The sequence below is a fragment of the Aquarana catesbeiana genome, linkage group LG10 (genome assembly GCF_042186555.1).
Source record: "Aquarana catesbeiana isolate 2022-GZ linkage group LG10, ASM4218655v1, whole genome shotgun sequence".
Taxonomy (NCBI): Eukaryota; Metazoa; Chordata; class Amphibia; order Anura; family Ranidae; genus Aquarana; species Aquarana catesbeiana.
In genome coordinates, this window is record NC_133333.1 from 21,632,175 (window position 1) to 21,704,263 (window position 72,089).

At 41.9% G+C, this 72,089-nt stretch overlaps 2 protein-coding genes across 2 annotated transcripts in view; both read right to left on the reverse strand.

Moving 5' to 3' along the window:
- Positions 1–11,926: 11,926 nt before the first annotated feature.
- On the reverse strand, positions 11,927–46,521 carry LOC141110437 (phospholipase A2 inhibitor and Ly6/PLAUR domain-containing protein-like). Its single transcript, XM_073601784.1, has 5 exons — positions 46,397–46,521; positions 34,594–34,710; positions 20,708–20,878; positions 15,059–15,199; positions 11,927–12,854 (listed from the first exon to the last, which is right to left on the reverse strand). The coding sequence occupies exons 1-5, from the start codon at positions 46,446–46,448 to the stop codon at positions 12,661–12,663; spliced, it is 675 nt and encodes a 224-aa protein (XP_073457885.1). The 5' UTR covers positions 46,449–46,521; the 3' UTR covers positions 11,927–12,660.
- A 16,691-nt stretch (positions 46,522–63,212) lies between these two features.
- Positions 63,213–72,089, reverse strand: part of LOC141109948 (phospholipase A2 inhibitor and Ly6/PLAUR domain-containing protein-like) — an 18,613-nt gene continuing 9,736 nt past the window's right edge. Inside the window, exons 3-5 of the mRNA XM_073601202.1 lie at positions 71,666–71,815; positions 66,855–66,995; positions 63,213–63,799 (exon numbers count right to left, since the gene is read on the reverse strand). Coding sequence (XP_073457303.1) covers positions 63,606–63,799; positions 66,855–66,995; positions 71,666–71,815 — 485 coding nt within the window. The 3' untranslated portion in view covers positions 63,213–63,605. The remainder of the gene's footprint in view (positions 63,800–66,854; positions 66,996–71,665; positions 71,816–72,089) is intronic.

Sequence of the window (72,089 nt, forward strand, 5' to 3'; positions counted from 1 at the left end):
GGAAAATTATGAAATCTCGTAATGCAGCGCACAATTCTCTTCTTCTTTAATGGGATAATAATGAAGCTGCTTTGCTGGTGATACTGATGGAGTTATTGCAAATGAATTTTCAAAGATTTTTTTCTCTAGTGATATCAAGAATAATATTATTATGTTTTTTGGGTTTTTTTTGGGCAAGTTACCACAACACCATTATCCCGTAGTTTTTAAGATCAAAGATACAACTATGTTGGTGTCCCTTGTCAATTTTACATTGTATTTTTTTAAATGTAACTGTCTACTCCCAAACTGTCATTTGAAGTAAAACACACAGCCAAGTATTATTCTACACAATTTTTTTATTGTGCATTAAAAAAAGAAAGCAAATAAAACTAGACATGCTATCTGCCAATAGAACTTAACCATAAAGTGCATTCTATGCATCCAAAAATATAGAAAATATACCAAATCAAATCATTATTATTCAATCAAAAAAAAAAAAATAATGTCAAAGCAATAACTCCAAGGCCAATAATAAATAACACGTTATCTCCTCCGATTCCGCAACATGCCTTGTTGCTGAACGGCCAATTAGAAATGAACAGAAAAGTGCCAAATGAAAAGCACAAATCAACACTCACCAAACTTCTACTAACATGAAATTAGCAGAAGGAGCCCAAAGGCTGGCGCTAAAGAGCTGTAAAATCACGTAGTATGTCTAGTACGTCACTACGTTCATAATTGTTGGCCAACAATTGTGTGGCCGTGTGTATGAGAGACAAGTTTGGGCCAACGCCCTTCAGACAAAATTCCACGGTTTTGTTGGCCAACAATCCGATTGTGTGTACGAGGCTTAAGTATACAAGTCGTTGTCTCTTTTTCCTGGAGCCCAGCCAAAATACCAAATTTTGAGGATGGATTTATCTAACGCATCATCTCTGTTTTGTTATAATGTTCTCTGTAATATCACTTTAGATCTTTATGTATTGGTATTTCACTTTCATTGTAAATAAACTTTAAGCACCTTATAGTAACAAACAAGATATATATTAATTTTATCTAGGGAAAACCACCCCCTTACATACTTCAGATACAATTTTGATGTACGGATGATATTACTGAACTTTATATTACTGAACGGACATCTCTGGAGCAATAAAGGATCCAGGGGCCTGTGATGTCAACTGACGCTTGTGAAACTCTTGATGTAAAATACACACAGCAATTTTTTTATTGAATAACTTACCCTGAGCCCAGGTTTCTGTATATTGAGCTCCACACACATATCCAGAAGGACAAGTCACACTGGGGCCGGTACATGAGTCTGATAAAGAAAAACACTGTGTACAAGAGAGCGAGTATCCTAGAGAGAAGACAGGACAGAATGAGAATCAACCATAGCTGCCAAATTTTACCAAATTAAGACCCTCATTTATTTTCCAACTTTTATTTTCCAGTGCAAATTTAACATGGATGTCAATAAATATGCACCCTTTTATCTAGTAAACATAATGCATTTTTTAAAATTAATATATACTATATACAGTATCTCACAAAAGTGAGTACACCCCTCACATTTTTGTAAATATTTTATTCTATCTTTTCATGTGACAACACTGAAGAAATGACACTTTGCTACAATGTAAAGTAGTGAGTGTACAGCTTGTATAACTGTGTAAATTTGCTGTCCCCTCAAAATAACTCAACACACAGCCATTAATGTCTAAACCGCTGGCAACAAAAGTGAGTACATCCCTAACTGAAAATGTCCAAATTGGGCCCAATTAGCCATTTTCCCTCCCGGTGTCATGTGACTCGTTAGTGTTACAAGGTCCCAGGTGTGAATGGGGAGCAGGTGTGTTAAATTTGGTGTTATCGCTCTCACTCTCTAATACTGGTCACTGGAAGTTCAACATGGCACCTCATGGCAAAGAACTCACTGAGGATCTAAGAAAAAGAATTGTTGCTCTATATAAAGATGGCCTAGGCTATAAGAAGATTGCCAAGACCCTGAAACTGAGCTGCAGCACGGTGGCCAAGACCATACAGCGGTTTACCAGGACAGGTTCTAATAAAAACAGGCCTCACCATGGTCAACCAAAGAAGTTGAGTGCTCAGTGTCATATCCAGAGGTTGTCTTTGGGAAATAGACGTATGAGTGCTGCCAGCATTGCTGCAGAGGTTGAAGGGGTGGGGGGGTCAGCCTGTCAGTACCATACGCCGCACACTGCATCAAATTGGTCTGCATGGATGTCATCCCAGAAGGAAGCCTCTTATAAAGATGATGCACAAAAAAGCCTGCAAACAGTTTGCTGCAGACAAGCAGACTAAGGACATGGATTACTTGAAAACTTATTTGGTTCAGATGGTGTCAAGCGTGTGTGGCGGCAACCAGGTGAGGAGTACAAAGACAAGGGTGTCTTGTCTACAGTCAAGCATGGTGGTAGAAATGTCATGGTCTGGGGCTGCATGAGTGCTGCTGGCTCTGGGGAGCTACAGTTCATTGAGGGAACCATGAATGCCAACATGTACTGTGACATACTGAAGCAGAGCATGATCCCCTCCCTTCAGGGACTGGGCCGCAAGGCAGTATTCCAACATGATAACGACCCCAAACACACCTCCAAGATGACCATTGCCTTGCTAAAGAAGCTGAGGGTAAAGGCGATGGACTGGCCAAGCATGTCTCCAGACCTAAAGCCTAGTGAGCATCTGTGGGGCATCCTCAAATGGAAGGTGGAGGAGCGCAAAGTCTCTAACATCCACCAGCTCCGCGATGTCATCATAGAGGAGTGGAAGAGGACTTCAGTGGCAACCTGTGAAGCTCTGGTGAACTCCATGCCCAAGTGGGTTAGGCCAGTGCTGGAAAATAATGGTGGCCACACAAAATATTGACACTTTGGGCCCAATTTGGACATTTTCACTTAGGGGTGTACTCACTTCTGTTGCCAGCGGTTTAGACATTAATGGCTGTGTGTTGAGTTATTTTGAGGGGACAGCAAATTTACACTGTTATACAAGCTGTACACTCACTACTTTACATTGTAGCAAAGTGTCATTTCTTCAGTGTTGTCACATGAAAAGATATGATAAAATATCTACAAAAATGTGAGGGGTGTACTCACTTTTGTGAGATGCTGTATATACACACTCACCGGCCACTTCAATTGCTTGGTAATTCAAATTGCTAATTAGCCAATCACATGGCAGCAACTCAATGCATTTAGACATCCAGACGTGGTGAAGACAACTTTCTGAAGTTCAAACCGAGCATCAGAATGGGGAAGAAAGGGGATTTAAGAGACTTTGAACATGGCATGGTTATTGGTGCCAGAAGGGCTGGTCTGAGCATTTCAAAAACTGCTGATCTAATGGGATTTCCACGCACAATCATCTCTCGAGTTTACATAGAATGGTCTGTAAAAGAGAAAATATCCAGTGAGCGACAGTTGTGTAGAGGAAAATGCCTTGTTGATGTCAGAGGAGAAAAGACAACAGTAACTCGAATAACCACTGGTTACAACCAAGGTATGCAGAATACCATCTCTGAATGCACAACACATCGAACCTTGAAGCAGATGGGCTACAGCAGCAAAAGACCACACCGGGTGCCACTCCTGTCAGATAAGAACAGGAAACTGAGGCTACAATTGGCACAAGCTCACCAAAATTGGACAGATCGGAAAAACGTTGCCTGGTCTGATGAGTCTCGATTTCAGCTGCGACATTCAGATGGTGGGGTCAGATTTTGGAATAAACAACATGAAATCATGGATCCATCCTGCCTTGTATAAACGGTTCACGCTGGTAGTGGTGTAATGGTGTGGGGGATATTTTCTTGGCACACTTTAGTACAAATTGAACATCGTTTAAACACCACGGTCTACCTGAGTATTGTTGCTGACCATCCCTTTATGACTACAGTGTCCCCATCTTCTGATGGCTCCTTCCAGCAGGATAATGCACCATGTCCCAAAGCTCTAATCATCTCACCACTGGACAATGAGATCACTGTACTCCGATGGCATCCACAGTCACCAGATCTCAATCCAATAGAGCACCTTTGAGATGTGGTGGAATGGGAGATTGGCATCATGGATGTGCAGCCGACAAATCTGCAGCAACTGCGTGATGCTATCATGTCAGATTGGACCAAAATCTCTGAGGAACGTTTCCAACACCTTGTTGAATCTATGCCACGAAGAATGAAGGCAGTTCTGAAGGCAAAAGGGGTCCAACCCGGTACTAGCAAGGTGTACCAAATAAAGTGGCCAATGGGTGTATACTGTAAATTATATATATATATATATATATATATATATATATATATATATATATGCTGATCAGCCATAACTTTATGCCCACTGACAGTGACAGGTTAAGTGAATAATATTGACTATCCTTTTACAATGCCATCTGAAAGTCGGTGGGACATATTAGGCAGCAAATCAACATGTTGTCCATGAAGTTGATGTGTTGAAAGCAGAAAAATGGTCATTGCAGTTTGTTGAATATGGGGCTCCACAGCTGTAGACCGGCCAGTGTGCCCGAAGCGAAAAGCGCCTACATTGGGCACGTAAGCATCAGAACTGGACCATGGAGCAATGGAAGAAGGTGGCCTGGTCTGATGAATCATGTTTTCTCTTACATCATGTGGATGACCGGGTGGGTGTGCGTCACTTACCTGGGGAAGAGATGACATCAGAATGCAGTATGGGAAGAAACCAATACAGCAGAGGCAGTGTGATGCTTTGGACAATGTTCTGCTGGGAAACCTTGGATCCTGCCATTAATGTGGATGTAATTTAAAACATACCACCTACCTACACATTGTTGGTGACCAAATACACCCCTTCATGGAAACAGTATTCCCTGATGGCAGTGGCCTCTTTCAGAAGAATAATGCACTCTGCCACACTGCAAACACGGTTCAAATATGGTTTGAAGAACGCAACAATATGTTTAAAGTGTTGACTTGGCCTCCACATTTTTTAAATCTCAGTTCAAATCTGTGGGATGTGCTGGGAAAAACAAGTCTGATTCATGGAGGCCCCACCTCCCAACTCACAGAACCTAAAGGATCTGCTACTGATGGCTTGATGCCAAATACCACAGCATACCTTCAGAGGTCTAGTGAAGTCCATGCCATGATGGGTCAGGGCTATTTTAGATGGGATAATGGGACCTACTAAGTATTAGGCTGAAAATTATAAAATTATGGCTGATCGGACCCCCAAGCACTAACTTTCTTTATCTTACTAGGAGCCAAGATAACGCTCGCAAGGGCATGGAAAACCCCACCTTTCCTTCCAGGGGTTCAAGAGGAAAGTATCCTGGGTAATGGCACAGGAAAATATAGTAGCAAAACTTCACGATAAAATAGAGAAATTCAATGCTATATGGGAACCCTGGGCCTCCTACTGTAATATTTCTATTTGTCCTGGCATTCCACCTAGAGCTCTGGATGAACCTGGACCCCTCTGATTCCTACTCCTTATTCTTTCTTCTCTCTCTCGCACTTTCCCTTCTCTTCTCTGTCTGGGACACCCTGATCCCACTCTCCTGCCTCCTTAAGCAGGGCATCTTGCAACCCATGAGGATGAAGCAGAGATAGACCTCAGCAAGCTAGCAGAGCAGGGTTACCTCTGCTGCTGAAAATCTGGGACTCCTACTGGGTTGGAAACATCCGAATACCAGGCCGTGACACACCAGCTACACTACTCTGTAGGCTAGCTGCTGGACAATGGGAGGGATGGGCTCGACACCTCAAGGGGGGTGGACTGGGCACTTCCACATAGAGTTCCCACATAGAGTTCCCAAGGAGTTGGGATGCTGGGAACCTCCCGAAAAGAGCGGCTGACACCCTCTAGAAATCCCTGGGATTCATTACATACTGGACCCTTGTCACGGAGCGGCAAGACTCGAGCTTCTGACTTACTGGGTGGACTGGACTCTGCATATTATAACCACTTGAAACAGGGTTGCCTGATAGCCTAGGTCACACCACTAGTGATAGTTACCGATCCTTTCATGATGCCAAACTGTTCTTATGTTTATTCAGTTGTTACTGCTTTACTTCTTATGTTACGGGACAGTAAGGTCCGATGATAAGCTCAACGCTGTATTGTATTGCTTACGTTGTCATGTTTGATAAAACCCAATAAACATTTTGAACTTAAAATTATGGCTGATCGGAATATATACTGTAGGCTATAAAGAGTTGTCTTAACTTAATAACAGAGTATTAAACAACTTTACCTCTGGAAGGTTTTACCCCTTCATGACCAGAGCATTTATTGCTACTTTAACTGGCAATTGTACCCAGATGAAATTTATATCGTTTTTTTCACACAAATAGAGCTTTTTTTTTTGGTATCTTATCACCATTGTTTTTTTTTTTTTTTTTTTCGCGACATGAACAAAAAACATGACCGAAAATTTTGAAAAGTAAAAAACATATTTTCTACTTTCTGTTTGGAATGGGAAAGGCTTAAATAATTGTTGTGTGTGCGTTTTAGGGGTGCATTGGGCTTTAAATGGCTTCTGAGGGTTACAGAAGCCCCTTTGGAAAACCCCAGACCTATTCTTGTGCCAAAAAATGGCTTCTTATTATCGTTGTTATTTTTTTTTTTTTTTTTTTGTCAGGAAAAAAAAAGAAAAAGCACATTGAAAATGACAGAACATAACAATCGATTTAAAAAAATTAGGCAGAAAAAAAAACTCCACAAAAATATATACTAAAGTGTAGCTTTCTGTTAAGCGAACTAGCCTTGCCTGACCTACGTACTGGCGAGCATATTTCTATTATTCAGTGCTTTATATTTGTAGCTGCATGTAGCACAAGTTACATACAGAGCTCTTAAGACTGGGTGGGGGTCCTTAGGTACTTGGAATAAAAATAAAAAGCAGGTTCAGGCTTTTCTATTTTCAGTAAAATGGTGATTGTAGCCATATTAGTGCGCTTTTTTTTCGGTAAAAAAATAAATAACAAGGCTACTAAGAAGCCAGGTCCAGGGTATTCCAAATGGGTTTCTGTAACTAATAGGAACTCTTGGCTTTGGTAGCATCTGGTGTTTATAACTTTTCTTTATGTATGTCATTTATATATTTCTTTAAAAAAATGCCTTTTCTTTTTTTTATGTATATAACTGCTTCTAAAATCAATAACAGTAAAGTATGTCAACATAAATTAAACTGATCCAAATCGGTTAAACCGATTAAAAAAAAAAGGACAATTGAGTACTGTCCATGATACTTTTATTTTATTTTGTCTAACATCCAAATTTTTATGACAAGTTCATGGTCTGTCCCCTTTATTCAAGGCCCGTAAAGTTTGTGCTGAAAATTTAGATGTTAGAGTAAATAAAAAAGTATCATGGACAGTACTCAATTGTCCTTTTTTTTTTTTTTTTTTTTTAATTGGTTTAACCGGTTTGGATCAGTTTAATTTATGTTGAAATACTTTACTGTTATTGATTTAAGGGGCAGTTATATACATAAAAAAAAAAAAAAAATATATATATATATTAACACTTAATAGATGCTACCAAAGCCAAGAGTTCCTAAGAGTTAGTAGTAGTTAGTAGCCTTGTTATTTATTTTTTTACAGGAAAAAAAAAGAAAAAAAGGAAAATCACAGTAAATAACAATCAATTTCACAAATCCAGAGCTTTAAATTTTTAGGTGCATGTAGTACAAGTTGCATACAGAGCTCCTGGAACCTGGGGGGGGGGGGGGGGGGGGGGTTGGTTAATTTGGGTACTCAGAGTGAAGAAAAAAAACATGTTTAGGGTTTTCCATATTTAGTAAATTGGTTTCACTGAGTTAAATGAGTTTAATTTTGGACATAATATTTGACACACCTTACTGTTATCAGAAAAGAACAATATCGCCCTATGGTGGACCTTAAAGGCACATACTGTAAGAATATAGTTGAAAGAGTATACAAAGTATTTATAATGCAAACATTTATTTATTAATGATTAAACATATTCGCTAAAATAGTACGTATAAAAATGTAAAAAATATTGGAATGTCTAGACAGTTTGTGATATTGTCACAATGTTTGTAAGAAAGAAAGCATATATGAAGTCCTCTTGCACTCAACGCGTTTCGGAGTACAATCTTTCTCCTTCTTCAGGGGTGTATGAAGAGGAAAATATATCTATAACATAGTTAAAGAAAAGTAAATGTCTAATGATATATATAAAGTTATAATAAAACAAGCGATTGTATAGAGAATTTAACTCATACACTTACATCATTTTTGTAGACTGCTGTGGGATGTGGAAGGAGCTTTAAGCCTTTTCCCTTGGGGGTTCCATTTACAGCATTCAGTCCTTTAGAGACTCTTCTTGATGCCTATGTGCTTTGAAATAGAGAATCTACAGACACAGCTCATACTGCTATATATATTTCTCTTGTTTTTAAATACATGATGGAATGTTGAAATTCTTCTTGCAAGCCAAAAATTATGTAAGCGTAGTTAAATTCTCTATACAATCGCCTGTTTTATTATAACTTTATATCATTAGACATTTACTTTTCTTTAACTATGTTATAGATATATTTTCCTCTTCATATACCCCTAAAGAAGGAGAAAGATTGTACTCTGAAACGCATTGGGTGCAAGAGGACTTCATATATGCTTTCTTTCTTACAAACATGGTGACAATATCACAAACTGTCTAGACATTCCATTTTTTTTACATTTTCATATGTACTATTTTAGCGACTATGTTTAATCATTAATAAATAAATGTTTGCATTATAAATACTTTGTATACTCTTTCAACTATATTCTTATGTGCCTTTACAGTCCACCATAGGGGATATTCTTCTTTTCTGCTTCCAATACTGGATGTGGTACTATATTGGCATAATATTACCATTCTGCTCTTTTTGTCACTTTACTGTTATTATTTTTAGGAGAGTTTATATACCTTGAAAATAAAAAAAAGACAAAAATGAAAAAAAAAATCCATAAATGACATATGTACATTATTTCGCAAAGATATTAATAAACACTTACCAGATGTTACCAAAGGCAAGAACACACCAAGAATATGTACGAGTGGTGACATTTTGATAGCATGAAGTACGTCTATGTCGGTAGAAGAAGGATCTGTCTTTGTGTTTGCTGGAGAACGTCTTATTTATGTGTTTTGTATTTTGGGTGTGGTAATATTTGGACCAGTTACAGATAATATTTCTGCATCACAAACATTACCGGCCATGTTTTTTTATTTAGTTCTTTGAGTTTTATTCCTCTAAATAAATTTAGTCATTACCGCCTCTGAGAGATGAAAATTTAATATTTTTATCCATGAATATTTTCATGCAGGGCTACATGTGTGATGGGTTAGTTTTAAAGCAACTAGTGTCACTGTGCATAAAAGTATAAATATTATTCTATTATTTTTGTAATTTATAATGACAAAAATGATGAAACTGTTACAAAGGCATGGTGAAGTTATTTACGCAAGAGTTTTCAAACCCATCCCTCTGAGTCAATTGAGCCGAGTACCTAGAATTGTTGGTAATCCTGATGCTTATGAAGTTAGACTGGATGAGATGGAAGGCAGGCTTCCGACAACGTGGATATCCTAGAGAGAAACCATTAAAAAAGAACATAATAATTTACATTGTAATAGAGGAAAAACAATAGGTCAGAGAATGCCTTTCATCTCTCAATTTCATCCCTTCTCTAATTGAGCGTGTAATAGACATGTGCACTACCGAAAAATGAGTTTAGTTTCGCTTTCGTTTCATTTTATTTTTTTTTTTATTATTGGATCATTTGCTATGATCGGCATTCATTACTTCGGATCATTCGCAGTGGCGCCCCCACCATTAGGGGCGCGCGCCCCCCCATCCTTTGCGTCCGGTTTCCTGATCTACTTACAGGGCGTCGGACCATGGACTCCAATGGGATGGGGAGTGTTTTTTTGAAGCACATGATCAGAGGCTCTAATTGGCTTCAAAAAAGGGTGGGCTCTGGGCACAGAAGCCCACCCAGTTGTGTGACAATAGCGAATGAATAGAACAAAATATTATAGTGCACACATACTGTACAAAAATGGTATTTAAGATCCTATAAGGCTATTTAAAGCACCTGAACATAATAAGCAAATATGGGGATTTGGTAACACCATATGGCCATACAGTACTTAATCTCACTACTGTGTCAAAGTACCTCATTTTCAGTGGGTCCTACACTATTCATAGAAATATTCCCTATTTTCACACTAAATCTCCTCCCCACCAATCAGGAAGCGGGTGGTGAAACCTGTTTCCTGATTGGCCAAAACGTCAGGTGATCCTTTTGGATGCCTAGTGCTTAGGAGGAAGAGAGTGGAGACATGTGATCTCCTTGTGTCATGTATTACAGTATGTTATGTTGTATTATGTTGAAATAAATTGTCATGCATAAACACCAGTATAACAAAAACATAAATTTAAAAAATTCACAAAGTCAACATGACATAGCTTGTATAGTAATAACAAACTTTACTTGAAGAAAATCATTAAAAAAATAATAAAATTCGCACTGCATGGTTGTGTCATATAACATGATAATTCTACTTCAATTTTTAATTAAAAAAAAGAAATGTAAGTCCAGAATTACCTAAAAATCATCCATGCCTCCCACATGTAGAAGAAAGATACTCCCATAGCATGATACCTTCTTAAAAGAGTTTATTTGCTCCAAACAATAAAAACATGCTCACATTTGCTCTGTATGTTAAAGCTCGTATAAGAAACACAGAAAGCCTGGACAATCCACGATCCACAGCTTCAGACCGGAAGTGACACAAAGACGCTAGAAGCTCCACCCTACGCGTTTCCTCATCAAGATGTAATTTGGAGCGTTGGGGGACTGGTTATCCCTAATTAAAAAGAAGGGGACTTGAAGAAGCATCAAGACAGCCAAACTGAGACAGCAAGTCAAAGGGATGTTGGGCTGTTCCATCATCCAGATGATATATGCTGCAAACCATGCTTTGTAAATATGGGTAAAGCATCTGTCCCTCAGCGGCACAGACACACCAGATGGAATAATGTGGACACAACTATAGAACAGCACTGGATGATGGAACAGCACAGAGGGTTAAGGCAGTTCTGGAAAATAATGGTGGCCACACAAAATATTGACACTTTGGGCCCAATTTGGACATTTTCAGTTAGGGGTGTACTCACTTTTGTTGCCAGCGGTTTAGACATTAATGGCTGTGTGTTGAGTTATTTTGAGGGGACAGCAAATTTACACTGTTATACAAGCTGTACACTCACTACTTTACATTATAGCAAAGTGTCATTTCTTCAGTGTTGTCACATGAAAAGATAGAATAAAATATTTACACAAATGTGAGGGGTGTACTCACTTTTATGAGATACTGGTTATAGTATATATATTCTCTTTTAATTGTTTTTTTCTTTTCTCTTTTTCTACACAGTGTTGTTCTTTATTATCAGGCTTATTCTAGTACTCTAGTGACTTGATGTTAAAAGTTTGGGTTAAGAACAGACCTTAAGACTTGTTGATTCTCCCATTGCTGTCTGAAGAGTTACAGTATCTGTTGTGTATTGTTCTTCAGAGAGCTGCCGCCTTTTTTTTTTTTTACATCTAAATGAGGTTTTTAAACAGGAATACCATGTCACACCAGTTTCAACGTGGCTCTATTCAGTTACATGGGTTGTGTTTTGTAGTGGTAATGCCTGCTGAACACAACAGGGGGATCATTTTGGCTGCACTTCAAAGCAAAGCAAAGCATCCTGGAGGTTATACAACCCCATTCACCTGCCTTTTCAGCTTGGGAGGGCAGTAAAAACGCAATTCAACAGCCTATTGTTACACCCCCCCCCATCTACTAAACAAGGTTCAGATAGAAATTCGAAAAAAGAAAAGGTTGGGGATTTTAGAGGTGCAAGAATAACATCAAATGCATATAATTAAAATTTTTTTTTTTATTCTTGTCTTGAGGAGCAAAACAAAAAATATATGTATATATATATAAAATCAAAGAACACAGGCAGGTACAATATTGTTGTCAAGGTGTTGAAACGGGACAGCATACGGAACCCGACATGTTTCGTCCATAAATCGTGCTTCTTCAGGGGAGCTGTCCTTGCAGAGGTACAAGCCTTAAGGTTCAGATAGAGCACAAACCCTTCCTCCTCTGCTGTGCATGTTGGATTTTCAATTAAAGCTGTAAATTTGTAAGACAATAACATTTGTATCTCTTTTTTTTTTGTAATATAAAATTTATTTATTTATTCAAATAGTGAGAAAAATGAAACAAATCAGCAGTTTATAAACATTGAAATTTAAAAATGAAAATCAATCTGATGCCTCTAAAGTTTTCATTTACTGTATACTGTTCAGCAAAAAAAAATGATGGATTGTGGTCATAATAAAAAGTAAAAAAAAAAAAAATACTACTAACTGGAAGATTTAAAAAAAAAAAGAAACTATCTGCACTACAAGTTAGCTTTTCGAGAGAACAGAGCTCTTTGTTGAGAACAGGGGGGCACTATTTTATAAAGCAAGGAACGTATATATGTATTTGTATTAAATGGAAAATGAAAAATAATAAAGAGAAATTGAAAACAAGTCAGCTTTTTTTTTTTTCTTTTAATTGTTGCATGTAGTCTAACTCTAGAGGACGTTTTGTAGATATTTCAGATCCATAACTTTAAAAAGAAAATACAAATCATAGCTGGGAGGTAGAAGCCTTTTTGGAGACCAGCACTTCCACTAGAACAGATGAATCTATAGTCCAGGGACCATCCTAGGGCACGATTAAATTGGCTGCTGAGTTTGCACATGCTTTTTGTGGCACAACCACGCATTGCTACTGAATTTGGTTTTGGACCTGTAAAAAAATAAAATAAATACCGGTAAATAAATAAAAACATTTGGAAAATGTACACTTTCAAACAAATATTTAAAGAAATGAACTGTAATGGCAATTTCATCTCAATAACACCGACACATATCAATAAGGTCTTAAAAATTAGGCTCCAAATGTGACGATTCACTGTTTATTAAATCTTATGAACATTTTGTTTAAATGTTGTGAAGATAAAGGGCTCTGCGTATATATACAGTACATCATTTTCACGGTTCGAATGTTTCAAGTATTCGCTCAGCTGTCACAAATGATCCTGTATTTTGCCTAATTTGTTTCTTTGTTTTCTTAGGTAGCGCACCCCAAGTAGCTGGTGAATTGGGATCCCCCATCCTGCACAGCCAGGCGCTCCGAATTTACACCGTATCCCAGAGTCAAGAAACAGTCTAGTACTTGTTTTTGTGTTTTTATTGAGGGGATAAACATTGGATGGGGATTAGGGAAGATATGGGATGCCTATTTGACTTCAGAACTCTTCAGGGGCAACTTTCCTATATACAGCTATATACACTCATCTTCCTCCAGCACTCCCTTGCTTGCAGAATACAGAGTCTCAGCTGAGGGTCTGTCAGATTGAGCAAAAGCCCTTTACAGGCAGGGACCCCGGGCCACTTTGGTGTGTAGGGACCTCCAGTGTCCAGCTACATTCCTGTGGCTACTGATCCTAGCATCACCTCTTCAGGCATTGCCAGCCCACCTGGCTACAGCTGTCTCTCTCACTAGCCCCCCTGGCTACTTCCTACAATCCTCCCAGACTGCACACTCACCAGCCCACCCGGCTGACTTCTTCTGGGGACTCCTGAGCTTGCTAGCTGGCTCCTGCTATCCTCACTCTTTCTCCTGTGCCTCCAGGAAGGGGTTCCTCCATGTGTTGTGGGGAATCTTTCCAGCACCCTAGCCCCAGGCCTGAGGTTACCCCCCCCCAGATTAGAGGGCTCCCTCAAGGGCTACCAACAGCCTGCTCAACACTCCTTCTCCACCTTTCACCCAACTGTCCCTGCTGGCATGACTCAGGAGTATTTAAGAGGTGCCTGCCCCCTGTCAGCCCATTTGGCTGGGACCCTCATTAATACTCCAAGCAGCCCCTCCTAAACTCCCACCCATTCTTCTGGAAGCTTCTACAAGGTTTCAATAGGGGGAGGTACCAGAGGGGCTGCTTGCTTAGTTATCCAGAGTCACTCAACCCTGACCCAGATTCAACCCAGCCTGGCTCTCAGCCAGGCCAAATACACCACAGCTTACAACTATGTACCCCAGTACACTAAGCTAGAGGGTGTTCCCCTTATTGAGGTGTTTTGGAAAAATACAGCATTATGACCAATAGATGGTGCTGATGATCATAGGAAATAAACATATCAGGCAAAATACGAGATTGTTTGGGGACAACTGAAGGAACGCTTCAAACATCTGCACAGAGAATGTTTCATAAATAGATCCCAAAGTGTATCTATGGCCAAATTTATTTTTGTTTAGTTTTACATAGAGTGGAGAAAGGATAGAAGCCCTAGCTAGCAGAAGAATACCGAACGAAAACCCGCTAGCGGACAAATTCCGACGGTAAAGCGCTGCTAACAATAGCGGCGCTTTACCGCCGACTCCGCCCCCGCCCCAGTGTGAAAGGAGCCCTGTGAAGAATAATCATTAGCTGATTGCTCTTTAGAGGGTGTTTGACAGGCATAGAGGAGGTGTTAAGTTGACTCTTTACCACCTGTTTTAACCGCTAAAAAAAAGCACACAACCACATCCATTGTACACAGTTGCAGTGTGGCCCCATTCAGTAGAATAGATCGTGCTCTGGGGGTAGTTTTGCCCTTTGAACGCAGCGGGGGACATTTTTTACCACCCCACAAGCTCTGGGAAGTGGTTGGGGAGTGGTAAAAATATGGCTCAACTGTATCCCCCCCCATCCCAACCACAAGTGTAAACAAGGCTTAACATGGTCCTGGACAGCCTTGACCCTTCTCAATTAAGCTCAAAATCTGCCTATAGAACTACTTTAATCTTGGTTTAGGATGAACAGTACTCCAATGCACCACGCTGTGTGTAATGTGTAGCATAATGCATAATAATACACGTGTTTCAGTACATTTTGCTGCAATGCAATAGTATAAATGGGCACACGTAGATATTTGTCTTTAAATAATACTGGCTCTGTCTGTAATACTGACTTGCACTTTCTGCAATCTGGTGAAGACACGTGTTCTCATCCCCCATACACTCCATTGTATCTGAAGTCTCACACGAGGTGTAGCCAGTAGTCACGCAGGATGGGCACATCACTCCATTGGATCCTGAGACATCCCTTGGCACTAAGGTAAAAAGCATAACATGGATATAATGGCATGAGCACTTATATTTTAGTAAAAAATTGCCTGTCTTGTACCTGGATTGTCATTGAACCACTCTGCCTGTTTGCCAATCGCAAGTACCTGTTTGCCGTGCTCAGTTTGCGCCTGCCTCTGTGTGGTGGCCAGGCACTATAGCATTGTGTATATGTTTCGGGGGCAACCGAGTACCGGTAGGCCTGCTTGCCTTATGGGAAAGGGGGCTGCTATAGGTGAAGAACACAGAAACTAGCTAGTGTCTGACCACCTGCGTTAGGGGTAACACTGTCCCTCTTTTCATGCATACATTGTTTTTCTCTTTTTTTTAGAAAAACAAAAGGCTGCTGCCATGAGTTCCAAGAGCTTTCAGTCACACCTTGTGTAGGAAAAGGACTCATGGAGATATAGTTCTGAAGGCGTGCCTATGTCAGTAGGAACTGACCTCTCAGCAGCTGCCAATGAATAAATATTACTGGTGAAGTCTGGCGATGATGTAACAGGGTGTCATGATCAGGGGTCAGGCTCGAAGACCAGTTTCTAGAGCAGTAACAGGACTTTTGCTAGTCAATGGGATAGGTGTACAAACGGGCTCATCTGAGGTGCTTGGTCTAAGTACTAACTAGATATTTGTCAGCACACCAAGGATCTTCAATTACGTCCAAATGTTTTTTATTAAAGAAAGATCAATTCACAAAACAGTGTAGTGCAACGTTTTGGAACCCCGCAGGACCCCTTCGTCAGGCATGTGATGCATGTGATCATCACACGCTTGACAAAGGGGTCCTGCGTGGCTCCGAAACATTGCACTACACTGTATTGTGATGTGATCTTTCTTTAGTAAAAAAAACAATTGGACATAATTAAAGATCCTTGGTGTGCTGGCGAATATCTACATTATCCTGCATGTTCCAGTATCCAGCTGGTGGTCGCTACACCCGGTACAGTAGGTGCCGCCAATATTGTGTCAATCTCGCCGCTGTTAGCGGCGAGATTGACACCCGCGAGCCCCGTCGCGGGAGCGAGCGCCGAGCTATGTCTCTCCTCCCGCTCGCCGCCCCCAAATACATTCCTATGGATACGCTGCATCCCGTGGAGGCGGCGAGCGCGAGAAGCACAGCCTCGCAGCGGTGATTTCCAGTGCGGTCCCATCGCTCTGGAAACACAATATCGGCGGCACCTACTGTACCTCATTCCAGGAATGTGTGCAATGGGAATATGGTCTAAGTACTAACTAGGGTTGCCAGCTCATCCCTCTAAATCAAACGCATATTAATTACACATGTTCTGAGGCTAATTTAATGTAGATAAGTCACTAAGTCATAAGTGAGTTTAATTACCACCTTAATCAGCCAAAGAACCTGTGTTATTAATATGTGTTTTGTTGTAAAGGGAGGAGATGGCAACCCTAGTACTAACCGGTGTTCATCAGAGCTCCTGATGGTGGAGATGGATTTAGCGGCATGTTAGTACCATGTCGCTGTCCTCAGGATCGCCCCCCCCCAGGATGTGAGCAAGCTGGGGTCCAGAAGCAGGTATAGCAGGTAAGGATCAATCAGAAGCGTAGTCTGTAAACAATCCAAAGGTCAGTAACGCAAAGTTGCAGGTTGGGATCAGGCTAAAACGTAGTCGAGGAACAAGCCAAGGGTTGGTAACGAGTGGTAGCAAAGATAGGGACAGCAGCAGGGAAGACAGAGAGAGATATTGGCTAGAGAGTGCACAATAATCTGTCAAACAGGATGTGCAGAGACATGGCTTAAATCAGGAAGTTCATGGGAGGAGCAAAGAGTTCAAGGTTCGGCAGAAGTCAAGGTACAAGTCAGGGTTGTCCAATGGATCAGACAAGGTGCTGTCCAGCATCTCAGGTAGCTCAGCAAGAAGAGTCATTGTTAGACACAGCAGAGGTCCTAGAGTCCAAGCCCTGACATAGGAAGTAATAAAATATGTTCCTCACTACAGGGACAGAGTACATTTTTTATGCTTAGTAATGGATATTGACATGCATTACTTCCTTTGTATGTCTGTCACTTCAGAGGGATTTAAAGTGGAACTCTAAACCTACTCACAGCCACATTTTAAATCTAATCTATCCAGCCCTGTAAAGAAGAGATCACTATGTCAGTGGTGGCTTCTGTGTAGAGGAGGGACAGCTGACCACGGAAGCCCTAAAGTAAGCCTAAGGGTGATGTCACTTCCTGGGCATTTCCCAGCCGTTGTCGGCTTTCTCTCTCTACACAGCAGCCACCACTGGGGACTGGAGTGGCTACAGGAAGGGTTAGTATAGTGATCTTTTCTTTACAGGGTTAGATAGATTAGGCTTAGAATTGGGGTAGGAGCAAGTTTTGACTAAACTTCCACTTTAAGACCTAACTTTTAAAAGCAAGGTGCCGGATACAGATTTTCAAGGGGCCAATCAACTAGCTCCAGTTTAGCAAAATGTAGCAAACTTCAGATTGGAGAATCTACCTATATACAGGCCAATGACAGTGCCAAACAAATGTCCAAAGTTTTAATAATAAAACTGGTTCACAGCAGAAAAAATCCTGAGGCTTTTGGGAGTCGAACATGCCTCCTTTCATCAGGACTACAACATTCAAATACTAACCACAACATACAAATCCATCTACAACACTGCCCCCAGCTACATCACCAACCTCATTTGCAAATATCGCCTAATTCGATCTCTCCGCTCCTCCAAGGACATCTTGCTCTCTATCTCCCTTGTTACCTCTTCCCATGACAACCTCCAGGACTTTTCCAGAACCTCTTCCATCCTCTGGAACTCCCTACTCCAGTATTTCCAGTCAGTCCCTTACCCTGTCCACCTTTAGGCAATCCTTGAAAACTCAATTATTCAGGGAAGCCTACCCCACCTCCAACTGTACTTGAGTCACCTCCACCAGATCATCGCCTGCAGCTAGTACCTTTTGTACCACCTGGTGGCACTGATGGGCACTGCTGAAGCTTTCCTGTAATCAGGACACCGATGATCAGTGCCTTGATTACCTTGTTCTCCCCTTTGAGGGGATACTGATGATCGGCACTCCTTGCCACACACTCTGTCAGTGTGAGGCGAGGAGAGCCGATTAACGTCACTTCCGCATTTACATGTGATTGGACACAGCCGATCACATGGTAAAGAGCCGTGTCATCGGCTCTTTACAGAGATGGGGTGTCACACCGTGTCCTAGCAACACGGCCACGATCGCCGCGCTGTATGCCCCCACAGGCGCGCGAGAGCGGGCATTCTGGGGCGCCATCATATGACATCCTCCCAGAACAAGAGCCGCTCCGTCCCTCTGTCATTTGACTGTGGGCGGGTGGTAAGTGGTTAATCAGCACCGTCTTTTTTATTGTTTGCTAAATAAATGAAAAAAGACGGAACATTTTGAAAAAAAACAAAACAAAACACATTTTTCTGTTCTAAAATTTAGCAAATAAATAATATTTCTTCATAAATTTAGGCCAAAATGTATTCTGCTACATTTCTTTGGTGAAAATAACCCAAATCTACTATTTCGTCTGTAGGAAAGTTATAGAGTTTAACCCCTTCCCGCCGAGCGTATGCAGATGTGCGTACTCGGGTTTCGGGGGTTATACCGGGATGATGCCCGCAGCTGCAGGCATTATCCCGGTACTGTTTTTTAGAGGCGGCGATCGGCTATCCAGTTGTAACAACCGATGCGGCTAAAAGCCACTCGGCTGTTATACCGGAGGGGCAGGAGGGGACGCCCCCCCTCCCGCCGCCTCCCGCCGCTCTTACTAGGCCTCCCGCCGCTCTTACTAGGCCTCCCGTTCCATTGGGAGGCCCGATGACCAATCGGCTGCCTCCAGCAGCTGGGGACGGACTGGAACAAAGCCGTGAGTGGCTTTGTTCCAGCCTCCTAATAGTAAACACGGCAGCGACGTCATGACGTCACTTCCCGTTTACTTGGCTGCCAATGGCACCAGTTTTAAAAAAAATACAGTGCAAAGAAGGGATCGGGGGTCTTTTAGACCCCCGATCTCTCCATAAAGAGTACCTGTAACCACCTATTACTGTCACAAGGGATGTTTACATTCCTTGTGACAGCAATAAAAGTCATCAAAAAAAATTTTTTTTGTAAAACACAATTTATAAATATAAAAATGAATTAAATAAATAAGAAAAAATTAATTTTTTAAAGCACCCCCGTCCCCGCGAGCTTGCGCAGCAAAATAAATGCATACTGAAGTTGCGCCCGCATATGTAAACCGTATTCAAATCACACATGTGAGATATCGCCGTGATCATCAGAGCGAGAGCAATAAATCTAGCACTAGACCTCCTCTGTAACTCTAACCTGGTAACCGTAAAAAAAAAAATTTAAAGTGTCGCCTATGGAGATTTTTAAGTAACGTGCTTTGTCGCCATTCCACAAGTGCGTGCAATTATAAAGCGTGACATGTTTTGTATCTATTTACTCAGCATAACATCATCTTTCACATTATACAAAAAAATTGGGGTAACTTTACTGTTTGTTTTTTTTTTAAACTCATGAAAGTGTCCCTTTTCCCAAAAAGTTGCGTTTAAAACACCGCTGCACAAATACCATGAGATATTAAATATTGCAACAATCGCCATTTTATTCTCTAGATTCTCTGCTAAAAAAATATATATAGATAATGTTTGGGGGCTCTAAGTAATTTTCTAGCAAAAAATACGTATTTTAACTTGTAAACACCAAATTTCAAAAATAGGCTTAGTCATGAAAGGGATATATATCTGAAAATCGATCAGTCCTGATGTACAGACGGCCTCATTACTTGAGGCCCTAACATGCCAAGACAGCACAAATACCTCCCAAATGACCCCTTTGGAAAGTAGAAAGGCCAAGGTATATGGGACGTCCTACCAGAACGAGCCTCACGCGTGGCAGCGTGGCTGAGCTGCAATCTATCACCGACTGTGTCCACTGGAACCAGACGATGACTGATCACTGTACCGGCCCTCTGCACAGCAGATCTATTGCACACTCACCTGGCAAGAGGGACTCATTGTGGCGGATCACTCTTCAGGTGATGGGCAGCGCCACCTACCCCTATATTTATATAACTTTTTTACAACTGGTACTCCGGTTGGAGCCCTTTAGGGGAGGCAGCAGCCCAGCCTACACCTAAGTGTGGAATTTAACAATTTTATATTTCTTTTTATATTTATGACGTTTGTTTTTTTACAGTTATGATTTTTATATTTGAATTTGTTTTGTAGCTCTGATGAAGGGGAGTCTGTTTGGCTCCCAAAATGCATTGGGTTTTTTTTTTTTTGCAATTAGCAGATTTTTATCAATAAAACTTTGGACTCTTCGATGTGTGTTTGGGGCTCACATTGGACTGTATATACGAGGACTGTGCTGTGTGAAGGAGCGGTGAAAATCTCCGAACTGGATGGACAAGAATACAAATCCTTTGGCAAGTAAAACAACCACAGGTGTGCATTTATCTGTTGATATAAAGGTATCAGATAGAGTCACTTACGGGAAGGAAAAGTCGGGGTGCATCGATCAGTTTTACAACACGATATACCCATCTTCACTCTTAGATTATTACCCATGTTCATACTTGCTGTAGTGTCACACTTGTCCTGTGATATGCATGACATTGTGTAGGTTGCCATGGAATCTTTTAGTGAACAAACAAAATCATTCTCTGCCATGAAAAAAAAACAAAGGTTTAATAATAAACAAAAACGGCAACCACCCCAATGTATACCAAGGTTTTAGAGTAATGCCGCGTACACACAGTCGGACTTGCCGACGGGATGACCTCCTTCGGCATTTCCAACAGAAAGATTTAGAACATGTTCTATATCTAAGTCCGTCGGACATGCCGACAGAAAAAGTCCCATGGGGCATACACACGGTCGCAATATCCGACCAAAAGCTCCCATCTGACTTTTTCTGTCGGGAATTCCGACCGTGTGTACGCGGCATAAGATGCATATGGAAGAGCTTTGCACAAAACAAACAAAACAAAAGTTTCCTAAAACACAGGGCTGTGAAAAAATATTGATCATCAAACAAATTTTAATATTACACAAAGATAACCCGACTAAATACAAAATGCAGTTTTTAACCACTTCCGGACCGCCGCACGCCGACATACATCCTAACTTTGAAGGAGGATACCGTTATTATGGCAGCAGCTAGCTGCCATAACCCCTGTGTCTTCTTGTTTGGCCGGCGGTCCGCTTCAAGATAAAAGTGGTCTCTGCGGCAGATTCGCCGCGAGATCACTTTTATAGGCGGCGGGAGTGGGCCCCCTCCTGCCTCGCTCCAGTGCCCTCCGCTGCTTACCGGGGCCGTCGGCAGCAGCGGAGGCGATCGGATGTTGTGCCTTCCTTGGCATGGAGACAAGTGAGGAAAAGATGGCCCCCACCCGTCTCCATGACATTGCAGGGCGGAAGCGACATCAAAACGTCACTTCCGCTCATAGCTCTTAAAGGTCCATTTTTTTTTAATTCTTTTTTTAAATGACAATCTTTTTTTTTTTTTTTTTTTATTATTATTATTATTGCATTTTAGTGTAAATATGAGATCTGAGGTCTTTCCTGTTATGCTTTTTTTCTATTACAAGGGATGTTTACATTCCTTGTAAAAGGAATAAAAGTCACACAGTTTTTTTAAATAAAAAAAATTGTGTAAAAATAAAAAATAAAAGGTAAAATAAATAAGAAAGAAAAATTTAAACGCGCCCCGTTCCACCGAGCTCACGTGCAGAATCGAAAGCATACGTGAGTAGCGCCCCCATATGAAAATGGTGTTCAAACCACACATGTGAGGTATCGCCGCGATTGGTAGAGCGAGAGCAATAATTCTAGCTCTAGACCTCCTCTCTAACTAAAAACATGCAACCTGTAGAATTTTCTAAACATCGCCTATGGAGATTTTTAAGGGTAAATGTCTGATGCCATTCCACAAGCGGGCGCAATTTTGAACCGTGACATGTTGGGTATCAATTTACTCAGCGTAACATTATCTTTCACAATATTAAAAAAATTGGGCTAACTTTACTGTTGTCTTATTTTTTAATTCAAAAAAGTGTATTTTTTTAAAAAAAAGTGCTCTTGTAATGCCCCGTACACATGGTCGGACTTTGTTCGGACATTCCGACAACAAAATCCTAGGATTTTTTCCGACGGATGTTGGCTCAAACTTGTTTTGCCTACACATGGTCGCACAAAGTTGTCGGAATTTCCGATCGCCAAGAACGCGGTGACGTACACCACGTACGACGAGACTAGAAAAGGCCGGTTCAGAACCAAGCGCGGCACCCTTTGGGCTCCTTTTGCTAATCTCGTGTTAGTAAAAGTTTGGTGAGAGACGATTCGCGCTTTTTCAGACTCGTGGCTTTCAGATCGTTTTCTGCCGTTCAGTTTGTGCTTGTGGGTTTGTATCTGCTCTTCAGTGTGTGCAGTCAGTTCGTATCGGAGTTTTCTGTGTGATCTTGCCTGCTCGTTGCTGTTTTTCAGGTCGCTCTTCACAGGCCTTGCTGTTCTTCAGTGCGTTCTGTTACTTCGTTCTGAGCAGCCGACCGTTTTCTAGCCATGTTTCGTATGCGTACTCCTCGTAGAGTTCGTGCTGTGCGGGGGCTTGGTGTTGGGGTCCTGACCTTGACACAAGTCCAGTCCATGAACAGGGTGGGGAGGAGTTCATGGACCAAGAATTGGTTGCTTCAGCGTGACCAGTTCTGTCATATGCCTTTGCTCCGTGAGATCCGTGAGAATAATCCTGATGATTTCAGGAACTTTCTCAGGATGACAGACCCCGTGTTTCACCATTTGTTGGCTTTGCTGACCCCCTATATCAGCAGGCAGGATACCTGCATGAGGCAAGCCATCACTCCGGAGCAGAGGTTGGTCGCTACCCTGCGGTATTTGGCCACAGGGAGAAGTCTGCAGGACTTGAAGTTCTCGACAGGCATCTCCCCCCAGGCTCTGGGGATCATTATCCCAGAGACCTGTTCTGCCATCATCCAGGTCCTGCAGAAGGAGTATATGAAGGTAAGATTTTTATCCTTTTATATCCCATTTTATTGTATTTAATGTTTGATAATATATTGTATTTCTTCCCTCATTCCCTAATTACCATGATTGTAATATGCTGTGAATGTCCCCTTTGTTCTCATGCATGCTGGATTTTTAGGTAATTATTATTTTATGTCCTTCATACATATTTGCCCTTCAATAACCTCCCCAGCATGGTGTCTCCTGGCCTATATTCACCTCATGTAGTCACTTAACAATGTATTTTATCAGCTCCATAGTAGTGCTTTACCCCAAACACCCCCTAAAATGTTTGGAAATGTTATTTTTGATTTAAATTCAGGCAAAGTGCCAGAGGCTTTTTTTTGTGGTGTCCCCAAATTTTTTTTAACCCTCCCCCCCAACTGCTAAGTCAGCTGATCCCAATTCTCTATCTATCCTCAATCATCTATCTGCTGACTTTGCCAAACCCATAAACACTATACCCACCTCTTTACTGGTCAGATTTAGGGATGAATTCCCCAAAGCATGTAGTGCAAGGGCCTGCCTGTATATTTCCAATGGTACTGTTTAAAGTTTTTGTATCCTATTATTATCTTGATAGGTAATAGCAGAATGTTCAAATGTCCTCAAATGTGTACAGTGTGTATTTATATCTTTGTATTATGACACTTCTTACCTGTCCAGTGGTCTGCCAATAGTGTAACTAAGGAGGGGCTGTTCCAAGTAATACCCTGTATTTAGGCATTCATCTCTCAATGAAGTGAAGAGGGTTACCTGTCCAAGAGTTCCCCCCCCTATAATGTTAGAAATGGCCCATGAGAGGGGGAGAGGGGGAATATGATAGGTGTACCTTATACTTTGGCCTTGTTAAATTCCCCTTAGTAAATGCTATCTGGAGGTTGCCCCATAATGTTTGTGTCTAATCTGCTTGCCATGTTTCTGTGAAAAAATAGTAAGGTTTATTTTTTTTTCCTCAACAGTTTCCTTCAACGCCACAGGAATGGCAGACTGTGGCCTCCCACTTTGCCCAGCGGTGGGACTTTCCTAACTGCGGAGGGGCAATTGATAGGAAACACGTCCACATCGTCCCACCACCCAACTCGGGGTCGTACTATTATAATTACAAGGGGTTTAATAGTATAGTGATGTTGGCGGTGGTGTCGGCTAATTATGAGTTCTTGTATGTGGACGTGGGGAAGAATGGCCGGATGTCCGATGGTGGAGTGATCGCCCAGACGGAGTTCTACAGGCGTCTCCAGAATGGCAGCTTGGACTTGCCACCTCCAGAGGACAATGTTGAAGGTCTCCCATTTGTGTTTGTTGCTGATGAAGCATTTGCGCTGGGGGACCACCTGATGCGGCCATTCCCGATGAGGACCCTCACCCCGGAACAGAGGGTTTTTAATTACCGGCTGGCCAGAGCCCGAAGAGTGGTGGAGAACACATTTGGAATCCTGGCCAGCCGGTTCCGATTATTTCTGACACCCATCCATATGGCGGAGTATAAACTGAACCATATAATACTTGCCTGCTGTGTTCTCCATAATTTTTTAAGAAAACATTCAGCCAACTATGCTGGCTCAGTTGGGCCTGAGGCCGGAATCCCTAATCCATCAACACTGACGGCGCTTGAAAGTGGCCGTCCTGGCTTGCCCTCCCTGAATGCCTGTGATGTCCGGTTACGCTACCTGGAGTTCTTTGCGGGTAGGGGGGCTATCAATATGCCAGACAATCTGTGACACCTTTTTCAAATAAAAAACAACCAAAAGAAATTCTTGGTGGCCATTTACCGCTTGTGTTTGTTTTAGCTGACCCTGACAGAAATGTGTTGAGTGCAGAAAATGTCGTGATTGGGTAACCTTATAAAAAACAGTGTTGGCTGGTACTTCCTAAATGCAAAAACACATTTCACCACAAGTGCACTTGCAACTGCACTGAACCTGCACTTGTAGTGCAAAGAGGATTTGCCCTTAGGAAATAACCCCCATTTTTGCATAAAACAGCAATTACATCACCCCAAAAGTGTTGTAGTGTTGAGACAATAATCCACACATTCTTGAGTAAGGCACTTTTTTATACGTGCACAATCACATGTGCATTTCCCAAAGGTTTTTAAAACAAACCAACATGTTTGTTGTATAACAATGTTTGCAGTAGCATTATGAAAAATCTAAATATCCATTTCAGATAAAACAGGCCTGTGTAAAACCAACAAGAAAGCCAAAAAACTTGAACTTACAAAGTTCACATTAGGTAAAACCTGAAGGCTATATCAGACATCAGTATTTAGGAACTGGGTTTGATATAGCGTTCAGATGGGGGGAATCACCCCTGGAAAAGCCAAATTTGGAAGATGCACACCAATTTACGAATGTCAACATGTGCTATCTGCCATCAGGGGGGATCAAGGGACGTGTTTGGGGGGAGCAAGCCCTTCCTCAACGCTACTTTATAATTGAGGAAGGGGTTGCACCCCCAAAACGCGTCCATTGATATCCCGTGATGGCAGATAGCACATGTTGGCACACTGTGTGCATCCTCCAAATTTGGCTTTTCTAAACATTTAAAAAATTTTGGTACGATAAAACAGGTGATTTTGTGGGGTTTAAATTCGCCCCAAAACATCAATGATGTTATTATTTTTTTTAATAACATCACTGATTTGTTGCTGGATGTTTTGCAATTGGAGATTACACCCCATGATCTCCCCGATCAGTATCTGGGCACTTTCAGATGTAAAGCGTTCTGGATCACGATCACCTAAAAAGAGATAAAGAACAAAAAAAAAGGTCTCAAAAATCTGCCACCAGCCATCTCTTTTACCTGAGTCTGTGGTCGCAGACACTCACCTGTTGTGGTGCCAATCTCCACCACATCTTCTTCTTCCTCCTGCTCAGCTTCTTGGGTTGGAGGTATTTCCCCTTCTTCCAGAGGGGGGGGTCTCTGGTCTCCTGGGATGAGGGGTGTCCTCCGAGTCTTTTCTCCCCTATGTAAAACAAAAATGGTATACTTAGCACACAGATATTTGATGGCAGAACTATAGAAATAGGAAACATTGCTCGGAAGTGGGGTACAATTGTCTATTTTAGCAGAGTTCCAAGATGTATATTTTTTATTGCCCTTTGTCAAGCTGCAATACTTTACCTGTTTGGTACAGTACCTGACCGCGAGATTGTGTTTCTAGCGCGACACCATCGCGCTGGTTCTCGGCGACAGGGTACTGTGAATGTCGCGCTGGCTCGCTCATCGGGAAAGAAAAACTTTGTTTTCCTTCCGCGATGAGTGACAAGCAGTGCTGACAGCTGTCTAGTATGAATCCTGAGGCGGGAACACCGCGCCAAATTTTAAATGAAAAAACCAGCGTGGGTTCCCCCCTTGGAGGCATACCAGGCCCTTAGGTCTGGCATGGATTGTAAGGGGAATCCCCTATGCCGAAAAATCGGCGTGGGGGTCCCCCCAAAATCCACACCAGACCCTTATCCGAGCACGCAGCCCGGCCGGCCAGGAAAGTGGGTGGGGACGAGCGAGCGCCCCCCCTCCTGAGCCGTACCAGGCCGCATGCCCTCAACATGGGGGGGTGGGTGCCTTGGGGGAGGGGGGCGCCCTGCGGCCCCCCCACCCCAAAGCACCTTGTCCCCATGTTGATGAGGACAAGGGCCTCTTCCCGACAACCCTGGCCGTTGGTTGTCGGGGTCTGTGGGCGGGGGGCTTATCGGAATCCGGGAGCCCCCCTTAATAAGGGGGCCCCCAGATCCCGGCCCCCCACCCTGTGTGAATGAGTTTGGGGTACATGGTACCCCTACCCATTCACCTAGGGAAAAGTGTCAATATAAAAAAAAACACAGCACACAGGTTTTAAGAGTAATTTATTAGTCAGCTCCGGGGTCTTCTTCCGACTTCGGGGGTCTCCTTCCGACTTCTCCCGGTGTTCGGCCTCTTCTCCCGGGCCCCGCCGCTATCTTCTTCCAGCTCTATTGCCAGCGAGGGGCCCGGTCTGCTGCCGCTGTCTTGTCGCCGCTGTCTCGCCGCTGTCTCGCCGCTTCTTCTCTTCTTTTCTTCTTCCCCGATGTTGACACGACGCTCTCTCTAGCTCGAATGCTGTGTGCGAGCTGCGGAGCCATTTATATAGGCGGTAACCCCGCCCCCTTACGACGTCATGGTCCCAGCATGCGCAGGGACTCTGGGGTCACGCCCCCTTATGACGCCAGAGTCCCTGCGCATGCTGGGACCATGACGTCGTAAGGGGGCGGGGTTACCGCCTATATAAATGGCTCCGCAGCTCGCACACAGCATTCGAGCTAGAGAGAGCGTCGTGTCAACATCGGGGAAGAAGAAAAGAAGAGAAGAAGCGGCGAGACAGCGGCGACAAGACAGCGGCAGCAGACCGGGCCCCTCGCTGGCAATAGAGCTGGAAGAAGATAGCGGCGGGGCCCGGGAGAAGAGGCCGAACACCGGGAGAAGTCGGAAGGAGACCCCCGAAGTCGGAAGAAGACCCCGGAGCTGACTAATAAATTACTCTTAAAACCTGTGTGCTGTGTTTTTTTTTATATTGACACTTTTCCCTAGGTGAATGGGTAGGGGTACCATGTACCCCAAACTCATTCACACAGGGTGGGGGGCCGGGATCTGGGGGCCCCCTTATTAAGGGGGGCTCCCGGATTCCGATAAGCCCCCCGCCCGCAGACCCCGACAACCAACGGCCAGGGTTGTCGGGAAGAGGCCCTTGTCCTCATCAACATGGGGACAAGGTGCTTTGGGGTGGGGGGGCCGCAGGGCGCCCCCCTCCCCCAAGGCACCCACCCCCCCCATGTTGAGGGCATGCGGCCTGGTACGGCTCAGGAGGGGGGGGGGGCGCTCGCTCGTCCCCACCCCCTTTCCTGGCCGGCCGGGCTGCGTGCTCGGATAAGGGTCTGGTATGGATTTTGGGGGGACCCCCACGCCGATTTTTCGGCATGGGGGGTTCCCCTTCCCGCCTCAGGATTCATACCAGACAGCTGTCAGCACTGCCTGTCACTCATCGCGGAAGGAAAACAAAGTTTTCCTTTCCCGATGAGTGAGCCATCTCGGCGCTGGCCCCTGCGACGGGGCTCGTAGGTGTCAAATCTCGCCGAGAAGTGCGGCGAGATTGACACAATATCGCGGTCACCTACTGTACAAGCTTCACAGATGTAACCCCCCCTATAGTATACACTGGAGCACCTGTGTGGCCCCCCCTAATAAAAATGGTGTTCTTGTGTCCCACACTAGTGCTCCAGTGTCCAGATGTGAAAACAGCTGCTCGGTGTCCTCTCCTTACACACAATCTAGTTTGCATTTCATTCTAGTAACAAACCCATCTACACAAACAAATATTTGGCATCCAAGTAGGCCCCCAAAAATGTGTGAAAATGCATATGGCCTAAACAATGGTGTTCTAGAGGCCGAAAGAAAAATGTTTGATACGAACGAATAATGTGCCCATGAACATTAAAGTTGACCTTTTGAAACGTTACAACTAATAAAAGCATATGGAGCAGAACGAACGTAATAAGGACAGAAAGAATAGGAACACAGCACAACTACTTACTTTTTTGCAGCACTCTCCGGATCTTTCTGTACTGCTCTGGCTCTCTCAACTTCAGGTCCGACCACCGCTTCCTGAGCTGATCTTTAGACCTTCGTACCCCGAAATTCCGCTCTAGACTCCTGACCACTTTCGCCATGATCTTGGCCTTTCGGATGTTCGGGTTGGGGTAAGGCCCATATTTTCCGTCATAGTCGGACTTCCTCATGATGTCGACCATCTCCAACATCTCCCCAAACGACATATTTGTGGCCTTAAAACGTCTCCTTCTGGATCAGGACTTGCCTGGATCCGCCCTTTCCTCCTCCTCCTCCTCGTTGCTACAATTAGCCCGCACCTGCTGTATGTCCGCCATCATGCTCTTCCCCCACTGCGCCGAAGGAAAAGGGGCGGGGAATACACTAGAAAGAACGTCAGGGGCGGGCGGAGTTACACGCATGCGCAGTGTATATAAAGCGTAACACGCGTGCGTATTACGTTTGATCTGTGAGCGGAGGAAGGAGCATTGGACGCGGCGATCGTAAGAACGAAGGTAAGAGACAAACTTGGGCCTATACTGCTTCTAGATTGAGGCCTATATTGTAACAAGATTAGGAGAGTTTTGTGTGACATTAGGCTTTGTCATGTGTTGTGTCTTGCAGTGAACATGGATATGGTACTGAAAGATAAGGACTTCATTTCAGTCTTCATAGAGATGCTAAGGGAGCTGCCCTGTCTGTGGGAGATTAAACACCCCCATTACAAGAACCAAGCAAAGAGGAAGGCAGCACTGGAGCAATTGTGTGAAATTGTGAAGCAGGTGATCCCCACGGCAGACAACACTTTTTTAAAGATTTTCATTGGTGGCCTGAGGAGCACATATCTGAGGGAGCGCAATAAAGTCCTGGATTCGCAGAGATCCGGAGCAGCAGATGACATCTATGTCCCCAGGTTGTTTTACTACGACAGGCTGCACTTTCTGGCAGGCCAGACTGAACCCAGGCCATCCCTCTCCAGTCTTCCTTCCACGCTTCCTTCCCCCCCGGCTGAGGCTTCTGACGCCCAACCTGGGCCTTCCAGGCCACATGTGGAGGAGCCCAGATTGAGCCAGGTATAGCATTCCTCTAAATATTTCTGCTTGTCCAATCAATGATGTGAACTATATGTTAGTTGGGAGTACTAATTAAGGATTGTGATTGATGATGCAAAACATTACAACTATGTCCCTTTTTCATACACAGGGAAGTCTCAGCCAGGAGGTGGCCGGGCCGAGCCGGCTGGCTGATCTGCAGGTCCCTCCACCCCCACTGAAAAGAGAAAGTGGCAGTAGGAGGAGTGCCCTAGAGGAGGCGGCTATCAGATTTTTTTGTAGGGCTACAGAGGTCCTGGGAGCACCACACACCAGGCAGGAGAACATTGCTGCATTCATAGCATATAAAATGCAGAGGATGGAGGAGGGCCAAAAAGCCATGTGTGAGGCCCTCATATCTGAGGCTCTGGCAAAAGGTATGAGGGGCCAAATTACACCTCACACACAGCTTTGGGATGGTCCTCCTCCTCCTCCTGCAGGTCCTACTCCTCCTCCAGGTCCTACTCCTCCTCCTGCCACATCTCCAACTGCACAGCCACAGCCCGGAAGGAAGTGTGAAAGGAAGACCAGAGAGTGATTGCCCTGGATCCAGTCTGTTCGGCCAAAAGATGCAGCCTCTTGTGGTACCACAGCCTGCGGACACAGATGTCATCTGCTGCTATCCGAGTCTCTGTGAATCCCGGACCAGACTGCCCTCCCTTACATATGGACTCCTCAGGCCACCAATTTTGATGTTTAAGAATTGATGTCTGCCGTGGGGGTCCCAGGCTTCACTAATTTCTGCTGTTGATCCAGTGTTGCCTTCCTCTTTGTTTGGTTCTGATCCCTTAATAAAGGATTTTTGTTTTGAATTATACTCTCCTATGTGTTTTACTTCAAAAATGACAGTTGGTTTGTGAGGATTCAGGTACATTTCTAATATACAATGTGAAATGAACAAGGGTCACCAACAACAAACAATCTCCTTGAGATTAAATAATAAAAGATATCAATGGTGTTGGGGTAACTTGACACACAAAACACACACAAAAATGTTCTGGAGTAAAAATAAAAATAACATTGAACAAAGATCAGCCTTGGAAAAAATCCAAACATTAAAGAAAAAAAAAGGCTTAAAATAAAAAAAAAAATAAACATAAAAAATATAAAACTGTCACATGTGACAACTAATAACAATATATTCAGGGAATCCCACTAAAAAAACACAAATAAAACTTTGTGAAAAGTGTGTGTGAATATGAGCAGCAAAACGACTTCATTCTTGTCACATTATAAAGAAGAAGAGAGTGCGCTGTATTAAACCAATTTTACATTGCAGCGTGACGAAAGTGCTGTATCCATTGCGAACGCTAAGTTTACCAGAACGAGCTGTCCCGTCTCGGAATTTCTTCTGAGCATGCGTGGCACTTTGTGCGTCGGAACAGGCCACACACGGTCGGAATTGACGCGATCGGATTTTGTTGTCGGAAAATTTTATCTCCTGCTGTCCAACTTTGTGTGTCGGAAAATCCGATGGAAAATGTCCGATGGAGCCCACACACGGTCGGAATTTCCGACAACACGCTCCGATCGGACATTGTCCATTTGAAAATCCGACCGTGTGTACGGGGCATAAGACCACTGCACAAATACGGTGGGACAGAAAGTGTTGCAACGACCATCATTTTATTCTCTAGGGTGTTAGAAAAAAAAAGTATAATGTTTGGGAGTTCTAAGTAATTTTCTAGCAAAAAAACCTGTTTTTAACTTGTAAACAACACATCTAAAAAAAGAGGCTTGGTCCTTAAGTGGTTAAGTAATGATTTATTTTATTAAAGGGAAAAAAGCTGTCCAAAATTGCCCCTATATGAAAAAGTAATTCCCCCCATCCTTGCTAAATCATGAATAAGCTGTGATTACCCACATTTTTTGGGAAATTTATCTTGCCACACCCAGGCCTGATTACTGCCAGAACTGTTGAATCAAGAAATCACTTAAATAGAAGCTACCTGACAAAGTCAAGCACGCAAAAAGGTCTCAAAAAGCAACACATTGTGCTTTCTTTTCCCTGTTACTTTGGTACATAGCTATGCTAGGCTTATAATGGTGTTATTGAATACTTTGTACCCATTTGCTGCAGACCTGTCATGTTGGACTCTTTGCGATAGCACACTTTGTGTATTGTTGAATTTGTTTACCCTCCTTCTGTAAAAATGATTCAATAAAAAACATATTGAAAAAAACAAGGTTTTGTAGTGGCCTAGTTAAAGTCCAGACCTAAACCTGATTGAGATGCTGTGGCATGACCATAAACAGGTTCATGTTCGAAAAACCTCAGTAATGTGAAAGATTGATTGCCAGTTATCACAAACACTTGACGGCAGTTGTTGCTGTCTCAAGGGTGGCACAACCAGTTATTAGATTTAGGGGGCAATTACTTTTTCACATGTGGCCAGGCAGGTTTGGAGAGCTTTTTTTTCTTAATAAATTAAATCAACATTTAAAAACTGAATTTTGTATTTACTCGGGTTATTTTAATGTAATATTAAAGTTTATTTGATGATCTGAATCATTGAAGTGTGACAAATATGCAAAAAAATAGCAAATACTTTTTCACAGCACTGTACTTACCAGCTTTGTAAGTGTTGTAACTTTTGTAAGCAATCAGCGCCACTGGCCCTATCCAAGATGGCTGTGCACTCCAATTACCAGAAGTGATGTCATGGAGATAGCCCTTTCCAATGCGTTTCAGCTATTGGATCAGGAACAATCCCTGAAGGCGCCCAATAGATGAAGCGCATTAGGTGGGGCTATGTTTGTGACATCCCTTTCAGTAGTTGGAGTGCACGGCCATCTTGGATAGGGGCGGTGGCGTTGATTGTTTACATAAGGCACATAGTATGTTTTTATTGAATGTAAGTGCGCAATTTCGAATATTGTGATTTTAAATTCAATAAAAGCGATATTACACTCTTTGGATTTCCCCACGTTTTTTTTTTACGGTGATATAAAGAAAAGTGAAGACTGGCTCTAACAGAGGAAAGCAATGGGGGGGGGGGGGGGGAGTAGGAGATTTTGAAGAGCAGCAGTACATATAGAAAAAGCATGTAGATATCTTCTTATGTTATAAGGGGTCACAAGTGATCTGGTTTGCAAATGTTGTGCAATTAAAACCTCAATTTTTTATGCAAAGTTTTAGCTGGCTGATGGTAAGCAAACTTTTGAAAGGTGTAAAGTGAGTCTTTACTTTGGTCCTCTAGGGAAAAATAGTAGGGTTACTTAATAGCACACCCCAATAACTTCTAAAACTTTCCCTCTTCTCCACCATCATCCCATTTGTTTGCTGAAGCCCCATGAAATACTCATTTCTTCCAAGTATGGGGACATGTGATTCTCTCTCCTTTACTTCACTATGTAACACTCTACTGGGAACTTCCAAAGGGTTTTTAATGAGTCTCCAAAAGGCAAAAAGGGTGACCGAGGTGAATGAGAAAGATTATTATTAACGGGTGGGCAATCAACCATGCCTGCTATTTTGTCCTAAATGGGCACTTTAAATATTGCTTGACTCTATGTAATATATTATTGGATACTACAGAACAAATAGAAAGTGCAAGGATATCATCTTATGATATCCTCTATAAAACCTTATTGTAAAATATGTATATAAAGAGTGGTAATCGGCTACCTAACGGGGTACTTTATTTGTGTATTTTGGCATCTATAAATAAAAAAAAGTGTATTTCGGACTGGTACCAAAGTGAGACGGTCACAACAATATATGACATCAAAATGTTTATTAAGAAATCATCAATAAAATTATTTAAAAACATTGAAATTGCACTTAAATGTGAAATAGGCCATATTAGTACAATGCAACAAAATCAACGTTGCTGTATGATCCCAGAGGTCGACGCGTTTCACAGTAACCAGCTTCTTCAGGACCTCTTTAATTTGATAGTAAAGAAAACGGCCTACTCGAAAAAGAAAATATACAGCAACATAATATATCAAACATAGAGTATTAAAGAAAGGCTTACTGAGCATATATATTACCTATTGCCATCTTAGCAATAGATATGCTCATTAAATATGTATTTAATACTCTATGTTTGATTATATTATGTTGCCTTTGTATATTTTCTTTTTCGAGTAGGCCATTTTCTTTGCTATCAAATTAAAGAGTTCCCGAAGAAGCTGGTTACTGTGAAACGCGTCGACCTCTGGGATCACACAGCAAAGTTAATTTTGTTGCATTGTACTAATATGGCTTATTTAACATTTTAGTACAATTATCAATGTTTTTAAATCATTTTATTGACAATTTCGTAATAAACATTTTGATCAACTATACTGTTATGACCATCTCACTTTGGTACCAGTAAAGTCCGAAATACAAGGAGTTTTTTTGATAGATGCTTATTGTAAAATAATATGCTGTATTCACAAAGGTTCTTGTTCTATATTTTATTCAACAAAAGGACAAATGTCAATTGTTTATGATACACAGCTCTTTACCAAACGAACTGTCATCCAGACAGAGTTAAGAGCTTGACTGGTTATATTGGGCTATTGAGGTTTGTGCACTACAGTACTGTTTTGCTGTTTGGAAAACATTATAACACATGAGTGTTCTATTCACACATTATGCACGTAAAACAGACATCTCTGGAGCAATAAAGGTTTCAGAGGCCTCTGATGTGAACTGCCGATTGTGAAACTCTGGCAAAAAATGGACATAGATTTTTTTTAATTGAATAAATTACCTATCATCTGCATTTCTGTGTATGTAGCTCCACACACAGAGCCAGATGGACAAGTCACAGCGGGGCCGGTACATGAGTTTGATGAAGAAGAACACTCTATACAAGAGAGCGAGTTGCCTAAAAAAGAGAGAGACAACACAACACAGGATGAGCGTCGATCATAGCAGCCACATTTTACCAAATTGAAAACCTCATTGATCATACATTTTCCAACCGTTATTTTGCAGTGGGGATTTAAAGTGTATGTCAACCCAGACAATGACATGCTTTTCATTTGTTTAACTATTAAAAAAAAAAATTGCTATTTTTTTATACACCTGATTCATAGAAAAAAATATTGATTGATAAAAAATGTCGATCCTGCCAGTGTCCATCTATTGTTTTGGCTTCCTGTGAAAAAGTCAAAACACTAACCAGGGGATCCTGTGATAGCATTGTCACCCCACCCTGCTCATTCCTGCATTTGGACTACAGGACACCATGTTGACTCACAGCTTCCCTCTGTGAGTCTGTGACATCACAGGCAACCATGCCTCCAGAACACCTATATAGCGAGAAGAAGGGATTGGCAGAGAAGGGTATCAGAAAATGAACAGTTGCTAAGTTGGATGAGTCGATCAGATGATCAGTAGATGAGTGCATCAGCAGCATTTATGAAAGACTGAAGAGGGGTAGCATGTGTAGGTGAATAAGGAACAATGGGATGAGTGAAAACAAGGGAGTGACTTAGCAGCTTAGTGGTTTCATTGGTTAAGACAGGAGATCTTATGGAGGTTAAGGTGGCAAGATTTGGACAGTGATTGGATGTGGGGATGAAAGCAGAGGTCAGAGTCCAGGATTACACCTAGCACCCTGGCATGAGTGGAGGGACTGATCATTGTTCTCAATGTAAAGTCAGAGGACATGGTGGGGGCAAGGAAATATTATGAGATCAGTTCTGGGAAAACTGAATTTGAGGATGTGGTGTGACATCCATTCTGATATGTCAGTTAGTAAGTTGGTAATGTGTGAGGAGCCTGATGGGGTGAGCAAAGAAGTACAGCAAGAGTTGAGTGTTGTAAGATTTTATTGGAAGCCATTGGAGGCTATAAGCTAACTCGGGGGTAAGGTCAAAGGAGAGAGCAGAGGAGTTGAGAGTTGGCTGGAAAGTTAACATTAACAGGGATGTTGAAGTAGGCAAAAACGTGGATGTTTCAGAGGAGAGAAAGCAGAGTAGTTGGGCTGGGAAGTCATCAAGGAAGCTTGATACTGGTTCAGGAGGCCAAAAGATCACTGTATTCCTCAGAGAAACTGGAGAAAAGAGATGAATACAGTGAACTTCAAAAGGGGAAGGGGCAAAGAGAGAGAGAGGCGAGGGAAGAATCTGAAAAGCAGCCGTTTATGGGGATAGAAGGATTCCAACTCCATCTCTCTTTCGTCCACTGGGTCTGTGTGGGTGAGTCCAGTGGAGACCACCATGACAGGAAACGTCAGATTGCCGAAGCCAGGTTTCAGTAACACCAAGTAGATTAAAGGAGTTGGACATAAAAAGATCATGGACAGAGGTGAGCTTGTTACAGACTGAGCGAGTGTTCCAGAAGGCACATGAGAAGGATAGGGCTGGTTCTTGGAGGAGGGGAAGAGAAATTAGAAGTTGTTTGGATTGCAACTGCTGCTAGGGGAAGGGGTGCCAAGTGTGGGGGTGGAAATTAATAGGCTGAGGGCCAGGATTAGGGGATATATGCCCAGTAGTTAGGCAGCCCATAGATGAGTTCGTTTTTTTACTCAACCAGAGGGTTGAATGAAGAACACTAACCCAATTCCCCTATCCACACACTGTTTTATTTTCCCCCGTTATCATAATACACTGATCAGCACTGCTGGCTATAGTTAGCAGCGCCGATCGAGTGGGGAAAACTCGACAGGTTGGTTGTGATGAAGTCAATCAATAGATTGACTTCTGCGCAACCACAATGCCCATACGTGGAAATTCATCCGGTCCCTGCTGAGTATTGATTACAGCTACCGGTATTTATTTATTTTTAGAACGACACGTATTGTTAAAAATAAAAAATAAATTAAAAAATAAAAATGGTTTATTCTTTTAGGGACATTTATTAATTATCAGTTAATATTAATAAGCTATTACCACATGCTACCAAAGCCAGGAGCACTCAGAGAATTTGGAAAAGTGATCCCATTATTAAAGTCTGATGTTTGTGCAGGATGGTGCAAGGGAGAACTGTCTGAGTATCCTGGACAGCTGTTTTTTTTTCCTAAGACCTAGGTCAAGGATTTGTAGCAATCTCTAGCTAGTGTGCTAGGTTTAAATAGATTTTAGTTGTTAGTGTAGGCAAATTGGCTTGGCTGGGAGCCAGGCCAGGGTTGTGAATCTGAGACAGGGTTTAGTGACTCAGGGGCTGGATGACTCAGCAGACATCCCCTCTGGTGCCCCCCCCCCCGGTCTAGAAGGTTGTAGAAACTTCTAGAGTTGGTGGGTGGAGGTGTGGAGGAGCTGTTTGGCATATTTATGAGGGCCTTGGCCAATCCCCAGCATAATGAGCTGGCAGGGTGCAGATTCACCTCATAAATAGGCATTAGTCATGCCAGCAAGGCAGTCGGTTGGAAGATGGAGATGGAGTGCTAAGGAGGCTGTTGGTGGCCCTTGAGGTTGCCCCCTAGTCTGGGGGAGGGTGACCTCGGGCCTGGGGCTCTGGTGCTGGAAGATTTCCCCTAAAACACATGGAAGAAATCCATCCTGGAGGCACAGGTGCAAGGAGAGGACAGCAGGAGCAGGTCAGCATGTCCGGGAGATTTCCTGAGAGTCAGGTGCTCTGGGGTGTGTCAGTCTGGAGGATGGTGGGAAAAAGTTAGTCTGGAGGGCTAATGAAAGAGGCAGCTGCAGCCAGGCAGGCTGACAGTGCCTGAAGAGGTGGTGCTGGGACCAGTGACCACAGAGAGGAAGTGTTGGGAAAGTGTGTGCTGTGTCACCCCATCAGCTTTTCAAGTATAGGGGCTGCGAGTCCCTGCCTGTAATGGGCCTTTGCTGCAAAATTACTACAGGGTGACATAGCTGGGTTCTACAGCTATGGGTTCTACTGGGAGAGGAGGCTGATAGCCTCCTCTCCCAGTCGATGCCTGTTTAGGAGAAACGTACGTTGGCTGGAGCCAGAGGACCTGACGTCATCACACTCTCAGCTGATCGGCTTCGGCGTCGGCTGTGTTTTTTAATTGCTACGGTGTTTTACCCTGCCAATGCTTTGATGTCAGTTGTCCATTCATGGATTAAAGCATTTTAAACTACTGCACAATGAAGCGCCTCTTTTTCTTTTAAAATATACTATTTCCTGCTACGAGTGGTCTTCCTGGAGCAGCTAATTGATGAGAGTGTTCCTGATCTGAAATTTCAACTACCAGGCGTGGAGGGAAGTCTGTCTCTACTCAAAGACCAGCTTTTCCTGACCCCGAGAGGAGTTTGTTCAGGCTCGTATGATGTCTGTGGTGGGGATCCATCAAATCTGGTAAGCAGCCCCCTTTTCCTATTTCTTCACTGTCTTAGAAGATCCATAGAAGATTTACTGAAGACTTAAAGAGGAATCACACCTCCGATTTATACCATCATTTTCCATATGAACTATAATTTTTTCATTTTTTTATATTCACATTATTATTTGAGTAGCACACTAAACTTTTTTCTTTATACTGTACAAAACCTCATGTTCAAGGTTTTTTAGTTGCAGCACTCAGAATTATTTATGTTTCATATATTTGCGATTTTGTGTGTTTTTTATGCACTTTTAAAATAGACTTTCACTAATTTAAATTTCACATTGGATTATCAGTTGAGGGTAGCGCGGAACGTTTACCATATATTGTCCCCTTATTTCCATACCAGACCTGAAGGGCCTGGTATGGATTTTGGGGGGACCCCACGCAATTCTTTTTTAATTTTTGGTTCGGGGTTCCCCTAATATTTATACCAGACCCAAAGGGCCTGGTAATGGACTGAGGGGGGGGAACCCATGCCGTTTTTTTCAATGAGTTTTATCTATATTAAAAAAATGGGGAGACTAATGCGCAAACCACAGGGAAAGAAAGAACTAACAGGACAGCTGCCAACATCAAAGTGTTCTCACACCAAAGGGTATTCTTTGAGAAAGTCACGTGATCAGTGACGCAACGCGTCAGGGAGGAGAGTCGGGTGACGCTGTGTTTCCAGTCGTGGCTGAGATCGTGAAACTGCTCATGTGAAATGCTGTTTATGAATATTTTAACTGTAAGTGCATTACTTTTATTAAACATAGTTTTATGTTAACTACTACACTATGGAGTCCTCCTTCTCCTCTTCATATACTTACTTATGTTATCTGACTGAGAGTTTGAGGCACCTGGTATATAGATCTGGCGGATTGAACGGAAAACCACAGGAGCACTGTCATTAAGGGGGATCAGGGTGGATCGACCAGTGTGTCCTGTCATTTAGGCTCATTTTGCCTTTACATAAGGTGAGAGGCTGGGGGAACCATTTGTTCATTGGAGAGTGGCTGCACGGTGTCACTGAAGTATCTGGATGAACTATTTTTTATTGAGGGAGATTGCCACAATCAGATCACACTGTGCATGGGATCTCTCTCAACAATCTATTGGATTTGTTCACTATTTAAGTATTAAGCACTTTGTTGGACTGTTCTTTGGACTTGTTTTACACTATTTAGTACTTATTGTTGTTTTGCACATGTCTTTATTAGCATTTTGCACATTGTTTGCTGGGTTGCACATTTAGTTATCTTTCACTGTGTCAATTTTTGACAGTACTTTGCATTTGTCATCATCGCACAGATTGTTATATTCTGCACAGTTACAGTTATTGTATATTCTACCTCATATTCTAATTCAATTATTTGGATTATCACCATTACTTCTCTTCTCTGCATTTTTTTGCACATTTATTTGCTATTTTGCACTCTTCAGTCTTATTTAGATGTGACATACTGTATTCTATTTAGTTATCATTTTGAATATTTTGTTTCTGCTTTTTTTTTTATTATTTATCAATTATTCTGCCCTCACATGTCACATTATTTTGATTGCAATTTTTAACCTTAATGCTTGATTTCCACGTTTATATGCTTCACCTGTCTGGTTATTAGGAGGTATGATCTTCCCCTTATTGCTTTTAACCATTTGTACTCCTATTTGCTGCATATTTGGAGGTTAAGATTCTCATTAATTGTTTAGCATGGTCTCATTATCTTTGGCTTTACAATGTTAAGGAGACATTAATTTAAGGTCGCTCTTTGTTGCTTAGGATTTACCTATGGTGGTATCTCCTAAGGCCTACCATTGTACACTACCTTTTGGTTAGCGCCACATTTATCCCTTTTATTTTATGTATAGTGCCGTGACCTGACAATTCATTACAGCCGCGATCAGTTTTAAATGACGTTTTTCCTTTAGAAATGTCATTTTGCTGTGGTACTGTTCTAAACACGGGAAAAATGCGCCACTTTACAGGCATACTATAGACACCCCCCAGGCACGATATTTAAAGGAATATTTAATTTTTATTGTTTCACTTTGAACATTATTAAAATCACTGCTCCTGAAAAAATGTCTTTTTTTTTTAAACTTTTTTTTGCATTGACACATGTCCCCTGGGGCAGGACCCGGGTCCCCAAACACTTTTTATGACAATAACTTGAATATAACCTTTAAAATGTGCACTTTTGAATTTTCGTGTTTGTGTCCCATAGACTTTAACAGTGTTCGTCCAAATTTTTTGCCTGTTCGCATGTTCTGGCGCGAACCAAACCGGGGGGAAGTTCGGCTCATCCTTAGTAATCAGCATGGATTCATGAAGAATCCTTCTTGCCAAACTAATCTACAGTATTAACCTTCCATGAGGAGGTGAGTTAAAGGTAGGCTAGATAAAGGAAGGCCCGTAGACGTGGTGTATCTGGAATTTTGCAAAAGCATTTGACACAGTTCCCCATAAATGTTTACTGTACATAGTAAGGTTCGTTGGCATGGACCATAGGGTGAGTACATGGATTGAAAATTGGCTACAAAAGCGAGTTCAGAGGGTGGTGATAAATGGGGAGTACTCGGAATGGTCAGGGGTGGGTAGTGGGGTCCCCAAGGGTTCTGTGCTGGGACAAATTCTATTTAATTTGTTTATAAACGACCTGGAGGATGGGATAAACAGTTCAATCTCTGTATTTGCGGACGATACCAAGCTAAGCAGGGCAATAACTTCTCCGCAGGAAAAAGATCCGAACAAATTAATAGGGTGGGCAACTACATGGCAAATGAGGTTTAATGTAGAAAAATGTAAAATAATGCATTTGGGTGGCAAAAATATGAACGCAATCTATACACTGGGGGGAGAACCTCTGGGGGAATCTAGGATGGAAAAGGACCTGGGGGTCCTAGTAGATGATAGGCTCAGCAATGGCATGCAATGCCAAGCTGCTGCTAACAAAGCAAACAGAATATTGTCATTAAAAAGGGATTAACTCCAGAGATAAAACGATAATTCTCCCGCTCTACAAGACTCTGGTCCGGCCGCACTATGCTGTCCAGTTCTGGGCACCAGTCCTCAGGAAGGATGTACTGGAAATGGAGCGAATACAAAGAAAGGCAACAAAGCTAATGAAGGGTCTGAAGGATATGAGTTATGACGGTTGCGAGCACTGAACTTATTCTCTCTGGAGAAGAGACGCTTGAGAGGGGATATGATTTCAATTTACAAATACCGGACTGGTGACCCCACAATAGGGAGAAAACTTTTGGGGAATTTAACAAGACACCTGGCCACTCATTAAGTGTTCTTGCATAGCAAGACCACTTACTGTTATTTCACATATATATTATTCTTCTTATTATAGCCAAATTTACCACCCTAACTCCTCCCACAGTTTTTACACTACATAGACAAGTAATATACCGAAACGTGCGGATTGTTCCCGAATGGTGTGTTATTACTTTGTGGAACGTTTCGCCGAATGGTTCACGAAATATCGTTGTTTTTGCGGCGAAATTGGTCCCATAGGAATGAATGGGGAAACTAGAGTGGGAGATGACAAAAGCTGGAAAATCAGAACATGATTTCTAAACTGCCGCCACTCCCTCATTTTCAAGCCCACCTACACAAATCTTATATCAAAACGTTCAGCTATCCCTGCTGCCACTAAACATGTCCACGGCTAAGCCATAGTCCTGATAGTTTTCACAATATGACCATTTGTTTGTAACTCACGCCGTCCATTGACATTCATTGAAACTACACTCTAGCCCCCTCCAAATTTGAAGGGCAATTTCTAAACTGCGACTGTGCCTTCATTTTTAATATTTCAGAGACATACTATACATCAAAATCTAGGTCTGGGTCTTGTGATTCTCACAATATAAAGATCTTCGCTGTAGGATGTATAGTTTTTAAAATACGGCCATTTGTTTAGAGGTCATTTCAGGAAATTTTAGCCATTAATCAGAGTGTACTGTTAGTGTTTGTTTTGTTGCCATGGTTACCAAAGCTTCTGTTATACACAGGGGGGAGGTGGCTGGAGCATCTCAGCTGATTACAGAGCCCGGGGGAGGGGACAGACACACCATGTACTGATTTATAATAGAGGAATATGATGGGGCAGTTTTGATGGGGTAATTCTGATGGGGCAGTTTTGATGAAGTAGTATTTGGGAAGCATAAACAGGGCATGAGCGTTGCTAGGAAACAGTGGTTGTAAACACAAGATGCTGAGACACTCCAAATGCATGTGACTTCATCTGCTAGACTTGATAATGCTTGTAGACTCCTCCCACAGTTTTCACACTACAGAGACAAGTAATATACCGAAACGAGCGGATTGTTCCCGATTGGTGTGCTATTACTTTGTGGAATGTTTTGCCGAATGGTCCACGAAATGACGTTTTTGCGGCGAAATTGGTCCCATAGGAATGAATGGCGAAATGTTCAAAACTAGAGTGGGAAGTGACAAAAGCTGACAACCCCATGATCAGCCAAAACATTATGACCGCCCCATGTAAAAAAAAAAATATTTTTGAAAAAAAAAAATAATTTTTGAAAAAAGTAAAAAAATAATTTTTGAAAAAAAAAAAAATCATTTTTGAAAAAAAAAAAATATTTTTGAAAAAAAAAATATTTTTGAAAAAAAAAATTATTTTTGAAAAAAAAAAAATTTTTGAAAAAAAAATTACTTTTAAAAAAAAAAATTATTTTTGAAAAAAATAATAATTTCGAAAAAAAAATTATTTTTGAAATAAAAAAATTCATTTTTGAAAAAAAAAATTACCTTTGAAAAAAAAAATTACTTTTGAAAAAAAAAATAATTTTTGAAGAAAAAAAAATCATTTTTGATTAAAAAAAATTCATTTTTGAAAAAAAAAAATTACTTTTGAAAAAAATGTTCAGCTCTTTCAGCGAATGATGGAACTTTTTTACTACTATTTATACTTTTTAAAATATTAAGCTTTTTAACACTTTTCACAGTTACTCAAGCCACTCCACCCCACCCAGTTACTCCGCCCACTCCAGTTGTAGAGGCAAGAACACTTTCACAATTTCCCCAGAAATTGTACCCTTTCTAGTTAAAATTAGAAGAAAAGAGGTTTAACCTTAAACTACTTTAACCTAAACTAATACGTAGAGGGTTCGTTACTGTAAGAGCGGCAAGCATGTGGAATTCCCTTCCACAGGCGGTGGTCTCAGCGGGGGGGGGGGGGCCATCAATAGTTTCAAAAAACTATTAGATAAGCACCTGAGCGACCACAACATACAGGGATATACAATGTAATACTGACATATAATCACACACATAGGTTGGACTTGATGGACTTGTGTCTTTTTTCAACCTCAATTACTATGTAACTATGTGCTGGAGGAAGAAGAGGAGCTGTATATAGAGACTAGATATAGAGACTGTATATACGATGAGTTGTCCCTGAAGTTTGTTTGAAGTCAAGTGGGCATCCCATAATCTCTTATCCCTATCCAATTATATGCCTAAAAAAAAAAAAAAAAAAAAAAGAAACAAGGCAAGTCACAGACTGTTCTCCGAATCTGGAGTGACTGTGGAAATTCGATGTGCCTGGCTGTGCAGGGTGGGGGATCCCAGCATACTTGTGGCTCCTAAGGGGGTGCACTACAAATTATACAATTTTCTTGTACAATTTTCCATTAGATTTACCAAAACCATATAATAAAAACACTTTCAATTTGTATGCAATCTGGCAGATCCTAGCACTACATGAAGGTTCAAGGTACATTTAAGGGAAATTGAACAAGAAAATTGTATAAGGTATGGCCAGCCTTATTGCCGTGGACATTTTGGATCTGATTTTGAATCTGATTATGCAAAAAAAAATCTGTATCACATAAAACAATCTAGGTTTCATTTCTTTCCCACTTTAGAGAGTCAATTCTCTCTAAATGCAAAGTCTGTAGCGTTAAAAGTATGGTTGTCCCGATACCACTTTTTTAGGACCGAGTACAAGTACCGATACTTTTTTTCAAGTACTCGCCGATACCGATTACGATACTTTTTTTTTTAATGTCACGTGACAGTGTTTTTTTTTATTTATTTTTTTTTTGGGGGGGGGGGGGGGGTGAATGTTGTATGTGTGTGTTTTTTTTTTTTTTATTTACAATTTTTATTTTTTACAATAATTTTTTTTGTATTCTTTATTGCAATATGTGTTTTTTTTTTAATCAGCCCTCTTGGGGGGCTTTGGTGAGATATCAGGGGTCTTAACAGACTCCTGATATCTCCCCCTTGAGACAGAGAGACCGAGGATAGAGATTCCCCAGTCCCTTTCTCTGCAGCATCAGCTGCACTGAGAATGAATGGAGAGAAGACAACAGCTCCTCTCCATTCATAAACTGACACATCATAATCACAGGAGATTACAATGTTTCAGTTATGTGAATGGACAGAGTCAGCTGACTCTATCCATACACAAAGAAGGAGGAGGAGGACGGCACAACGGAGGGGGAGAACGGAGGGGACAGAGAAGGAGAGGGGAACGGAGGGGACAGAGAAGGAGAGGGGAACGGAGGGGACAACGGTTGGGACAGCGGAGAGGCACAGCAGAACGGAGGGGACAGAGAAGGCGAGGGGAACGGAGGGGACAGCGGAGAGGCACAGCAGAACGGAGGGGACAGAGAAGGAGAGGGGAACGGAGGGGACAACGGAGGGGGCAGCGGAGAGGCACAGCAGAATGGAGGGGACAGAGAAGGAGCGGGAAACGGAGGGGACAGAGAAGGAGAGGGGAACGGAGGGGACAGAAAAGGAGAGGGGAACGGAGGGGACAGAGAAGGAGAGGGGAACGGAGGGGACAGAGAAGGAGAGGGGAACGGAGGGGACAACGGAGGGGACAGCGGAGAGGCACAGCAGAATGGAGGGGACAGAGAAGGAGAGGGGAACGGAGGGGACAGCGGAGAGGCACAGCAGAACGGAGGGGACAGAGAAGGAGAGGGGAACGGAGGGGACAACGGAGGGGACAATGGAGGGGACAGCGGAGAGGCACAGAAGAACGGAGGGGACAGAGAAGGAGAGGGGAACGGAGGGGACAGCGGAGAGGCACAGCAGAACGGAGGGGACAGAGAAGGAGAGGGGAACGGAGGGGACAACGGAGAGGACAGCGGAGAGGCACAGCAGAACGGAGGGGACAGAGAAGGAGAGGGGAACGGAGGGGACAATGGAGGGGACAGCAGAGAGGCACAGCAGAACGGAGGGGACAGCTGAGGGGGACAGAAAAGGAGAGAGGAACGGAGGGGACAATGGAGGGGACAGCAGAGAGGCACAGCAGAACGGAGGGGACAGCGGAGGGGGACAGAAAAGGAGAGAGGAACGGAGGGGACAGCGGAGAGGCACAGAGAAGGAAAGAAGAACGGAGGGGGACAGCGGAGAGGCACAGAGAAGGAAAGAAGAACGGAGGGGGACAGCGGAGGGGGACAGAGGAAAGGAGGATGCAGTGACAGTCAGCGGTGAGCGATCACCGCTGTATGTCACTAAAGCAGCTGAAAGCCGCTGGGGGAGAATCTTGTAACTCCCCCACGCGCCGATCACAGCTGACTTCTAGGTATCGGGGGAAGCATCGGAAGCATTTGCCCGAGTACAAGTACTTGGGCAAATGCTCGGTATCGGTGCCGATACCGATACTAGTATCGGTATCGGGACAACCCTAGTTAAAAGAATCTTTAAAAATTTTTCATCTAATCTCAAATTTCTGCATTTGGAAATGGGCCATATTTATCAATTTGCACCCAAAAAGCATGACCCTTCTGTACTTTAAATCTCACTTCATATTATTTCAAATTATATTAAACTGGTCCTCAATTTATCGTAAGCAAAAAGCACATTTACAGATACTCGTATGGGTTAGTGTTGTGTAACGGTAGGGTGCCACAAGCTGGGCTGCATGGTCACCACATGTACTCTTAATGGTGAACTAAAGGCAAAACAGTAGGGTAAGGGGAGGTTTTAACCCCTGTCAGTCTTTTTCTTTAGACATCAGTGTCCCAGACCCATTCAGGAGATTTACCTTCTCTTCCCATCCCATAGCAATTTGCATACTTAGTTCCAAGGTCCTGAGTCTTGGAGTGCTTTGAAGGACCAATTACCAGGTACTTCTATGAAAATTCTGACCTTGTAAAATTGTCTTAATCACTTTGGATGGCTTTTTTTATGTTAGTATTGATTCCTGGAATTTATTTTTAGAACTGCACCTATTGTTTAAAATAAAATACATGGCGCATTATTTTAAAGACATTTGTGAATTATTGATTAAGATTAATAAGCTCTTACCAGATGCTACCAAAGCCGAGAGAACACCAAGAATTTGGAAAAGTGATGCCATTATGAGAGTCTGCTGTATCTCGAAGTTCCAAGGGTGAAATGACTGAGTATGCTGGACGGCTGTTTTATTTTGCAAGACCTATGAGTGCGGGCATTGTGGGATATTTGAAAACTTCTGTACCACAGAAACAGACTAGCTTTTACTTCCTTCCTGTTCAATTCTTTCCAAGTGCAAAGTAAGAAGGGTAAACCAAACTTCAAAAAGTTTCATCCAATCTCCAATTTCTGAGGTCAGAAATGGGCCCATAGGTATGAAAAGCCTATTGCATTAGGATGTGCACCCCAAAGCTCAAACACACAGGTTTGTGTGTGTGTGTATATATGTATGGAACATAACTAATTATTAATAATAAATAATAATAATTATAATAAAAAGTTGTTATTATTATTATTTGTTGCATTCAATTCGTTTAGATGCGGCATTCGTTATTTCGGATAAGTCGTAACTTCAGATAAATTCGTATTCGTTACAATCACTAACAGACAAATTTGAAAGGAAATTCCAATACCTATAATTTAATAGTTAGTAATAGTTAGTTATTATTATTAGTTATTCAGTTATTATTGCAGATTTTCAAATTTTTGGGGTTTTTGAATTTTTGGATTTTCATTCTTATTTTTGGATTTTCCTTCTTTTTGAATTTTCGGATTTTCATTCTTATTTTCGGATTTTCACATTTTTGGATTTTCAAACTTAGAATTTTTCGAATTACCGAATTTTCAAAATTTTCGGAAAAAAATTTGTTAAATGGGTTTTCGTTATAAAATTTGAATATTTCCGAATTAACGAATTTGTCGAATTTCGACAATAAACAAATTCGTAACGAAACTAATTGCATAAGTCTAATCACCATTAGTGTCCATGATATATTGTACAGTGCCTTGAAAAAGTATTAATAGCCCTTGAAATTTTCCACATTTTGTCATGTTGAAGCAAAACACAGGATTGATTGTAATATTCATCATGCACTAGAGATTGTGTTGCCTAAAGAGAGAGAGATCACAACGCCAACTGAGTATCAGTCATAAAAGCCCTGTTATACCATACAGAATCGTAATTTAATGTTGACCTCCAGAGTCATAAAAAGCCCCAAGTTAATGCAGCTCTGTATTCTTTAAAAAATCATTTAATGTGCTTTTTTTTAAAAAATGGTTTTAGCCTCTTCAGGCCCCCAGTACAACAAAATGCAGTCCAGAAGAGGGCGTGGCAGCACATGGAGCCAATCAGTTCATGTGCTGACAATGAGCATGCTGATAGGAGGATAGAGCAGACTGACAAATAGATTAGCTTATCGGTGTTCTTCTTCTCTTTTCATTGTCCAATCACAGGCTGGGGGAGGGACACAACCTGTAAGTGTTATGTGACTGGTACTGTGAACTCCAGCAGAGAAGAAAATGAACAGAGCAGTGCTGGGTGTGTAGAGATGTGTATATCTCAGAACTAGATGGACAGAAATACAAATACTTCAGCAAAAAAAAAAACAAAAAAAAAAAACAAAAAAAAAATAGTTTTCATCTGTGTATTTATATCTGCATCTGTGTGTTTGCCTAGAGTCGGCTATAAACGTTCATTATCCTCATGTAATTTTCCAGTACAAGTTTAAACTGATTTACTAAAAGGAAATTACAATTTATTACAAGTTGCTGATCCAGGGAATATCCAATCCATTTAGGAGGTCAGGAAGGTTTTGTATTTCCTAGTGGAGGATATTGAACCATGTTTTATGTGGATGTTGTCTCTCTTCCTCTGGAAAATCTTTGGCTTGGTTGAACTAGATGGCCATGCGTCTTCTTACAACCTAAAGTATGTAACTACAATAACCCAATCATTCAGCATTTGTGCCTTAGCCACTTAACGGCCGCACTATAGCAGATTTACTACTTACTACAGGGCAGCTGTTCACGTACACTATATTGTCAAAAGTATTGGGATGCCTGCCTTTACACACACACATGAACTTTAATGGCATCCCAGTCTTAGTCCGTAGGGTTCAATATTGAGTTGGCCCACCCTTTGCAGCTATAACAGCTTCATCTCTTCTGGGAAGGCTGGCCACAAGGTTTAGGAGGGTGTCTATGGGAATGTTTGACCATTCTTCCAGAAACGCATTTGTGAGGTCAGGCACTGATGTGGACAAGAAGGCCTGGCTTGTAGTCTTCGCTCTAATTTATCTCAAACATGTTCTATCGGGACTCTGTGAAGGCCAATCAAGTTTCTCCACCCCAAACTTGCTCATCCATGTCTTTATGGACCTTGCTTTGTGCACTGGTGTGCAGTCATGTTGGAACAGGAAGGGGCCATCCCCAAACTGTTCCCACAAAATTGGGAGCATGAAATTGTCCGAAATGTCTTGGTATGCTGACGCCTTAAGAGTTCCCTTCACTGGAACTAAGGGACCAAGCGCAACCCATGAAAAATAACCCCCCACCATAATCCCCCCTCCACCAAATGATTTGGACAGTGCACAAAGCAAGGTTCATAAAGACATGGCTGACCGAGTTTGGGGTGGAGGAACTTGACTGGGCTGCACCTCAACCCAACAGAACACCTGTGGAATGAATTAGTGCGGAGACTGCGAGCCAGACCTTCTCTCCAACATCAGTGCCTGACCTCACAAATGTGCTTCTGGAAGAATGGTCAAATATTCCCATAGACACACTCCTAAACCTTGTGGACAGCCTTCCCAGAAGAGTTAAAGCTCTTATAGCTGCAAAGGGTGGGTCAACTCAATATTGAACCCTACAGACTAAAACTGGGATGCCATTAAAGTTCATGTGCGTGTAAAGGCAGGCATCCCAATACTTTTGGTAATATAGTATATGAGATATCGCTGCGATCGTTACGAGCAGGAGGATTTAATTTGGGTTGTTCTTCAGTGGAAGATTATGGTAGTAGCAAGAAATATATAGCTAAACCCCTTAATTGCCCCCTAGTGTTAAGCCCTTCCCTGCCAGTGTCATTTATACAGTAAACAGTCACAGGCACAGTGGTGTAGTGGATAGCACTTTTGCCTAGCAGTAAGAAGGATCACTGGTTCGAATCCCAGCCACGCCACGACACTACCTGCCTGGAGTTTGCATGTTCTCCCTGTGCCTGCGTGGGTTTCCTCCAGGTACTCTGGTTTCCTCCCACACTCTAAAGACATACTGGTAGGTTAATTGGATCCTGTCTTAATTGTCCCTAGTATGTATTAATGTGAGTTAGGGACCTTAGATTGTAAGCTCCTTGAGGGTAGGGACTGATGTGAATGTACAATGTATATGTAAAGCGCTGTGTAAATTGACAGCGCTATACAATTAACTGAAATAAATAAATACAAATAAACAGTGCATTTTTATAGCTCTGATCGCTGTATAAATGTCACTGGTCCCAAAAAAGTGTCAAAAGTGTCCAATCTGTCCAACACAATAACTACAAATGTAGTGCAACTGAGTGTCCGTGCCATAATTGCAATACTAGTTATGTTGTATATACCTCATTACATGCAGTTCTTGCCACATACAGTATGTGGGGAGGACTACTTGATGACTACGGGATAGGTTCAACGAACATGTGTACAGTATAGACAAAAACAAATCCACTAATGTTGGGAAACTCAAAAAATAGATAATAAATACAAACATACAATGGAATTGATTTTAAAATACAAGCTCTGATTTTTGACACAAATAACAACATAAAACATCGCTCATGGCAAAAAACACCCCAAGGAAAACATGATTTGCCAATTACGTTTACAATATTATTATCCACATGAATACCCCAATGCATTTCGACCCTTTAGTTTCTGGTCTTCTTCAGGGGGATTTAGATTCTAGGAAAATATATCAAAAAGTTCTAAGTTTAAAACATTTAACAGTATACGAAACATTGTTACAACATTTCAAATTGTGCAAAAGATATATCTCCATACACATAAAGGTATATTTACCATTGGGCAGATGAAAGAGTGAGGATGTATCGCACAAACCAGATTGCTAAAAAACATTTGCGTTCAGTGATACCATCGTCTCTGCATGTCCCCTCGCGACCTCCAGATGAATCCACAGACCACCGAGCTCGCAAGGGGCCGCGCTCTTGTAACAATTGTAACAATGTTTCGTATACTGTTAAATGTTTTAATTGGAACTTTTTGATATATTTTCCTAGAATTTAAATCCCCCGAAGAAGACCAGAAACTAAAGGGTCGAAACGCATTGGGTATACATGCGGATAATAATATTGTAAATGTAATTGGCAAATCCTGTTTTCCTTGGGTTGTTTTTTGCCATGAGTGATGTTTTATGTTGTTGTTTGTGTCGAAAATCAGAGCTTGTATTTTAAAATCAATTCCATTGTATATTTGTATTTATTATCTAATTTTTGATCTAATAAAATACTTTCATATAATCAATCCTTTGCTCTCTAAAAAAAACCCCTGGGGAAATCTTTCCATTTTTTTGTATACTTTTGGGTTGTGCATCCCCGGGGACTCTCATATATGTGTTTTCCTATTCTATGTTGGGAACCACTTCAATCAACACCATGGGGAAGACAAGTCAAGTTTGGGTGTCCAGGTTATAGATAGGATAAGAACATTTTTATGAATGAGATTTTGTCTGGTGTAGCTCCCTCCGGCACATAGATGTAGTCCGAGATTTCTGACTTGAGTTTATTTGGAATGTTCCCTGTAGAACCTATAATAGAGTTTAGTCTGGTAGAGACATCACTATTATATGTTTTCTCACGTTATCACTGATTATCCATATACAGTGTGTGTAGTTTCATCATACACACCTTTGAGTCATTGTATAGCTGGGGTTCAACCGCATTGTGGTTGTACACATATGAGTCACACATAGGCATTCATTATGATAGTTTACATGGATGTGAGAGTATTGTGGTTGTACACATATGAGTCACACATATGCATTCAAATTCTTTTTGACTCTTGATCCTTCCCCCCCCCCCCCCGTGTTCTCCTGTTCTTTGATTCTTGATAAGCTATATATATATATATATATATATATATATATATATACTGTATATATATATATATATATATATATATATATATATATATATATTTTTTTTTTTTTTTTTTTAATTATTATTATTTTTCATTTTTCATCTTTGCTAAAAATTCCATCAATAACATATGACAGGCTATCAGGCTATATGTAGTTATGGTTTAATTTCCTATATGTTCATTGTTACACTATATCCGTATCCTTTAGTTTGGATACTCTGTATCATTCTGATGGATATTTAAGCAGATTATTATCATCTTTATATTTCTTTTTATTTTTATTTTCATCATTATTTTCACTTTCATCTTTATTTTCAATTTTCAATGTTAGTTTTTCAATGAATGTATTTACACTTGTTTGGTTCGTTATTTCCGTTAGTTTGGTTTGTTATGTCTACTAGGTTTCAGCTATGGAATGATTATTTCAGATTTATCATGTATTGTGTATACCAAGACATACAGCTGCCAAGCCTTAACCGCTTCAGATTTTACCACCTTCCCGACCAGAGCACTATTTGCGATTCGGCACTGCGTCGCTTTAACTGACAATTGCGCGGTCATGCGACGTTGTACACAGACAAAATTGGCTTCCTTTTTTCCCCACAAACAGAGCTTTCTTTTGGTGGTATTTGATCACCTCTGCGGTTTTTAATTTTTGCGCTATAAACAAAAAAAGAAGGACAGTTTTGAAAAAAAACACATTATTTTTTACTTTTTGCTATAATAAATATCCCCCAAAAATATATAAAAAAAACTATTTTTTTCCTCAGTTTAGACCGATATGTATTCTTCTACATATTTTTGGTAAAAAAAATTGCAATAAGCTTATATTGATTGGTTTGCGCAAAAGTTATAGCATCTACAAAATAGGGGATAGTTTTATGGCATTTTTATTTTTATTTTTTTTAATTAGAAATGGCGGCGATCTGCGATTTTTATCGGGACTGCGATATTATGGCGGACACATCGGACAATTTTGACACTATTTTGGGACCATTGTCATTTATACAGCGATCAGTGCTATAAAAATGCACTGATTACTGTGTAAATGACACTGGCAGTGAAGGGGTTAACACTAGGGGGCGATGAAGGGGTTAAGTGTATCCTGAGGAGTGATTATAACTGTGGGGGGGATGGGCTTCAAGTCACATAACAGCGATCACTCCTCCGATGACAGGGAGCGGTGATGTCTGTCATGACACAAGCCAGAACGGGGAAATGCCTTGTTTACATAGGTACTTCCCCGTTCTGAGGCTCCGTGACACAATCGCCGGGAGACCGGCGAACACTGAGTCCGCCAGTCCCGCGGGCACGGTCACGCTGTACGTGGCAGGGGCATGCGCCTGCTATCCCCAGCTCTTAAAGGGGACGTACAGGTACGCCCATTTGCTCAACGCTGCCATTGTGCCAACGTATATCGGCGTGCAGCTGTCGGCAAGTGGTTAATGTATTCCTCTGATGTCACTTGCACCTGTGCTACTAGTAAAAAAAATATATAAAAATTGCATAAATCTATCCTCCATTTTTTAGACGCTATAACTTTTGCGCAAACCAATCAATATACACTTATTGCAATTTTTTTTACCAAAATTATGTAGCAGAATACATATTGGCCTAAACTGATGAAGAAATTCGTTTTTTTTACTTTTTTTTGGGGGGGGGGGGATATTTATTATAGCAAAAAGTAAAAAAAAAATAGTTTTTTCTTTTTTCAAAATTGTCGGTCTTTTCTTGTTTATAGCGCAAAAAATAAAAACCCGCAAATACCACCAACGAAAGCTCTATTTGTGGGAAAAAAAGGACCTCAGTTTTGTTTGGGTACAGCGTCGCACGACCGCGCAATTGTCAGTTAAAGCGACGCAGTGCCGTATCACAAAAAAAATGGCCTGGTCATTAACCACTTCAGCCCCGGAAGAATTTACCCACTTCCTGACCAGAGCACTTTTCGCGATTCGCCACTGTGTCGCTTTAACTGACAATTGCGCAGTCGTGCAACGTTACACCCAAACAAAATTGACGTCCATTTTTTCCCACAAATAGAGCTTTCTTTTGGTGTTGTTTGATCACCTCTGCGGGTTTTTATTTTTTGCGCTATAAACAAAAAAAGAGCGACAATTTTGAAAAAAAAAACACAATATTTTTTACTTTTTGCTATAATGAATATCCCCAAAAAATATATAAAAAAAACAAATTCCTTTCCCAGTTTAGGCCGATATGTATTCTTCTACGTATTTTTGGTAAAAAAATCGCAATAAGCGCATATTGATTGGTTTGCGCAAAAGTTATAGCGTCTACAAAATAGGGGATAGATTTATGGCATTTTTCTTCTTATTTTTTTTTATTAGTAATGGCGGCGATCTGCGATTTTTATCGGGACTGCGACATTATGGCGGACACACCGGACACTTTTGACACTATTTTGGGACCAGTGACATTTATACAGCTATAAAAATGCACTGATTACTGTGTAAATGACACTGGCAGGGAAGGGGTTAAACACTAGGGGGCGATCAAGGGGTTAAGTGTGTCCTAGGGAGTGATCCTAATGCCACGTACACACGACTGGACACGGATTTTTTCCGATGAATGTTGGCTCAAACTTGTCTTGCATACATACGATCACACAAATCTTGTCGGAAATTCCGAACGTCAGGAACGCGGTGACGTACAACGCGTACGACGAGCCGAGAAAAATGAAGTTCAATAGCCAGTGCGGCTCTTCTGCTTGATTCCGAACATGCGTGGAACGTTGTGCGTCGGAATTGTGTACACACGATCGGAATTTACGACAACGCATTTTGTTGTGGGAAAATTTGAGATCCAGATCTCAAATTTTGTGTGACGTAAATTCTGATGGGAAATGTCCGACGGAGCCTACACATGGTCGGAATTTCCGACAACAAGCTCCAATCGCACATTTTCCGTCGGAAAATCTGACCGTGTGTACGGGGCATAACTGTGGGGGGGGGGTGGGCTCACTACAACATGAGAGAGATCACTGCTTCCGATGACAGGGAGCAGTAGATCCCTGTTATGTTGCTAGGCAGAACAGGGAAATACCTAGTCTACATTTCCCGTTCTGCCGCTCCGTGTCACGATGGCAGGCCCCCTTTGGACATCAAGTCCGCGAGACCCGCAGGCACGCCCACGGAGTACACGGCGCGCGAGCACCCACTAAGCTGCGTCTTAAAAGGGACGTACAGGTACGCCCTTGTTTACATAGGCATCTCCCCGTTCTGCCACTCCGTGTCACGATGGCCGGCCCCCGGCGGACATCGAGTCCGCGGGACCCGCGGGCACGCCCACGAAGTATGCGGCGGGTGCGTGTGGCCACTAACCTGCATCTTAAAGGGGACGTACAGGTACGCCCATTTGCCCAGCCGTGCCATTGTGCTGACGTTCATCGTTGTGCGCTGGTCGGCAAGCGGTTAATGGGGTAAATCCTTCCGGGGGTGAAGTGGTTAAAGGACGAAATAGGACTTTCTTTTTGTGATATTGTCTTACAAAATTTTTTTTTTTTTTTCATGTCAATGCTTACACAAAAAAAAAGTCTCCCTGAATGAAAAATGATATGATATCATTGCTATAATTTTGAATTATGAAGCAGAGCATGTGAACTATATAACCATATTTCAATTAGGTGAGTGTCACAGTAAGTTTAACTTTCCCAAGAGACAGAAACCGAATCAGCCTGCCTACAGAGCATGCAGGATTATGACAAGACATTAGTCTCTGATCAACGGGATGCTCATATATTCACATAATAACTGGGCTCAGAGGGAAGTAAACATCTTGTTAAGCTGGACCTATCTCATGTTTGCAAGGCCTCAACAAATGAACTAATATGATTAAGGAATGATTACTCTCTTATGTTTGCAAGACTTTCAGAAACAACAATTCATTTATTCATAAATTATATAGAGGAGGGGATAAACAGCTCAATCTCTGTTTTTGAGGACAACACAAAGATAAGCAGGTCTATAACCTCACATCAGGACATAGACATTTTACGGAAGAACCTGAACAAAATAATGGGATGGGCAACTACATGGCAAATTATGTTTAATGTGGAGGAATGTAAGGTAGTGCACTTGGGGGCTGAAAACATAAACACCAACTACTCACTAGGGGGAGAACCTCTGGAGGAATCAAGGATGGAGAAAGATCTGGGGGTCCTAGTAGATGACAGACTAAGCAATAGCTCGCAATGTCAAGCTGCAGCTACCAAAGCCGGCAGAATTTTAGCATTCATAAAAAAAAGGGGATATACTCCAGGCATAAAACTATAATTCTGCCACTTTATAAAACTCTAGTTCGGCCACATCTGGAGTATTCAGTCCAGTTCTGGTCACCAGTCCTAAGAAGGGATGTGCTGGAGCTGGAGAGGGTCCATAGAAGGTGCAACAAAATTAATATGGGAACTTTAGGACCTCAATTACGAGGAACGACTACAGGCACTAAATTTGTTCTCGCTCAAGAAGAGACGCTTGAGAGGAGACTTGAAGATAAAAAACCTTTAAGTGGGATTTTTACCGCTTGCCGACCGCCACATGTAGATATACGTAGGCACAATGGCACGGACAGGCAAATGGGCGTACAGGTACGTCCCTTTAAATTTGCCGCCGTGCCATCACGTGCGCGCCGCGGGCCCTGTGAGTGTGATCGCAGGTCCCGCAGACTCGATGTCCGCGGTGATACCCGCGAGTCTCATGGAAAGGAAGAACGGGAAAATGCTGATGTAAACAAGCATTTCCCCGTTTTGCCTAGTGACAGGACACTAATCACAGCTCCCTGTAATTGGGAACGGTAATCAGTGTTGTGTCACACATAGCCCCTCCCGCCACAGTTAGAATCACTCCCTAGGACACACTTAACCCCTACAGCGCCCCCTAGTGGTTAACCCCTTCACTGCCTGTCACATTTACACAGTAATCAATGCATTTTTAATCGCACTGATCGCTGTATAAATGTGACCATAGCAAAACCATAGCAAAAGCCTAGAAATCCACTCTCTTGTGTGTACTCGTGGCAAAACATAGAATTACCCATGCTATGATTCACGCTAAAATGGAAACTGTGCTAATAGATAAAGTTCAAAAATTCGAGAGGCTATGGAACCCCTGGGTGACCCATTTCCTACCCCCTGGTTTTGATGAAACCCTATTGCTCCCATTATCTCTTCAGCTGACTTTCTTTATGCTGCCCTTGAGACTGGCACCACTCCCCTAGGGGGGTTCCTTCGCCTACCCTCCCCTCCCCCTTCCCTCACCCCTCTACCTACTCCCCCTTGCCTCTTTCCTTCCCCTCCTTTGCTGGGGTCAGGCACTGATGTTGGACGAGAAGGCCTGGCTTGCAGTCTCCACTCTAATCCATCCCATAGGTGTTCTACCGGGATGAGGTCAGAACTCTGTGCGGACTAGTGAAGTTCCTCCATCCCAAACCTGCTCATCCATGTTTTTATGGTCCTTGCTTTGTACACTGGTGCGCAGACATGTTGGAACAGGAAGGGGCCACCTCCAAGCTATTTCCACAAAAATCGGATCATGAAATTGTCCAAAAATGTCTTGGCATGCTGACGCCTTAAGAGTTCCCTTCACTGGAACCAAGGGGCCAAGCCCAACCCCTAAAATACAACCCCAAACCATAATCCCCCTCCACCAAATGATTCGGACCAGTGCACAAAGCAACTTGTCTTCATATTGATGAGGACAAGGGTCTCTTCCGCACAACCCTGGGCTGTGGTTATGGGGGTCTTCACGTAAAGGGGCCCCCAGATCCCTGCCCCCCCCATGTGAATGAGTATGGAATACATAGTACCCCTACCCATTCACCACAGGTTTTTGACAATTCCTTTTACAAATAAAAAACAATGTCCCTTATGTAGATCCATCATCAATCACAATGCCCGTTGCACTGACGGACCGGAAAAATAAAAAAACACTCGGCACGCCGCAAAGGAAAACTGCCGAATTGCCCCCTTGTGACGTCACCAACCGGTGCATGCTGGGTATTTATACATGGTATTCACGATGTGGGGGCCCCTGAGGATTGATGGCGTTCGTCTTGGCGTTGGAGACCTGAAGACGAAAACAGCGGTCGCAGGAGGCGGAGAGATGAATCCTGTCCTGGATCCATCTCTCCGCCCCCTGCGACCGCTGTTTTCATCTTCAGGTCTCCAACGCCAAGATGAACGCCAGCCATCCTCAGGGGCCCCCTCAATGCCCTTGAGGCTTAACTCACTCACCGAGAATATGTTCGTGGCTGCTTGTCTGATTCCTGGATACACATCAAGTCTTCAGGAATGTTTGACTCGCTAGCCACTGGAGGTATCAGGAGGATTTAAAAGGCCCTGGCCGAGTATTAGCCACACGCTCCAACAGCTTGTTAGCTGATAAGCCTTCAATTTATGCGGTGGTGGATGCACGGTGTCCTTTGAGTATTGAAGATCCCTCACAGGGCGTTTTAACATCTATTCCCTGTTGAGAAGCATTTTGGAAGAGACTTTCACTTATTTATATATCTTTTTAATCTTGTTATTTTTACACATTTTTATTTTTTTGCTATATTTGTTGGTTCACTTACCATATTGCATTATTTTTGTTCCCTTATCTGTTGAATTGGTTGCTCTTGTTTATTAAACAGGTTTACCTTTTTTGTCATGTCCTTATGATTCACTTGATTTATTAATTATATTTCACTGCATTTGTATTTTTGATTACCCTTATTGGCTCAATACTGTAGGGGTCTCAGTATATTTCCCAATCAAATCACAGGTTAATTTTTTCCACTAGATCATATTTATTTGTTTATTTTATTCATTATCAGCGTAGCTTCTTTTTGTTCTTTACTTGTTTGGTGTGTATTTCACTTTGGAGTTGCAGCTTTTTTAATTGTTATATCAGCGCAGTTTTTCTCTTTAACCTTATGTATTTATACATGGTGATTATATCCCCCTTATGTATTTATACATGGTGATCATATCCCTCTTATGTATTTATACATGGTGATCATAACCCCCCTTATATATTTATACATGGTGATCCTAACCCCCCTTATATATTTATACATGGTGATCATAACCCCCCTTATATATTTATACATGGTGATCATAACCCCATTATGTATTTATAAATGATGATCATATCCCTCTTATGTATTTAAAACATGTAGATAATATCCCTCCTTATGTATGTATACATGGTGATTATACCCCCCTTATGTATTTATACATGGTGATTATATCCCCCTTGTTTATTTATACATGGTGATCATATCCCCCTTATGTATTTATACATGGAGATCACATCCCCCTTATGTATTTATACATGGTTATCATAACCCCCTTATGTATTTATAAATGGTGATTATATCTCCCCCCTGTGTATTTATATATAATATTCATATCCCACCTTATGTATTTTTACATGGTGATCATATCCCCCTTATGAATGTATACATTGTGATCATACCCCCCCCCCATGTATTTGTACATGGTGGTCATATCCCTCCTTATGTATTTATAAATGGTACTCATAACCCCCTTATGTATTTATAAATGGTGATTATATCCCCCCCGTGTATTTATACATTGTATTCATATCCCACCTTATGAATGTATACATTGTGATCATATCCCCCCCCCCCCCCCCATGTATTTGTACATGGTGATCATATCCCCCTTATGTATTTATACATGGAGATCATAACCCCCCCTTATGTATTTATACATGGAGATCATAACCCCCCTTATGTATTTATACATGGAGATCATAACCCCCCCCCTTATGTATTTATACATGGAGATCATACCTCCTTTTATATTTACACATGATGATGATCATACCCCCCCCAATCTCACCTTCCCAAGAGAGAATACGCTCAGTTCAGCTAATCTTTCTTCATATCAATGACAAGGAAGCCTCTCAACGTTTTATTGCTGTCTGTATCAGTGCTGCTGATGTTCCTTGATATTCTGTCTGGTGAAAATGACTAATGAAAAGAAAACACCCCCCCCCCCTCCCTTTCTACATAGAAAATGTACATTTCCTTTCTATTAGGCAAACTATTAGTCTTACCTAACCTACATAAATGCAAGCAATACTGCAGTGATCCCGAGCTTTTTATCTGCAGTTACATCTAGCACACTTTGCAAACAAAGCTCCTGGAACTGAGACATGTTCAGCCAATTTTTAGTGAATGTTCTTCCACTTTTAGTAAATTAATTTAACCAATTTATATTCTTTTAATTCATGTTGACATACGCTACCATTATTTGATTTAGGAGAGTATTCCTTAAAAATAATGACAACAATAAAATGATACATAAATTATTAAATGATTCATAAATTATTTCTCATAGATTAATAAACACTTACCAGATGCTACCAAAACCAAGAGCACGCAGAAAAAGCCTGCAGTACCTCTACGTACCTCTACGTACCTCTACGTTGGTGCATGGGGGATCTGCTTGTGTTTGCCGGAGAATGCCTTCTTTATAATTTTTTAGACTTTGATGTGGACATTTTTGGACCAGTTACAAATACTATTAATATTACATATTAATATTTCCGACCATGATTTTTTTTTTTTTTTTCATCTAAATGAACGCAGAATTGCCATGTCCGAAGAGTGAATTAAATATTGTAAATACTAGAGATGAAAATTCAATATTTTTTTTTTTAATTCTTTATTTCAAGGGTAAAGCAGCCAGGTACAATGGAAAGAACAGCTTATGTCACAACGAACCGACAGTAATATAGATGGAAAATCTCAATGTTACAATTACAAATGCATAGTATAGGTTAAAGATCAAACTGCAGTCAAACACGTAGAATAATAATAATAATAAAAAAAAAACTACAACAGAATGGAGTTTTAACATTTTAAAGCTTAACCACTTAAGGACTGAGCCTCTTTCTGAGATTTGTTGTTAAAAACTTTTTTTTTTCGCTAGAAAATTACTTAGAACCCCCAAACATTATACATTTTTTTTCTAACACCGTAGAGAATAAAATGGCGGCTGTTGCAATACTTTCTGTCACACCGTATTTGCGCAGCGGTCTTACAAGCGCACTTTTTTTGGAAAAAAATACATTTTTTGAATTAAAAAATAAGACAACAGTAAATTTAGCCCAATTTTTTTTATACTGTGAAAGATAATGTTACGCTGAGTAAATTGATACCCAACATGTCACGCTTCAAAATTGCGCACGCTCGTGGAATGGGCACAAACTTTTACCCTTAACAATCTCCATAGGCGAAGTTTAAAAAATTCTACAGGTTGCATATTTTGAGTTACAGAGGAGGTCTAGGGCTAGAATGATTGCTCTCGCTCTACCGATCGCGGCGATACCTCACATGTGTGGTTTGAACACCGTTTTCATATGCGGGTGCTACTCGCATATGCGTTCGCTTCTGCACGCGAGCTCGGCGGGACAGGGCGCATTTAAAAAGTTTGGGTTTTTTCTTTTTTCTTTTACCTTTTATTTTTATTTTTTACACTGTTCTTTTAAACAAAAAATTGCGTCACTTTTATTCCTATTACAAGAAATGTAAACATCCCTTGTAATAGAAACAAAGCATGACAGGACTTCTTAAATATGAGATCTGGGGTAAAAAAGACCTCAGATCTCATATTTACACTAAAATGCGGCACTGTGTCGCTTTAACTGACAATTGCGCGGTCGTGCGATGTTGTACCCAAACAAAATTGACGTCCTTTTTTCCCCACAAATAGAGCTTTCTTTTGGTGGTATTTGATCACCTCTGCAGTTTTTATTGTTTGCGCTATAAACAAAAAAACAGCGACAATTTTGAAAAAAAAAACTAATATTTTTAACTTTTTGCTATAATACATATACAAAAAAAAATAAAAAATAAAATAATTTTATCATTAGTTTAGGCCAATATGTATTCTTCTACATATTTTTCGCAAAAAAAAAAAAAAAATCGCAATAAGTGTATATTGATTGTTTTGCGCAAAAGTTATTGCGTCAAACAAAATAGGGGATATATTTATGGCATTTTTATTATTAATTTTTATTTCACAAGTAATGGCGGCGATAAGTGATTTTTAACGGGATTGCGACATTGCGGCGGACAGATCGGACGATGACAGCGATTCGCCCAGGAGAGCCAACCTGCCACAATACAACTGCGGCAGCTGGTCCTTAAGCGGTTGCATTTCAATGACCCAATCAATCACGTATCACAAACTGGCTTTATTCAAAACTGGAATGGCAGCTACGTATTGTACTTTTTTTTTTTCATCTGGAAAGGTTTTTTGATCAGGGATAACATGTCATACTGGTTGCAATGTGGCTCTATTCACTGAAAGGTTTGTGTTAGGTAGTGGTAATGCTGATGAACACAACAGGGGGATCATTCTGGCTGCACTGCAAAGCATCCTGGAAGGTGTACAACCACATCCAGCTGCCTTTTCAGCTTGAGAGGGCAGCAAAAAAGAGGTTCAACCATTGGCGTCGCTAGGGGGTGGCTTTTGGGGCTATAGCCCCGAATCTGGGGCCCATAGCCCCGAATCTCTGCAGGGGTCCCCAAGGGGAGGGGAGGTTCTCTGGGGACCCTGATGTAAGTGGGGGGCTCTCTGGGGACCCTGATGTAAGTGGGGGGGCTCTCTGGGGACCCTGATGCAAGGGGGAGGCTCTCTGGGGACCCTGATTTAAGGGGGAGGCTCTCTGGGGAACCTAATGTAAGGGGGGCTCTCTGGGAACCCTGATGTAAGTGGGGGGCTCTCTGGGGACCCTGATGTAAGTGGGGGGGCTTTCTGGGGACTCTGATGCAAGGGGGGGCTCTCTGGGGACCCTGATTTAAGGGGGGGCTCTCTGGGGAACCTAATGTAAGGGGGGCTCTCTGGGAACCCTGATGTAAGTGGGAGGGCTCTCTGGGGACCCTGATGCAAGGGGTAGGCTCTCTGGGGAGTCTGATGTAAGGAGGAGGCTCTCTGGGGGCCCTGATGTAAGTGGGGGGCTCTCTGGGGACCCTGATGCAAGGGGGAGGCTCTCTGGGGACCCTGCTCCCTGGGGAACCTAATGTAAGGGGGGCTCTCTGGGAACCCTGATGTAAGTGGGGGCTCTCTGGGGACTCTGATGCAAGGGGGAGGCTCTCTGGGGAGTCTGATGTAAAAGGAGGCTCTCTGGGGACCCTGATGTAAGGGGAGGATCTCTTGGGACCCTGATGTAAGTGGGCTCTCTGGGGACCCTGATGTAAGTGGGGGCTCTCTGGGGAGTCTGATGTAAGGAGGAGGCTCTCTGGGGATCCTGATGTAAGGGGGGGGGCTCTCTGGGGACCCTGATGTAAAGGGGGGCTTTCTGGGGACCCTGATGTAAGTGGGGGACTCTATATACACACACACACGTATATTACTGTATATACACGTGTATGCCCACCCAAGCATATAACTTTCTTTACTACGCTGCTATGGGCTCTAGCCCCAGATCTTTTGTAGACCTAGCAACGCCCCTGGGTTCAACTGCCTATTGTTAGCTCCCCCCGTCTACATAACAAGCAAAAGGAACCTGGATCGGCCGTACCTAGGGGGCGCAGGGGCACCGCCCCCCTAATTCATGCGTCCGCCCCCTTTAATCTACATGCAGGGTGCCGAACACATGAATTCCAATTGGTTTTTTTTTTTTTTGAAGCACGTAATTAGAGCCAGAGGATTTTTTGACACCCCCCCCCCCCCCAAAAAAAAAAAAATATATATATATATATATATATATATATATATATATATATATATATATATGCCAACAGCTGCCACTGCATGGAACACAAACCCTTCCTTCTCTACTGTGCACATTGAATTTTCAACTAAAACTGTACATTTGAAAGCCAATAAAATTTGTATTACATTTTTATTTGTAACATAAAATGTTTTATTCAAACAGTGAAAAAATAAAATAAATCAACAGTCTGTAAACATTGAAATAAAAAAAAAAAAAAAAAAAAAAGTGAAAATAAAATCAACCTAATGCCTCTAAAGTTTCCATTTATATCGCACTCAGCACAGCGTTAGGGATTGTGGTTATCATAAAAAGGTTCTCTACTACTGACAGAAAGATTTAAAAAAATCCACAAAATCAGCCTTTAAAATATTTGTTTCTAGTCTAAAGGCCATTTTATTAGACATTTCAGATCAATAACTTTAAAAAGAAAATACAAATCACCGCTGGGAGGTAGAAGCCTTTTTGGAGACCAACGCTTCCACTAGTGCAGACGAATTTAATGTCTACTGATTCTCCTTGGATGCTATAAGATAGGCTACCTAAATCGCAGAAGGTTTTTGTGGCACAACCACGCACTGCTAACGAAGCTTCTTTTGGTCCTGGAAGAAATAAATACATAAAAAGATTGGAAAATGTTATACCATCACCCTACCATTAATAAGAATTGACAACTGCTGTTATGTTATTTTTGTATACTTCTAAGCTTCTGGGCCCATGAATCACCCACTTACTGTATTTTACTCATATAAAATTGTTATAGAAATGAAAAAAAAAGAAGATTGGAAAATATAAATTTTCAAACAAATATAAAAAAAATTAAAAAAATAAAACTGTAAAGGCAATTTTATCTCAATAACACCAACACATATGGATAAGATCTTAAAAATAAGGCTCCAATGTGTCAATTTGCTGTGTTTTTAAATCTTGTTAACTTGTTTTTCAACAAACTTTTTTGGTTAAAGCAGAGCTCCACCCAAAAGTGGAAGCTCCGCTTGTCTGCCTCCTCCCCCCACATTTGGCACCTTGTGGGGGGTGGGGGGGCACCTAGTTTTGACTGGTACCCGCTCCCACTTACTGCTGAGTGGGAGTGGCCTGGAAGTTCGGCCCTCGCCGCAGCCGGCCCATTAAGAAAGTGCATGCGGAGCAGGAAACAGGCTGTGCAGCTGCAAGGCCGGTTTCCCTTACCCAAGATGGCGGCGCCAGCACCTGATTTAGGAATCGGCTTGGGTGAGGACACCATGGGAGCCCTGGACAGGTAAGTTCACTGATAGTAAAAGTCAGCAGCTACAGTAATTGTAGCTGCTGACTTTTAATATTCTTGGTGGGGGGGCTGGGGTTTGAGCTCCGCTTTAATGTTGTGAAGTTAAAGGGATCTATATATAAGGTTTTCACTGTGCGAATGTTTCAAGCATTTGCTCAGCTGTCACAAATGTTTCTGTATTTTACCTAATAGGATTCTTTCCTGTGATTCTCAGCTCCATCTAATGACCATAATGTGGTATTTTCTTAAAGTGGTTGTATACCCTATTTTTCCATTTTTACCTACAGGTAAGCCTATAATTAGGCTTACCTGTAGGTAAAATGAATATCTCCTCAACCTGTACGGTTGAGGAGATATTCATCCTGCATGCAGCCGCTAAGGTCAGTGGCGCATGCGCTCTGAAGGTCCGGCAGAAGCATGCACAGTACTGACGTCATCACTGCACCAGCGCGGCGAGTGGCGTGGCGAGAGCCGTGATGACGTCACTACCGTGCATGCGCGCAGGACCTGGAAGACACACCGAGGGGAAAATGTCAGCTCTCTCGGCGGTGACCAGGATCAGATGCCAACGCCTCGATCGAAGGTAAGTATTTCATAATGAGCTAGTATGCGGCGTATACTAGCTCATTATGCCTTTGCCTTGCAGGTTTTTTTTTTTTGTGCGGTTATACAACCGCTTTAATTGAGATATTTTGGGAAAAATACTGCATTATGGTCAAAAGATGGTGCTAATGATCATAGGAAATATACATATTAGGCAAAATATGAGATTGTTCCGGACAGCTGGAGGAATGCTTGAAACATTTGAACAGACAATTTTTCATAAATAGACCCGAACTTGTATCTGTAGCCAAATGTTTTGGAAAGTTTAAGTTTTGGAGAGAATGGGGAAACGATGGAATCTCAGTCGGGTTTTACTCATATTAGAGATATTTCTCCTCACTTCCTGTTTTGGGGGTAAAGTTTTACTAGACAGGAAGTGAGGGGAAATCTGCAACAGGAAAACAGACAACAATAAAATGATGGCAGGGGTTTTAGCATTCTTCTGTTCAACTTAAAAAAAGCATTTTTAATCCTCTCTGTTTTGCTGTTGGAGAGTTTCCTTCACTGTCCCCAGCACAGGAAGTGAGGGGAAATCTCTCTGAGGGATTACTTACACTTAATAGTAGCCCTGTGTAGAGTGATCAGTGGTGGATAGCTCTTTAGAGGGCATTTTTAGGCAGTGAGGAGGTGATGTTATGCCCTGTTTTAACTGCTGAAAATTTGCATGTTGGTGCAGTCTATGCTCCCCACTGTAGGTGGCGCTTGACCAAAGTGGCAATACAAAAGTGGAAGGAATGCAAAAAAATCACAGTCAAAAAATCCAACGTGTTTCGGCCAGCAGGCCTTAATCATGAAGAACAAAGAACTTAATTACTCTATGAATTTCTATGTTCACCTGTGAGTAGCTGTCTGATTGGATGCTGGCTCCCTCATGACCACTTCAGCCACCTTGGGTGAGGGTAGAGCTTATTTAAAGGAGAAGTATGGGTTTGGGTTTTTTTCCCCCATTATACTTACCTAGGTGGACGCAGCATCCGTCCGATGCTGCATCTGTCCCCCAGCGTCTGAGAACTGAGCGATCGAACACTGCCGACGGCTCGGTTCTCCTGGCTCCCCGAGAGGAGAGCTGCTGACTGTCAATCAGCCTCTAAAAATCTGCCTATAGAAATACTTTAAAGGCTAAGTTCACCTTTGTTCCCCCCCTTTTTTTTCCCCTAAATTCCAGCCCCCCTATGTACCAATATAGCATTAATGTACTTATTTTGCAAAAATAATTCAGATCTTCATTTATTCTACACACGTTTATCTAACTCTCTTCATAGCTGTTTAGAAAAACAGCTTGATTACTTCTGCCTTACCTCCTGGACAGACTTTAGGTCATGACATAGGAAAGAGTTGACCAGCTGAGGGTGTATGATGCTAATGAGATCAGCTGGTCAACTCCTTCCCGTGTCATGACCTAAAGTGTGACCAGGAAGTAAGGCAGAAGTAATCGAGCAGTGTGTTTAAACAGTTATGAAGAGAGTGAGGTAAGCCTGTGTAGAATTATTGGAAAGCTGTTTTATTTTTGCAAAATAAGTACATTATTGCTATATTGGTACATAAGGGAGCTGAAATTTTGAAAACAAAAAAACAAAAAGGTGAACAAAGGTGAAGTTAGCCTTTAATCTTGGTTGAAGAGGAACAGCACTCCAATGCACCTCATTGTGTGTAACATATAGCACATTTCATACTAATACACGCGTTTCAGCACATTTCACTGCAATGCAATTGTTTAAATGGGCCAACGAGGATAAAAAAAAAACTCCTTTTTTCTTCTAAATAACACTGGCTCTGTCTGGAATACTGACCTGATATTTTTGTGGTCTCGAGAAGACACATGTTCTCATCACCTGTACACTGCATTGTATCCGAAGTGTAACACCAGTTGGACTTATTAGTCATGCAGGATCGGCATATCACTCCATTGGATACCGAGCTGTCACTTGTCACTAAGGTTAAAAACATAACAAGCAGATAATGGTATGAGATTAAAGAGCACCTGTATTTTAGTTAAAAAAAAAGGGTCTCCACGCTTGGTCCTTCTGACAATTAGGATGTTAATGAAATGTTTCAATGAAGGCCTACTTCAGTCTTTAGTGCTTCTATGCTGTTTGTCTGCTGCCACAGGTGCTATGGCAAGGAGATTAGTTTGTGGGTATCACATAACTGGTAGAAACCAAACCAATGAGGGGTCTTCTCTTGCACCTGCAGCACCCTCCTAGTCAGGTGCTAGGATAGGTAAATTTAATATGGGCCCATTGTAGTCAATGGAGTTAATCTGTTCTGTTTGGCAAATTTAGTTGGCTCCAGTGACGGCAAGCACCCCCCGCCGGGTGGTCTCGTGGTCAGTCATCCAGCCTTGCACTTACCCCACTTAGGTTGCAGGCGGGCAGCGGTCCTATGGGCCATGGGCAGTGGTTTCTATTGCGTTTCCTCCACCTCTGCATCACGGCGGCTTCCACCGTGCACCTCCTCCCTCCTCCTAGGCACCCAATAGGATCGCCTGTCCCTTCAACCAATCGGGTAATGGGTCTCAGGACCTGCTTCCCGATTGGCTGGGAGGAGGATCAGTGTGAAAATAGCAAATATTAATTCGCTATTGTCACACAAATGGGTGGGCTAGGAGTGCAGTGCTTTGCAACCAGTGGGGTTGGGTTGGATTATTTTGGTCTGGTCTGTGTTTTCTAGAGGCTGCATGACTTCTCCCTGTTCACCTAGAGGACCTCTGGGTAATAGGGGCAGGGGCATATTGATTAGTAGCTTAATATTTATGTAGCCCCAATCAATTCCTGGGAGGTCTGGCCCAGAGGATTCTGGGAGAATAAATAATTATCCTGGAGTGGAGAGTAGATTTGTCTTCTTCCAGAGTTAGATATCATCGCTCGGGGGGCTTTTTTTGTCCTCTCTGGGCACGAGTGGAAGCCCAGGCTAGAAGGCAGGAGGGCCTGAAGCAACTATATGTTACTGAAGGCTAGCTGAGGGATCTAGGCTTTAGTCCGGTACCACTGGGAGAAGCTGCCTGCAGGATACTGGTAGGAGGCCACCACTTATCCAGAGGCATTCTGTGAGTACAGGTGGGGAAAGATACTAGAGACTGCTAGAGAATGCTGCCACACCTCTTGTGTGCTAGAAAGTCAGCCATGTGTTTGCTAAAAAGTTTTTTCGAAAGAGCATAGTCATTCCATTCGGACTGTTCACCAAGGAGGGCTCAACCTCTCTCAATCCTGTACTGCAGAACCCATCCAATACCTGCTACACAGAGACAGTGTTCAGAGTTTCAAGAGTTCAGATTTTGAAGAAACAAGTTTAGTGCCCTCAAGTTTGTTCTAGCAAGTCACTGGAGTATCTTACTTTCCCCAGTCCCTATCTAAGTTCATCCCTTATTAACATAACAAAACCAACAAACGTAGACTGTTTCTCAAGCCAAGAGAGTGAAACTGCATGTGTGCTTGGCTGTGGGGCAAAAGCGGGAAAAGACTTTGGGGCCTACAAACTTCTGGCCCCTATGGGGGTCCCTCTTATCCAACACTCCCAGAAGTGATGACAAGGGGTGTGAGGACACCGAGTGGCATGAGTTCCTGCATAGCAGGCAGTACCAGATCTCTATGGCTGTTGGGTATGTAGGTCAGATGACCATGGAGCATGAACCAGCTAAAGTAACACCTAGATACTAGAAAAAGTGACAGGAACGTAACCAAGACACAAGCTGAGGTCAGAAAGAACCAGGCGGTGGGTATCAAGTCAGAAAACAGGAACAGAGTCGGTGACACATATTGAGATTGGTAATTGCCCGTACAAGACAGGAGAAAGGCTACAGTCACAACGGGTAGACAAAGTACCGGAGGAACACAGTTGGGGAAAATAATTGAGATTGGTAATAGGATGGTAGCAAAATGGACTGGTTTCCCCAAGGGGTTTTTAAGCAGCTGATTATTTCAATCAGAGTATTTCGGCTTTTAATAAAATCTTTATTTAGCAAAATCGGATTTAAAAAAGTGGAAATAGAGTTAAAATATGAATTCTGGCTACATACATGTTTCATTGCATTGGTCAAATGTCACATAATACAATTGTCAGAAATTGTTACACTTCAAGAATAATGTCCACATAAACACCTTGACGCGTTTCGACTTAAACAGACATGGACATGCCTTAGAAAATAGAGGAAAACTCAGATTTGAGAATTTACCAATATACAGTACAGGCCAATGACAGCACCAATACATGTCCAAGGTTTTATTAATAAAGGTGGTTCACAGCAGAAAAAAAATCCTATGGCGGCAAACTGACTCTCCCTTTATCAGGGCTACAAATGCAAATAAAACAAAAAATCTAAGAAAGAAAAGTTTTAGGCATAAAAAAAATGCAAATAATATCTTATTTTTTTTAACTTCCATACTGCGCCTATTCTGGCATTCCTCTCCTACATGTAAAAAAATCACCAATTTTTTGCTAGAAAATTACTCAGAACCCCCAAACATATTTGTATGTTTTTTTTAGCAGACACCCTAAGGAATAAAAGGGTGGTCGTTGCAACGTTTTATGTCAATTTTTCCAACCCCTTTTTTTGGGAAAAAAAAACCTGTTTCATGAATTTGAAAAAAAAAACAGTAGAGTTAGCCCAATTTTTTGTATATTGTGAAAGATGATGTCATGTTGAATTACTTCTCCGGCTCGCGGATTGCAAGGGTGATCAGGTAGAAGCACCGCAGGCGGTGGGAGGGGGTAAATGTTCTCTCCCGCCGCCTGCAAGAAAGATCAAGTGGCTTAACAGCAACTATGATTGTTCGGTGCAGGGAATCGCCGGCTGAACAAAATGATATCTAGATGATGCCTGCAGCTGCACCCATCATCCAGATATCCGCACTCAGACCCCAGGACATCATATGACCTACTGCAGACGGGAAGTGGTTAAAATCAACACTGTTTAACCGGTTGCCGACCAGCCTCCGGCTGGCACAGCAGCACAAACCGCCATAGGTGTACGTCGGCCGATTTAAGAGCTGTGGGAGGCGCAACCCCGGAGCCAATGCTCGTGGCCAGCGGCCACCATGTCCGCCGGCCTCCCGCGATAGCTCCACAGAGAGCCAGGATGGGATGTAAACAGACAGATCCCCTTCTGTCAGGAGAGGAGAGAGAGATCTGCTGTTCCTAGTGATCAGGAACAGCGATCTCTCTCCTCCTCCAATCAGTCCCCTCCCCCCACAGTTAGGAACACCTCCCTAGGGAACACATTTAACCCCTTGCTCGCCCCCTAGTGTTAACCCCTTCCCTACCAATAACATTTACACATTAATCAGTGCATTTTTATAGCACTTATCGCTGTATAAATGTCAATGGTCCCAGAAAAAGTATCAAAGTGTCCGATCTGTCCGCTGCAATGTCGCAGTCCCGTTAAAAATCGCTGGTCACCACCATCACTAGTAAAATGCCATAAATCTTTCCCCTATTTTGTAGACGCTATAACTTTTGCGCAAACCAATCAATATATGCTTATTGTGATTTTTTTTACCAAAAATATGTAGAAGAATACATATCGGCCTAAAGTGATGAAGACTTTTTTTTTTTTTTTTTTTGGATATTTATTATAGCAAAAAGTAAAAAATATATATTTTTTTTTCAATACTGTCGGTCTTTTTTTTTCTTTACTGTGCAAAAAAATAAATAAAAAAGGCAGAGGTGATCAAATACCACCAAAAGAAACCTCTATTTGTGGGAAAAAAGAACATAAAATTAGTTTCTGTACAACATCGCACAACCATGCAATCGTCAGTTAAAGCGGCGCAGTGCCGTATCTCAAAAAATGGCCTGGTCAGGAAGTGGATAAATCCTTCCGGGGCTGAAGTGGTTAATCTGCATATTTATTTCATATATATATATATATATATATATATATATATATATATATATATATATATATATATATATATATATATATATATACAGTATCTCACAAAAGTGAGTACACCCCTTACACCAAATAACACCAAATTTAACACACCTGCTCCCCATTCACACCTGAGACCTTGTAACACTAATGAGTCACATGACACCGGGGAGGGAATATAGCTAACTGGACCCAATTTGGATATTTTCACTTAGGGGTGTACTCACTTTTGTTGCCAGCGATTTAGACATTAATGGCTGTGTGTTGAGTTATTTTGAGGGGACAGCAGATTTACACTGTTATACAAGCTGTACACTCACTACTTTACATTGTAGCAAAGTGTCATTTCTTCAGTGTTGTCACATGAAAGATAGAAGAAAATATTTACAAACATGTGAGGGGTGTACTCACTTTTGTGAGATACTGTATATATTTCTGACTTTTATATTTGCATTTGTTTTGTAGCCCTGATGAAGGGGGGGTTGGTTTTGCCCCCAAGATGCATTAAGATTTTCTGCTATTAGCCCATTTTATCAATAAATCTTTGGAATCTTGGATGTGTGGTTGGCACTTTCATCAGACTGTATATACTGTACAAGCACTGTGCTAAGTGGCAGAGCTATGTAAATCTCATAACTGGATGGATGGGAATACAAATCCTCTGGCAGGTAAATCAGACACATATGTGTATTTTTAGCGATTTATAAGAAGGTAGCAGACAGAGTCACTTACTGGAAGGAAAAGTCGGGGTGCATTGATCAGTTCTACAACACGATATACCCAGCTTCACTCTTGAATGATGAGGAAGGCTCATACTTCCTTTCATGTCACACATGTCCGGCTCTAGACATAACATTTTGTATGTTTTTGAAACAAGGGAACCTACAAGTAAACAAACAAAATCATTCTCTGCAAGGAAATTAAGCAAAAAAGGTTTAATATGAAACAAAAATGGCAACCACCCCCAATTTATACCAAGGTGCACATGGAAGGGGATTTGCACAAAACAAACGTTTCCCAGCACACTTACCAGCTGGCCTGCAAAAGAAAAAAAAAAAGACGCTGTCTAATATTTTATGTTAAAAACAGAGGTTTTAGTTGCACAACATTTGCAAATGTATATAAATATATATATATATGGAAGCCACACAACTTC

Coding starts and splice junctions, on each gene's coding strand:
- LOC141110437 (XM_073601784.1), bottom strand. CDS start 46,448: ATGGCATCACTTTTCCAAATTCTTGGTGTTCTCTCGGCTTTGGTAGCA. Junction 34,711..46,396: donor CTCGGCTTTGGTAGCATCTG/GTAAGAGCTTAT, acceptor TCTCTTTTTTAG/GCAACTCGCTCTCTTGTATA. Junction 15,200..20,707: donor CACCCCGACTTTTCCTTCCC/GTAAGTGACTCT, acceptor TTTTTACCTTAG/TGCCAAGGGATGTCTCAGGA.